General features: G+C 46.6%; 2 protein-coding genes across 2 annotated transcripts; one reads left to right on the top strand and one right to left on the bottom strand.

The window, feature by feature from the left end:
* Positions 1–12,204: 12,204 nt before the first annotated feature.
* LOC134980927 (ras-related and estrogen-regulated growth inhibitor-like protein) lies at positions 12,205–15,908 on the top strand. Its single transcript, XM_063947957.1, has 4 exons — positions 12,205–12,846; positions 13,226–13,279; positions 13,448–13,524; positions 14,048–15,908. The coding sequence occupies exons 1-4, from the start codon at positions 12,726–12,728 to the stop codon at positions 14,459–14,461; spliced, it is 666 nt and encodes a 221-aa protein (XP_063804027.1). The 5' UTR covers positions 12,205–12,725; the 3' UTR covers positions 14,462–15,908.
* A 43,448-nt stretch (positions 15,909–59,356) lies between these two features.
* LOC134980925 (DNA damage-regulated autophagy modulator protein 1-like) lies at positions 59,357–64,260 on the bottom strand. The gene is made up of 8 exons (XM_063947954.1): positions 64,063–64,260; positions 63,850–63,917; positions 63,248–63,384; positions 62,523–62,694; positions 61,048–61,109; positions 60,859–60,942; positions 60,184–60,280; positions 59,357–59,758 (listed from the first exon to the last, which is right to left on the bottom strand). The coding sequence occupies exons 1-7, from the start codon at positions 64,188–64,190 to the stop codon at positions 60,194–60,196; spliced, it is 738 nt and encodes a 245-aa protein (XP_063804024.1). The 5' UTR covers positions 64,191–64,260; the 3' UTR covers positions 59,357–59,758; positions 60,184–60,193.
* Between the last annotated feature and the right edge of the window lie 7,829 nt (positions 64,261–72,089).

Here is a 72,089-nt window from a genome sequence, read left to right as displayed (position 1 = left end):
ACATTACACCACACCCTATTGCTCTTTATTCACATTAGACGACACAGTAGTGCCCTTTCTATACGCAACGCTACATAGTAGAGCACCTTATACACATAATGCTACACATTAGTAATGCATTTATACACAATTCCACACAGTAATGCCCCTTACACATATGAGACACAATATTAATGTCCATATAAACATAATGCACCTTACACATTATGACAACCTTTATTAATGCCCTTTTACACATAATGTCCCTAACACATATGCCGCACATTATTAATGCCCTTATACACATAATGACACACATAGTGCCCCCTACACATTTGCTGCACATTATTAGTGCCCCTATACACATAATGACACACATACAGTAGTACCCTGTTACACATATGCCGCACATTATTAATGCCCTTATACACATAATGACACACATAGTGCCCCTTACACATATTTTGCACATCATTAATGCATTTTTATATGACACACATAATGATCCTTACACATATTCTGAACACTACTGTACAACCAACCCACTCACATTCACACAGCACTCACACTGCCACTAACACTGGGACCTCTGCCTCTGCTTAGATACAGATGTGTCCTCATAATTCTTGCCTCAATGCTAACGTCGGGCACCTTTTTTTTTTAAATGAAAATGCATCTTATTTGCATTGCTATGTGGCTAGGATGCACAAGCAGCTTCTGCTGATTAAACTGATATGCAGCATGCCTACATACTGTGTGAGACTGTGGCTGTATCTGCATACGAAATGCTACACACAGAATATAGGCATGCCGCATATCATTTTAATCAGCAGAAGCTGCTGATGCCTCTAGGCCAGTAGTTCTCAAACTCGCTCCTCAGGACCCCACACGGTTCACGTTTTCCATGTCACCCAGCAGCTGCACTGTGTATCACCAACTGTCACATTTAAAAAAATCTACAGGTGACCTGCAAAACATGGACCGTGTGGGGTCCTGAGGACCGAGTTTGAGAACCTGTGCTCTAGGCATATCAAATGCCCTAGGCAATTGCATAGTTTGCCTGTGCCGCACTGCCTATGGTCGGCTCTGCCTGTGGGACACTTGCACGGGTGCCTCGGATTGGTGGTCCAGGACCAATTCAAATGATTTATGGTCAATGTAATAGGCAAAACCAGTGCTGGTGGCTGCCAATCATACACTATGTGGCCAAACAGAAGCAAATCTTGTCCCTCACCACACAACTGACCCTAAGGATGATATAAACACAATCTGCTTAATTTACTATTTCCTCGCAAATTTCTCAATACGAAATTTTTGGCCTAGGGGCGCCGTGAAAACAATTCTGATGCTCTAGGGCGCCGTGATTCAAAAACATTTGGAAACCTCTGCATTATGGTATAACAGAGCCCCCTAGTGGCATCTTCTATTATTGTGTTGCGCACATTGGGCCTAATTCAGACTTGATCGCTGCTGTGCGTTTTCGCACAACGGGCGATCAGGTCTGAACTGCGCATGTGCCGCAGTGCAACGGCGCATGCCAGAGATGCTATCAGCATCTCTGCCCAGCGATCACCTCTGCCTGATTGACAGGCAGAGGCGATCGCTGGGCGGGAGGGGGAGGGTGGCTGCGTTGGTCCGCTGTTTTGGGGGCGCAGTCCGGGCAATGCAGGTGTGCCCGGACCGTGTGGGAGGCGGGCCACGGCGTCTGCGTGACGTCAAACGCAGCCGCTGCGACACGGACAGCGACGGGTAGCTCTCTGCCAGAGCGCAGGAGCTGTGCTGGTAGGGAGCTTCTCTTCAGGTGCGGCGGAGCAGAGACAGACATGCGGGACGGACTAGCCCTGTGCTGGGCATCCCCCCGCGTGTCTGTGTGACTGATCGTAGAGATGATAAATTTATCACATCTGCGATCAGCTCTGAATTAGGCCCATTGTCTTGTTATACTTGAACTGATCCCTGAGCCAGCTTTGATAAAGCGCTCGGTTTATTCTGGGCCCGCCACTGGGCTGGTGGATGCCATTGCTCAAATTCTTTTGCCCCACATTGATAGGTAGATGGAAAAAATAGAATTGACAATAAATGCTGCCAACTAGGGTGGCCAATCCCGGGCCATTTTTTCAATCCCGGGTATCGGGATTTAAAAATAGTCAATCCTGGGATACCCGGGATTGGCTTTCTTACTGTGTCCGCCCGTCATCTGCGCCCCGCCTCTGCCCACCCGCCCCACAGACATAAATCAACTCACAGAACTGCTGGGGCGGGAGGATAGGAAACTTCATTCAGACGCGGTGACTGCAGGGGGAGCCGGGAGGAGGCGGCGTGTGATGAACGTCTCACCATCGGGCTCAGCGGCGGGTGACAGGCTGGTGGATGTGCAGCATGACCTCAGAGTCAGAGGTCACACTGTGCAGGGGGAGTCAGGATGAGGATGCAGGGCAGCATTGAACGTCCTGAGGACGCTCAACGCTGCCCGGCATTAAAGTGCCGCCTGATCCTGCGGCTGATCCTATTTTTACTTGCCTGCGGCTTTGCTCACGTGGATGTCTGTTGTTGTTCAGCGGGACTGGATTTACAAAGACAGCAGTGCCATATAATACTGATGTATATATAATATTGTAGACAGTGATTACAAAATGTCTTTGTAAACAATATTTGCATTTTTTCCTTCAAAAAGATGCTTGGGGCTACTAACTTGTGAGCAAGCCACGTGAAGCTGCCCATGGGAGAAGCAGCTGGTCCTGAGATCTACGCCTGCAGCCCTGAGCGTTTGCCCCAGGACTTATTAATCGTCATAGCGAAACAGACGCTTACATGAAACTGCAGGAGCTTGAATTGAAAAGGAAAATTGATGTGTGTAAGGGGTACACGTGGTATAAACACAGTCTCACCTGCGCCACACCCCGTTAGAAGCTCTGCCTCAATTAGGTTCCCTTGCAGAGCAGTCACTTTAAGCTGGGTTCCATTGCATAACTTGGTTCCGTAGAAGCATGATCGGAATCCTAACTTGTTTCAGTACGCCAAGTGTTAGGTGTCTGGTCTTTCCTTTATTGGCCCTCTCCCTGATGTCACATAGAGACCATACATACCTCAGTGTCTTTCTAGGTCACTAAGCTATACAATAGTTAAAAAAAACGCCATCCAAATTCATCCAGTAGCTTTTGCGTGATGCCGGAACAAACAAACAGAAAAAATATCTTTTTTTTTTTTCTTTTTTCTTTTTTTTGTGTGTGTGTTTTTTTTTTTGTAGGGGGGGGGGCTCTATAGTTCCTTATAGTCCCTAGAAGTGTATTTCTTTAAAAAAAAAATTGCTATGTACAGACACAACCCTTTGTTATATGTATAGATATTCTTCTTTTCTCTGATATTATTCTATGCACTTGTAGCATCGACTTAATTATATTTGTTTTATCTCTGATATGACGCTTCCATTTAAATTGTACCATTGTATCATGCTTCAATAAACAGTAACCCTATACCTGGCCATACATCCCCCCTCCCGAATCATCACCGCTGTACGACCGTCTGACTTTTCTCCCTTCATGACACAAATAGGAGAATAATACTACATAGTGGCCCTCATTCCGAGTTGATCACTCGCTAGCTGCTTTTAGCAGCAGTGCACACGCTAAGCCGCCACAGAAGTGCGAACGAAAGGTTAGCAGAACTGCTCGTGAAAATTTTCATGCCGTTTCTGAGCAGCTCCAGACCTACTCCTACCTTGCGATCACTTCAGTCAGTTTAGTTCCTGCTTTGACGTCACATACACGCCCTGCGTTCGGCCAGCCACTCCCCCGTTTCCCCAGGCACGCCTGGGTTTTCACCTGTCACGCCTGCGTTTTTTTAGCACACTCCCAGAAAACGGTCAGTTACCTCCCAGAAACGCCCCTTTCATGTCAATCACTCACCGATCAGCAGAGCGACAGAAAAGCGTTGCTCGCCCTTGTGTAAAACTGCATAGTTTTGTGTGAAAGTACTTCGTGCGTGTGTACTGCGGCCCGTACGCATGCGCAGAAATGCTGATTTTTAGCCTGATCGCTGCGCTGCGAACAACGGCTTCTAGCAATCAACTCGGAATGAGGGCCATTATACTAACACATAACAACACAATGGTAATTCATATACTAAGCTGTTGGTAATTCATTTCGTATACACAACAGTTGTACTCTTTTGTAATAAAACTGCTCCTTGCACATTATAAGGAATTACATGCTTCCCTTACTGCGAGATATAAGAATAGCAGACGTCACCGCTTACGTTATCCCATATAATGATCACACCAAATGGCCACTAGGTGTCAGTAGCGTAACACAGGGTATATGTTATGGGTTGTGAGTTCTGTGTCTGCTGTAGATAGAATGTAAAACTCGTGGGGATTCACAGAAATCGCGAACTAGTACATATACTCCTATGTCTCAAATGAGACTATTCAAACACTTGCACAATGATATATTTTCTGTCCATAAAACCAGAAATTATTATATTCATGGTGTCAAAAAATAAACAAAAAGCTAAACACCGTGGTTAACATAAATTGTCTAATTGCAAATGTGATGTCAAATAAAGTGGTTCAAGCCGGAGCGCCTTTAAATGAATGCAAATGAAGGAACAATTACATATTGAAACTCCTTTGTTACCTGTTTTTGCGGTGGCGTCTCTCTCGTTACAGCACGTCAGTAATGTTTTCTTTGATCCAACAATCTGCTGCGGTGGTAACATATTATTTTATCACCGCCATAAACTCTATGCCAGGCGCCTGGGTGGTAATCGGCTGTCCAGGGTGACTCTGGCCTGGATTTATTTATCGCTCCGTGTGCGCCCCCTCCTTCTTATTAGCGCATGCTCAATGTATACTCTGGGGTCATTTTCCCATCATTAGGGGCAGGGTGTGCTGTGAGGGGCCCATGTGCTTTGCCACACCCTGCGCCCGTTATAGATCCAACAACGATATAGCCATATATGACCAAAAATATTAGAGTGAATGCGACTTCTGATACAAAGAGCTTACACTCTACTTGACGAGTGACACAGGATTTGGAATAACAATTAGGAAAGCCGGTGCTTTCGGTAGAACATTCCGGAATTGGTACCAGGAAAAGCATCTCTGTCTGCGACATCCGGTAAACATGCCACTGACGGTTCTCAGAAAATGATTACTGCTCGGCAGATGACAAATTCATTCATGGAACAGCCTTCGGGAGACAGCGTCTTGTTTATCCAGAATAATTAGAGGCCGAGACTCATCACAGACCCCGGGCTGGAATTATCTACATTGGTAAAATCCTGAAGACTTGGGAAGGGGGGGGGGGGGGGGGGGAATGATTCAAAGGCCGGACATTTGCTGCTGATTTTTCCTCAATACAAATGTTATTCTCAACTTTTTGAAATGACTTATTTTTTCCTATATGCGTAATCGCTTCTAAAGTCATGTTTGGGTTTCACCGGACAGGCGGGCGCAGCTACTTGTACGTCTGTCATGGTCCGACCCATCTGGAGCCATCCGATCTCTAAGACGTGAGGTAAAATGCATCTCAGACTTCCTCAGCCCTTTATTTGGGGGTGGGGGGGTAGTGTGCAAACGTCCTCTTTGGCCGCAGAGCTTACACATCCCTCTCTATAGATAATGTACACGTGAATTCGCAGTTCCACTAACCCAGCACAGTACACGTGAGTACACGTGAGACGGGATTTGTAAATCCTGCAGGGGTCCATGAATTATTAAACAGACAACTGAGAATAGCGGTAATTCTGTAGAATCAGGTCACGGTGTCAAACTGGCTGCTGTACTGATTATAAACCAGGTCATTATCCTGTCCCTGTAGCCTATATTTCATGCAAATCAATGAGCGCAGCATCAGCGAAGACTTTACATAAGCAACTGAGGTTTGTATTTGGGGATATTTGCACAAAACTTTTGGGGGATTTAGAGTTGCATGTAAGGGTGTGACGGGGTGTACGTGATGATATCTGACGCAACGTTGCTCCGGACGCATCTGTACGTTGTATTTAAGGGCGCAATAATCTTCAGATGCATGCACCTCGAAATACAGACCGCAAAAGTGCACAGGCATGTCTGCTGGTATTGTGGTATCATTATATTCATATGTCCGCCATGCCTCATGTGTCCAGTCCATGCACCTCACATGGGTGTATATATATATATATATATATATATATATATTACTGTCCTCCATGGTAAATGGAGACAGTTCCTGTTATCTGCAGGACAAGCGCTACATTGTCAGCTGCAGATATAATGGTCTAGAATACACCCACTCCTTAGTGATCTGCAATGTTCTGCAGATCACTAGAGAGGCCAGTAATGTAATCATCTGCAGGATATATCACTATGTACCTGTCAGGGGGTAGATGGGACAGAGCAATGTTCTGCAGATCACTAGAGAGGTCAGTAATGTAATAATCTGCAGGATATATCACTATGTAGCTGTCAGGGGGTAGATGGGACAGAGCAATGTTCTGCAGATCACTAGAGAGGTCAGTAATGTAATAATCTGCAGGATATATCACTATGTAGCTGTCAGGGGGTAGATGGGACAGAGCAATGTTCTGCAGATCACTAGAGAGGTCAGTAATGTAATAATCTGCAGGATATATCACTATGTAGCTTTCAGGTGGTAGATGGGACAGAGCAATGTTCTGCAGATCACTAGAGAGGCCAGTAATGTAATAATCTGCAGGATATATCACTATGTACCTGTCAGGGGGTAGATGGGACAGAGCAATGTTCTGCAGATCACTAGAGAGGTCAGTAATGTAATAATCTGCAGGATATATCACTATGTAGCTGTCAGGGGGTAGATGGGACAGAGCAATGTTCTGCAGATCACTAGAGAGGTCAGTAATGTAATAATCTGCAGGATATATCACTATGTAGCTGTCAGGGGGTAGATGGGACAGAGCAATGTTCTGCAGATCACTAGAGAGGTCAGTAATGTAATAATCTGCAGGATATATCACTATGTAGCTTTCAGGTGGTAGATGGGACAGAGCAATGTTCTGCAGATCACTAGAGAGGCCAGTAATGTAATAATCTGCAGGATATATCACTATGTACCTGTCAGGGGGTAGATGGGACAGAGCAATGTTCTGCAGATCACTAGAGAGGCCAGTAATGTAATAATCTGCAGGATATATCACTATGTACCTGTCAGGGGGTAGATGGGACAGAGCAATGTTCTGCAGATCACCAGAGAGGCCAGTAATGTAATAATCTGCAGGATATATCACTATGTACCTGTCAGGGGGTAGATGGGACAGAGCAATGTTCTGCAGATCACTAGAGGGGTCAGTAATGTAATAATCTGCAGGATATATCACTATGTAGCTGTCAGGGGGTAGATGGAACAGAGCAATGTTCTGCAGATCACTAGAGAGGTCAGTAATGTAATAATCTGCAGGATATATCACTATGCACCTATCAGGGGGTAGGAGGGATAGAGCAATGTTCTGCAGATCACTAGAGAGGTCAGTAATGTAATGATCTGCAGGATATATCACTGTGTATCTGTCAGGGGGTAGATGGGACAGAGCAATGTTCTGCAGATCACTAGAGAGGTCAGTAATGTAATAATCTGCAGGATATATCACTATGTACCTGTCAGGGGGTAGATGGGACATAGCAATGTTCTGCAGATCACTAGAGAGGTCAGTAATGTAATAATCTGCAGGATATATCACTATGTACCTATCAGGGGGTAGGAGGGATAGAGCAATGTTCTGTAGATCACTAGAGAGGTCAGTAATGTAATGATCTGCAGAATATATCACTATGTACCTGTCAGGGGGTAGATGGGACAGAGCAATGTTCTGCAGATCACTAGTGAGGTCAGTAATGTAATAATCTGCAGAATATATCACTATGTAGCTTTCAGGGGGTAGATGGGACAGAGCAATGTTCTGCAGGTCACTAGAGATGTCAGCAATGTAATAATCTGCAGAATATATCACTATGCACCTGTGAGGGGGTAGATGGGACGGAGCAATGTTCTGCAGGTCACTATAGAGGTCTGTAATGTAATAATCTGCAGAATATATCACTATGTACCTGTCAGGGGGTAGATGGGACGGAGCAATGTTCTACAAATCACTAGAGAGGTCAGTAATGTAATAATCTGCAGAATATAACACTAGTATGAACACATCAGGAGGTGGTTGGGACAGAGCAATGTTCTGCAGATCACTAGAGAGGCCAGTAATGCAATAATCTGCAGAATATAACACTAGTATGAACACATCAGGAGGTGGTTGGGACAGAGCAATGTTCTGCAGATCACTAGAGAGGCCAGTAATGCAATAATCTGCAGAATATAACACTAGTATGAACACATCAGGAGGTGGTTGGGACAGAGCAATGTTCTGCAGATCACTAGAGAGGCCAGTAATGCAATAATCTGCAGAATATAACACTAGTATGAACACATCAGGAGGTGGTTGGGACAGAGCAATGTTCTACAAATCACTAGAGAGGTCAGTAATGTAATAATCTGCAGAATATATCACTATGTACCTGTCAGGGGGTAGATGGGACAGAGCAATGTTCTGCAGATCACTAGAGAGGTCAGTAATGTAATAATCTGCAGGATATATCACTATGTACCTGTGAGGGGGTAGATGGGACGGAGCAATGTTCTGCAGGTCACTATAGAGGTCAGTAATGTAATAATCTGCAGAATATAACACTAGTATGAACACATCAGGAGGTGGTTGGGACAGAGCAATGTTCTACAAATCACTAGAGAGGTCAGTAATGTAATAATCTGCAGGATATATCACTATGTAGCTGTCAGGGGGTAGATGGGACAGAGCAATGCTCTGCAGATCACTAGAGAGGTCAGTAATGTAATAATCTGCAGGATATATCACTATGTACCTGTCAGGGGGTAGATGGGACGGAGCAATGCTCTGCAGATCACTAGAGAGGCCAGTAATGTAATAATCTGCAGAATATAACACTATGTACCTGTCAGGGGGTAGATGGGACAGAGCAATGTTCTGCAGATCACTAGAGAGGTCAGTAATGTAATAATCTGCAGGATATATCACTATGTACCTGTGAGGGGGTAGATGGGACGGAGCAATGTTCTGCAGGTCACTATAGAGGTCAGTAATGTAATAATCTGCAGAATATAACACTAGTATGAACACATCAGGAGGTGGTTGGGACAGAGCAATGTTCTGCAGATCACTAGAGAGGCCAGTAATGCAATAATCTGCAGAATATAACACTAGTATGAACACATCAGGAGGTGGTTGGGACAGAGCAATGTTCTGCAGATCACTAGAGAGGCCAGTAATGCAATAATCTGCAGAATATAACACTAGTATGAACACATCAGGAGGTGGTTGGGACAGAGCAATGTTCTGCAGATCACTAGAGAGGCCAGTAATGCAATAATCTGCAGAATATAACACTAGTATGAACACATCAGGAGGTGGTTGGGACAGAGCAATGTTCTACAAATCACTAGAGAGGTCAGTAATGTAATAATCTGCAGAATATATCACTAAGTATGTACCTGTCAGGGGGTAGATGGGACGGAGCAATGCTCTGCAGATCACTAGAGAGGTCAGTAATGTAATAATCTGCAGAATATATCACTATGTACCTGTCAGGGGGTAGATGGGACGGAGCAATGCTCTGCAGATCACTAGAGAGGCCAGTAATGTAATAATCTGCAGAATATATCACTATGTACCTGTCAGGGGGTAGATGGGACAGAGCAATGTTCTGCAGATCACTAGAGAGGTCAGTAATGTAATAATCTGCAGGATATATCACTATGTACCTGTGAGGGGGTAGATGGGACGGAGCAATGTTCTGCAGGTCACTATAGAGGTCAGTAATGTAATAATCTGCAGGATATATCACTATGTACCTGTCAGGGGGTAGATGGGACGGAGCAATGTTCTGCAGATCACTAGAGAGGTCAGTAATGTAATAATCTGCAGAATATAACACTAGTATGAACACATCAGGAGGTGGTTGGGACAGAGCACTGGGGGTCATTCCAAGCTGATCGCATGTAGCTACTTTTTGCTGCCCGTGCGATCAACTAGACGCCGCCTATGGGGGAGGGCTTTTTTGCATAGCAGGGCTGTGAACGCTTGTGCACTCCTGCTATGCAAAAAAGTTTTGTGTAGAACTAGACCTGGGTTAATAGTTACTTACCCTGTGCGATCGATCCAGCGTTGCAGGTCCCGGAATTGAGGTCAGACAGCCGCCCTCCAAACGCCTGGACACACCTGCTGTGGACTCACCACTCCCAGAAAATGGAGAGAGTTGCCGCCCCGGAACGCTTTCCTGCTGTCAATCTTCTTGCGATCGCGCTAGCGATCGCTTTCTTCGTTTTTCTGGTCATTGCCCAGCGATGGCTGTTACTAGGCAACGACGCGCGTGCACATTGCGGCCGCCGCGACAAACGGCAGCGTGCGAATGGGTCGGAATGACCCCCAATGTTCTGCAGATCACTAGAGAGGTCAGTGATGCAATAATCTGCAGAATATGCCACAATGTACCAGTCAAGAGTTGGATGGGACAGAGCAATATTCTGCAGATCACTAGAGAAGTCAGTGATGCAATAATCTGCAGAATATATTCCTAGTATGTACATGTCAGGAGGTGAATGGGGTAGAGCAATGTTCTGCAGATCACTAGAGAAGTCAGTGATGCAATAATCTGCAGAATATATTCCTAGTATGTACATGTCAGGAGGTGAATGGGGTAGAGCAATGTTCTGCAGATCACTAGAGAAGTCAGTGATGCAATAATCTGCAGAATATATTCCTAGTATGTACATGTCAGGAGGTGAATGGGGTAGAGCAATGTTCTGCAGATCACTAGAGAAGTCAGTGATGCAATAATCTGCAGAATATATTCCTAGTATGTACATGTCAGGAGGTGAATGGGGTAGAGCAATGTTCTGCAGATCACTAGAGAAGTCAGTGATGCAATAATCTGCAGAATATATTCCTAGTATGTACATGTCAGGAGGTGAATGGGGTAGAGCAATGTTCTGCAGATCACTAGAGAAGTCAGTGATGCAATAATCTGCAGAGTATATTCCTAGTATGTACATGTCAGGAGGTGAATGGGGTAGAGCAATGTTCTGCAGATCACTAGAGAAGTCAGTGATGCAACAACCTGCGGAATATATTCCCATTTAATATAAAAAAATTGTGATTAGGCTGTATAACTTTTCAGACAAGCTTGTTGCTTTCAGTAAGAGTTAGCCGCGCCTGGGGGGGGGGGGGGGGTAATTCAGGCGCAGCGGCAGCGATCGCAGTCTGAATTACTTTGCGGAGTGCGTACCTGTGTGGGGGAAGGGGGGGACAGGGCCTGACATGCGGGGTGGACTATCCCTGTGCTGGGCGTCCCCCCAGCATGTCAGCTTGCTGCACTCGCCCCTCCCCGCCGGGATCCCGGCGTCGGTATGCTGCCGGGATCCCAGCGTCGGTAAGCTGACCGGCGGTCAGGAGACCGGCGGTCAGCCGTACTACACCCATCAGGAGCATGCCCAGGCGTTGTAGGGAGGTCATACAGGCACGTGGAGGCCACACACACTACTGAGCCTCATTTTGACTTGTTTTAAGGACATTACATCAAAGTTGGATCAGCATGTAGTGTGTTTTTCCACTTTAATTTTGAGGGTGACTCCAAATCCAGACCTCCATGGGTTAATAAATTTGATTTCCATTGATAATTTTTGTGTGATTTTGTTGTCAGCACATTCACCTATGTAAAGGACAAAGTATTTAATAAGAATATTTCATTCATTCAGATCTAGGATGTGTTATTTAAGTGTTCCCTTTATTTTTTTGAGCAGTGTATATATATTTTTTGTGGCCTATTTATTAACGTGCAATTGTGGGAAAGTGAAGAGTAATGATAGTTATAATGCAATCACTGGATTTCTGGGTTTGGACCTGGGCACACCTATAGCACTGGGCATTGTGCTCAAACCCAAGCTCTTTTGCTGGGGCAGTGGCAGACATATGATATTGCTAACTGCGTCACTCATTTCTGGGTTTGCTTGCCTCGTGCCTCACCAGTGACTTGAGCGAGGCACGAGGCATTACAGGACCAATATTTTGCCACACGGTGGCTCCTGATGAAGGGATAGGCTGTATTTCCATGAATATTAGGGAACAGAAGTACCGGCCAACCTTCTCTGTTTATTTCAATTGATCAAGCCCGACATTTTACGTCGAACGTAGAAACCTGGTTTGATAGTAAGCTCTTAGGTCTAGGGAGGCCATTGTGTTTGGTTTTAGGTTGCATTTGTCTATGAATCCCGTTGGTAAAGTGCGACGGAGTATGCAGGCGATATATAAATATCTGTTCATGAATAATTAAGCGTTAATAAATACAATGTCTGGGCACCTTCTGCGTAATGCGGCCAGCACGCTATGTACTGCTAATAATAACAACAACACTTTGCTCCTCTCCCCGCTGCGTCTGTTGTTTTGGTAAAAGATTTTCTCTCCAGCAAAACTGTGGATTGATTTCTCCCTGCACTGGGATAAGTCTGAGATACACATGACAGGCCCCCCTGCCGGGCATAGCTGTGGCACTTGTAAACAGCAGACCCCAAGAGGTCTCCCGTGACTGGCTGCTGGCACTGCCACTCACCCACCCCTGCCCGCCTCCTCTAGTATAAAGGGAGCCGCAAGCCGTCCTAGAACTCACATCTCAGCCACCGTCACAGCTCAGGCCAGAAACAGGATTACAAATGGTTGTACAAATCTCCTCCAGCCAACAGCAGCACACCAAGATGAATGAGATCGGCCAGCAGCTGCAGAAGGTGGAAGCCAACGTGTTGGTGTTAGGAGCGGAAAACGTGGGCAAATCCGGTACGTTTACTTACTGCGCCGGGCGTCTGCTATCCAAATTACCTATCAGAGCCAATGTGCTAGATTGTCAGCTCTTCTGTCAAATTTTGTACATTTTTATTTGATGACGATGTGCCCTTAAGTAGCATAAAATGATATTAGGAATAGAGATTTGTTAAAGAAAAGTTGATAATGATACTATTACTTCCATTGCCTCATTGATCATCATATTATGGCACATTGATAAAGCAATTAGTTTCAGGATATAAATGATTTGTCTCCTACATGTCAGTAGATTGTTATATATACTGTATGTATATATATATATATATATAGAGAGAGAGAGATGTATGTATTTGGCGTGCTATGTGACTTATCCTCTTCTTATTTTCCTCTGCAGCGCTTACTGTCCGGTTTTTGACCCGAAGGTTCATCGGAGAATATGTGGGCACAGGTAATTATTATTATATTATAAAACATCATCCATTATATACATCTGTTATTTCATCACCTGTCATTTCCAAGAAGGGGATTCATTCTCAGCCCTTTCGCTTGACGTCTGAGTTGCGTTGCTGTCGCCTCTGCTTTTCTAACCCTTATCTCCCCTCTGCCTATGTTACAGAGTCCATCTACACGCACAACGTCATGGTTGATGGTAGAGAGACATTCTTCAGCATCTGGGATTCTGTTTGCCCTCAGGTACGTCTTTTATCAGAGTTCTGTTTGGTCGCTGCTGCTGTAGGGTTTGTGTTCTACTGCAGGTAGTGACACCTTTTAGTGGACAAATGCTTGTTGCTTTAAAGTCAGTGTGAGGTCTCTCTTCTCTATCGTGCCACATCTAAGAGATATAGCAATGAAAATGAATCTGTGTCCAAACCGAAACTATTGCCACTAGTCTACATTGTTCTGCTTTTTGCACTTTGTCATCAGATTATTTAATTAGAATGTCAGACTGTTTAATTAGCCTTTACCATCTGTATCTTACTTGCATTTGGTTGCTCAGGGCTACGTACTGATAGAGCACTCGGCGCTCAGCACTGATTAATGTAGTGCAAGTTTAACATGAAAGAGCCGTTTGGCTGCGATTAGCTCCTGCATATCTGCCCTTTTACAGTCAATAGCACAAAATAAAGTACAGCTAGCGAGTTATAGGCAGAAGAACGTTCTTGCATGACAAAACCTTTTCAGCAAACTAAATGTCTTTTTGCTTCTGTGTCGACAGAACCCCAACCTGCAGACTTGCGTCAGTGAAGACCAGCTGCGATGGGCTGATGGTTTCATCCTGGTCTACAGCATTTGTGACCGCAACAGCTTCAGCGTGGTGCACCAGCAGCTCCAGCGGATCCTGCAGGTGAAGAAACGCCAGGTCTTGGTGCCCATCATCATTGTGGGGAACAAGAGGGACCTCCAGCATCGGCGGGAGGTCTCCAGCGAAGAGGGACGCCTTCTGGCCATCTCCTCCGGCTGCGGTTTCTTTGAGATTTCAGCGGCGGAGACCTACCACGGTTCCCTGGTGGTCTTCCACCAACTGCTGGAGACGGTGCGGGAGAACAGGAGTTCCAGCAAGAAAAACACCGGCATCAAGGGTATCGTGAGGAGCATGTCTGCCGTCTTTGGGAGGAGGAGGACGGAGTGATGGGAAGAGTGTAAGCTCTGATGTCTACCAGGCTACATGCTAGCCAGTTGGACTTTACAACCAGCAACAGACTGCTTGGTTTGGCACGCAACGTCCAGTCCCAGAAGGCTGGGACGAGCTAGAGGCTCTGCGGCTCTTAGTGGACCATTTTGGACTGATTTGGTGCTAAGATTTAAAGCCCCTTCCTGATGGACCAGACAGAGAGATGGACTTGAATGCTTTTAAGGGAGACAAATGGACAATGAGTAGACTTTTCATGAAGGCACCCTCCCCTTATTTCGAAGAGGCTTTGGGGACGGCATATAAACTTACCAAGGTGCTGCAATTGGTTCCACCCGTGTCCTGGGGTCACCTCAGCAGCCGAGACACCGATGTATCTCCAGCGATGGCACGGTGTTATCCTGCTGTAGCAGTTCCATTGTCCCGTCCTTGCACGTTTGTCTCATTACAGGACACGGGCCGGGTGGAATTCAGACTTTTATGCAATCCTTTCAGAGCATCCTGCTGGCACAGGCGGTGCCACGTGCCTGGCCGCATTCATCTGTAGTTTGCTGTGCTCAGCACTCACTGGCCTCCCCTTGGTCAGTTGTCTATGGACGTGTAGCCTCCCATGGCTCCATCCCAGGATGCACTGGTGCTGGACAATGACTCATTAAAGGGCTCACCCACCTGCTGCGTCCTCAGACCGCACCTGAGCTTGCACCGCTTATCTCATGCATGCAGTGACAGCTGTAACAAACCAGGGTCTTTAGAAAGTCATGTTGGTGGGTTGTGGGTTTATTACGGTCAGTGTAGGAGTGTTATTTGCACTAGATGGGAGAACGATATACTTACATTGTCTCGTTCTGCCCTGCCTTCTATAGTACTCCTGTAATAACAACTAATTCATCTGCCCCCTCCCATACCTCCAGTGTGGAAGAGATTCCCATTCCTTCAACCATCAGAAGTGCACTGATTTACTCCCGGCCTCTCAATCCACTACTGATATGGCTGAGGCATGGGTGCCTCATGGTGCCTCATGCCTCGGTGGTATCAAGTGGATCCCAGGTAACAGATACTGCTTAAGTCCACACAATACAGCAGCCTAAGCGCGCCTATGGTCGTGCAACAACTTTGTAACCAATTGTGTGCAGAGGAGAATGGCAAAATCTGAGGTCGCTCGCAACACCTTTATAAAAACAACACAACAAAAAACTTTCCACCATCAGATCTGCTGCGTTGCAGGTTTTTTCTTTCAATTAAAGTGCATATCGGCAGGTGATCAGGAACTATTGCAGCTAAATGTAAATAATGTAATATACAGGTATATAAATAAATCTACATAGAGAGGTCTAATTAAATTATTATAAAGCGCAGGGAAAGCAGCTGTTTACAGATAGTTTATTTATTATATCCAGACTTGTCCATGATATTTCTGAAATGTGTGGATTTCTCTTTTTTTTTGCAAATAAAACAATTCAAGTTGAAAAAAAATCTGATTTATGTTGTTATTTCTGTTTGTGTCCAATGTTGCCGATTGCTGCGACGCAGGTTGTTCTTATGTAACAATCCCTCTGCGTGTAGAATATAAATCCACGGACACCCGCCACACAACTGGCAACGTTTTACTAAAGGCTGATATTATATAACTTACATTTCAGATGTACTAAGGGGGTCATTCCGACCCGATCGCTCGCTGCAGTTTATCGCAGCGATCGGGTCGGAATTGCGCTGGCACCGCAGTGCGCTGGCGCATGCCGGACGGCTGAAGGCTGTCATTCAGTAGCGATCGCCTCTGCCTCATTGACAGGCAGAAGCTGTCGCAGGGTGGGAGGGGGTTGGACGGCGGCGTTAAGCCGTCGTTTAGGGGGCGCGGTCCGGCCAACGCAGGCATGGCCGGAACGTTAGGGGGAGGCGGGCCGCGGCGGCTGTGTGACGTCTCACGCAGCCGCTGTGGCCATGGCAGTGACGATTAACTCCTGGAGCTGCGCTGGCCGGGAGTTACTCCACAAATACAAAAGCATCGCCGCTGTGCGATGCTTCTGGATTTGTGCGGGGAGAGAGGGGGGGGAAGACTGACATGCGGGGTGGACCAACACTGTTCTGGGCGTCCCCCCGCATGTCAGGGAAGATGATCGTAGCTGTGCTAAATTTAGCACAGCTACGATCAACTCGGAATGACCCTCCAAGTCTGGAGAAGGGATAAAGCAGTGATAAGTGCAAGGTGATAATGCACCAGCCAATCAGCTCCTAACTGTTAATTTACATATTGGAGCTGATTGGCTGGTGTGTTATCACCTTGCACTTACCACTGCTTTATCACTTCTCCAGGCTTAATACATCTGCCCCTGTCGTGGGTGTGTGTATACGATAATGCACCACTCGACTTCCATCGATGAACCTGTTAAGGACACAGGGCCCATTTATCACGAATCGCATACTGAATGGCGGGAAAGAAGAAGTGTATTATGGCCCTCATTCCGAGTTGATCGGTCGCAAGGCGAATTTAGCAGAGTTACACACGCTAAGCCGCCGCCTACTGGGAGTGAATCTTAGCTTCTTAAAATTGCGACCGATGTATTCGCAATATTGCGATTACTAACTACTTAGCAGTTTCAGAGTAGCTTCAGACTTACTCTGCCTGTGCGATCAGTTCAGTGCTTGTCGTTCCTGGTTGACGTCACAAACACACCCAGCGTTCGCCCAGGCACTCCCACCGTTTCCCCGGCCACTCCTGCGTTTTTTCCGGAAACGGTAGCGTTTTCAGCCACACGCCCCTGAAACGCCGTGTTTCCGCCCAGTAACACCCATTTCCTGTCAATCACATTACGATCGCCGGAGCGAAGAAAAAGCCGTGAGTAAAATTACTTTCTTCATAGTAAAGTTACTTGGCGCAGTCGCAGTGCGAACATTGCGCATGCGTACTAAGCGGATTTTCACTGCGATGCGATGAAAAATACAGAGCGAACAACTCGGAATGAGGGCCTATATTTTATAATGTGCAATATAAACTGTATACAGAGACACAGAACAGACATAAAGGAGCTTGAATGATAAAGTCGGTGCCATGTGCCGAAAGGTTATGTAACCCTTAGCAACGGCACTTTTCCTGAAGCTATTTGGCTGATAAAAGCTACTGTCTGCTTGCTCTAAGGTGCATATAGCGTGTCACAAACATATATATGTACTAATCAGTGCAGCAATGTATACCGGGCCTTTAGCAAATAATGATAACAAAAAAAGGTGAAACGGAACAAAAATGACAGATAACAACAGGCGTCAAACACACGCAAGGAAAAAGAGCCCCAAAGAGCTTGCAATCTGACTGGGAAACGAGGGAAGTAAGAGCAATAAATGGTATGTTAATATAAAGCAAACTGCAAGCCCGCCTTTAATCAATTTATCAATGGCAATTACTTATCATCTCACCTAGGGGTGATCTGTGCAGAAAGATCTCTTTGCATAAGGCTATAAATAACGGGAGTCAAAGTGCCCCAGAACCTTGCACAACAGGAGAAAAACAGGCCCTCATTCCGAGTCGTTCGCTCGGTATTTTTCATCGCATCGCAGTGAAAATTCGCTTAGTACGCATGCGCAATATTCGCACTGCGACTGCGCCAAGTAATTTTACAATGAAGATAGTATTTTTACTCACGGCTTTTTCATCGCTCCGGCGATCGTAGTGTGATTGACAGGAAATGGGTGTTACTGGGCGGAAACACAGCGTTTTAGGGGCGTGTGGATGAAAACGCTACCGTTTCCGGAAAAAACGCAGGAGTGGCCAGAGAAACGGGGGAGTGTCTGGGCGAACGCTGGGTGTGTTTGTGACGTCAAACCAGGAACGACAAGCACTGAACTGATCGCAGATGCCGAGTAAGTCTGAAGCTACTCTGAAACTGCTAAGAAGTTTGTTATCGCAATATTGCGAATACATCGTTCGCAATTTTAAGAAGCTAAGATTCACTCCCAGTAGGCGGCGGCTTAGCGTGTGTAACTCTGCTAAAATCGCCTTGCGACCGATCAACTCGGAATGAGGGCCACAGTTGCTACCCTGAAGAGCTTGCAATCTAAATAGGCAGTGGGAGAATTGAAGCAATACAAAGCGAGGTAACCAGAAATGGCTGCAGCAAAATGGTGTGTCCAGCACACGGCATGGTGCACCAGTATACTGCGCTCTGGAGAATTGCTTTGGTTTTACTGGATTAGCCTAATCTATATTATCATGGAAAACATGAGCATGGAAATGCACCAGTACAACTTTAATCCACAAAAAAAGAAATAAATGACATGATGCTATCCACCAGCTCACATCTGATGAGAGGGGGAAATTGGCTTTGCCGGACAGCAAAGATTGCCCCTAAAAATGCATCTCCCCAAATCCCTGTTTTCTCATTCTGCAAAATTAATTGTCATTTTTTTTAACAACTGCGTGAAACTAGAAAAAAACAATGGTGCGTCAACTCAAATACAAATGTCTTCTCCTTAACCAACTGTGATGCACACATATTGGCAGATACCTGGGTGACCTATCACTGAGAGTGCAGCCTATCCAGTCACTAGCAGCCAGTGACAACAGCACATCTAGTCACTAAGAGACAGTGACATCACTGAAAGTGCGGCCTATCCAGTCATTAGGAGCCAGTGACATCACTGAGAGTGCAGCCTATCCAGTCACTAGGAGCCAGTGACATCAGCCCATCTAGTCACTAAGAGACAGTGACATCACTGAGAGCGCGGCCTATCCAGTCATTAGGAGCCAGTGACATCACTGAGAGGGCAGCCTATCCAGTCACTATGAGACAGTGACATCACTGAGAGTGCAGCCTATCCAGTCATTATGAGCCAGTGACATCCCTGAGAGTGCAGCCTATCCAGTCACTAGGAGCCAGTGACATCACTGTGAACTAGGAACCATCTACACTGGCTACTAGGGTGGCAGTAGCCACTACCCATACATATATTACTTACAATTGATTCAATTGGATTTATTTAGCTATCAATTAAGTACTATTGAGACACTTTGACATAGTTTAATAGATTAAATTATTACATTTTCAATTATTATTAATTCATTATTAAATCAACTTTTTAGTCTTTCAACAAAGTTTTTTTTTGTCTGTTTGTTAAATGCACAATAAGTAGTTTGATTTCTAGATTTCAGATTTGTTCATAATCCAGAGGTCACTGGAAATCTTGTAATCAGTTTATTTGTTCTCTCCTTAGAAGCTTTCATCATGTTTGCAGAAACTTTATTTCTCTGACGTCCTAGTGGATGCTGGGGACTCCGTCAGGACCATGGGGATTAGCGGCTCCGCAGGAGACAGGGCACAAAAATAAAGCTTTAGGATCAGGTGGTGTGCACTGGATCCTCCCCCCATGACCCTCCTCCAAGCCTCAGTTAGGTTTTTGTGCCCGTCCGAGCAGGGTGCAATCTAGGTGGCTCTCCTAAAGAGCTGCTTAGAAAAAGTTTTTAGGTTTTTTATTTTCAGTGAGTCCTGCTGGCAACAGGCTCACTGCAACGAGGGACTTAGGGGAGAAGAAGTGAACTCACCTGCGTGCAGGATGGATTGGCTTCTTAGGCTACTGGACACCATTAGCTCCAGAGGGATCGAACACAGGCCCAGCCATGGAGTCCGACCCCCTTGCAGATGCCGAAAAGTGAAGAGGTCCAGAAACCGGCGGCAGAAGACTTTTCAGTCTTCATGAGGTAGCGCACAGCACTGCAGCTGTGCGCCATTGTTGTCACACACTTCACACCAGCGGTCACGGAGGGTGCAGGGCGCTGCGGGGGGCGCCCTGGGCAGCAATGAGTTTACCTTGTTCTGGCTAAAAAATACATCACATATAGCCCCTGGGGCTATATGGATGTATTTAACCCCTGCCAGGTCTCAGAAAAACGGGAGAAGAAGCCCGCCGAAAAGGGGGCGGAGCCTATTCTCCTCAGCACACAGCGCCATTTTCCCTCACAGAAATGCTGGTGGGAAGGCTCCCAGGCTCTCCCCTGCACTGCACTACAGAAACAGGGTTAAAACAGAGAGGGGGGGCACTTATTTGGCGATATGATTATATATATTAAGATGCTATAAGGGAAAAACACTTATATAAAGGTTGTCCCTGTATAATTATAGCGTTTTGGTGTGTGCTGGCAAACTCTCCCTCTGTCTCCCCAAAGGGCTAGTGGGGTCCTGTCCTCTATCAGAGCATTCCCTGTGTGTGTGCTGTGTGTCGGTACGTGTGTGTCGACATGTATGAGGACGATGTTGGTGAGGAGGCGGAGCAATTGCCTGTAATGGTGATGTCACTCTCTAGGGAGTCGACACCGGAATGGATGGCTTATTTAGGGAATTACGTGATAATGTCAACACGCTGCAAGGTCGGTTGACGACATGAGACGGCCGGCAAACCAATTAGTACCTGTCCAGGCGTCTCAAACACCGTCAGGGGCTTTAAAACGCCCATTTACCTCAGTCGGTCGACACAGACACGGACACTGACTCCAGTGTCGACGGTGAAGAAACAAACGTATTTTCCATTTGGGCCACACGTTACATGTTAAGGGCAATGAAGGAGGTGTTACATATTTCTGATACTACAAGTACCACAAAAGAGGGTATTATGTGGGGTGTGAAAAAACTACCTGTAGTTTTTCCTGAATCAGATAAATTAAATGAAGTGTGTGATGATGCGTGGGTTTTCCCCGATAGAAAATTATTGGCGTTATACCCTTTCCCGCCAGAAGTTAGGGCGCGTTGGGAAACACCCCTTAGGGTGGATAAGGCGCTCACACGCTTATCAAAACAAGTGGCGTTACCGTCTCCAGGGAAAGACCAAAGGGATACGGCCGCCCTCGAGGAGCCAGCTGATAGGAGGCTGGAAAATATCCTAAAAAGTATATACACACATACTGGTGTTATACTGCGACCAGCGATCGCCTCAGCCTGGATGTGCAGCGCTGGGGTGGCTTGGTCGGATTCCCTGACTGAAAATATTGATACCCTTGACAGGGACAGTATTTTATTGACTATAGAGCATTTAAAGGATGCATTTCTATATATGCGAGATGCACAGAGGGATATTTGCACTCTGGCATCAAGAGTAAGTGCGATGTCCATATCTGCCAGAAGATGTTTATGGACACGACAGTGGTCAGGTGATGCAGATTCCAAACGGCACATGGAAGTATTGCCGTATAAAGGGGAGGAGTTATTTGGGGTCGGTCCATCGGACCTGGTGGCCACGGCAACAGCTGGAAAATCCACCTTTTTTTACCCCAAGTCACATCTCAGCAGAAAAAGACACCGTCTTTTCAGCCTCAGTCCTTTCGTCCCCATAAGGGCAAGCAGGCAAAAGGCCAGTCATATCTGTCCAGGGATAGAGGAAAGGGAAGAAGACTGCAGCAGGCAGCCCATTCCCAGGAACAAAAGCCCTCCACCGCTTTTGCCAAGTCCTCAGCATGACGCTGGGGCCTTACAAGCGGACTCAGGTGCGGTGGGGGGTCGTCTCAAGAGTTTCAGCGCGCAGTGGGCTCACTCGCAAGTGGACCCCTGGATCCTACAAGTAGTATCCCAGGGGTACAGATTGGAAGTTCGAGACGTCTCCCCCTCGCAGGTTCCTGAAGTCTGCTTTACCAACGTCTCCCTCCGACAGGGAGGCAGTATTGGAAACAATTCACAAGCTGTATTCCCAGCAGGTGATAATCAAAGTACCCCTCCTACAACAAGGAAAGGGGTATTATTCCACACTATATTGTGGTACTGAAGCCAGACGGCTAGGTGAGACCTATTCTAAATCTGAAATATTTGAACACTTACATACAAAGGTTCAAATCAAGATGGAGTCACTCAGAGCAGTGATAGCGAACCAGGAAGAAGGGGACTATATGGTGTCCCTGGACATCAAGGATGCTTACCTCCATGTCCAAATTTGCCCTTCTCACCAAGGGTACCTCAGGTTCGTGGTACAAAACTGTCACTATCAGTTTCAGACGCTGCCGTTTGGATTGTCCACGGCACCCCGGGTCTTTACCAAGGTAATGGCCGAACTGATGATTCTTCTTCAAAGAAAAGGCGTCTTAATTATCCCTTACTTGGACGATCTCCTGATAAGGGCAAGGTCCAGAGAACAGTTGGAGGTCGGAGTAGCACTATCTCAAGTAGTTCTACGACAGCACGGGTGGATTCTAAATATTCCAAAATCGCAGCTGTCTCCGACGACTTGTCTGCTGTTCCTAGGGATGATTCTGAACACAGTCCAGAAAAAGGTGTTTCTCCCGGAGGAGAAAGCCAGGGAGTTATCCGAGCTAGTCAGGAACCTCCTAAAACCAGGAAAAGTGTCAGTGCATCATTGCACAAGGGTCCTGGGAAAAATGGTGGCTTCTTACGAAGCGATTCCATTCGGCAGATTTCACGCAAGAACTTTTCAGTGGGATCTGCTGGAAAAATGGTCCGGATCGCATCTTCAGATGCATCAGCGGATAACCCTGTCTCCAAGGACAAGGGTGTCTCTTCTGTGGTGGCTGCAGAGTGCTCATCTACTAAAGGGCCACAGATTCGGCATTCAGGACTGGGTCCTGGTGACCACGGATGCCAGCCTGAACGGCTGGGGAGCAGTCACACAAGGAAAAATTTTCCAGGGAGTGTGATCAAGTCTGGAGACTTCTCTCCACATAAATATACTGGAGCTAAGAGCAATTTACAATGCTCTAAGCTTAGCAAGACCTCTGCTTCAAGGTCAGCCGGTATTGATCCAGTGGGACAACATCACGGCAGTCGCCCACGTAAACAGACTGGGCGGCACAAGAAGCAGGAGGGCAATGGCAGAAACTGCAAGGATTCTTCGCTGGGCGGAAAATCATGTGTTAGCACTGTCAGCAGTGTTCATTCCGGGAGTGGACAACTGGGAAGCAGACTTCCTCAACACGACCTCCACCCGGGAGATGGGGACTTCATCGGGAAGTCTTCCACATGATTGTGAACCGTTGGGAAAGACCAAAGGTGGACATGATGGCGTCCCGCCTGAACAAAAAACTGGACAGGTATTGCGCCAGGTCAAGAGACCCTCAGGCAATAGCTGTGGACGTTCTGGTAACACCGTGGGTGTACCAGTCGGTGTATGTGTTCCCTCCTCTGCTTCTCATACCTAAGGTACTGAGAATTATAAGACGTAGAGGAGTAAGAACTATACTCGTGGCTCCGGATTGGCCAAGAAGGACTTGGTACCCGGAACTTCAAGAGATGCTCACAGAGGACTCATGGCCTCTGCCGCTAAGAAGGGACTTGCTTCAGCAAGTACCATGTCTGTTCCAAGACTAACCGCGGCTGCGTTTGACGGCATGGCGGTTGAACGCCGGATCCTAAGGAAAAAAGGCATTCCGGAAGAGGTCATTCCTACCCTGGTCAAAGCCAGGAAGGAGGTGACCGCACAACATTATCACCACATGTGGCGAAAATATGTTGCGTGGTGTGAGGCCAGGAAGGCCCCACGAAGAAATTTAAACTCGGTCGATTCCTGCATTTCCTGCAAACAGGAGTGTCTATGGGCCTCAAATTGGGGTCCATTAAGGTTCAAAGTTCGGCCCTGTCGATTTTCTTCCAGAAAGAATTGGCTTCAGTTCCTGAAGTCCGGAAGTTTGTCAAGGGAGTACTGCATATACAACCCCCTTTTGTGCCTCCAGTGGCACTGTGGGATCTCAACGTAGTTCTGGGATTCCTCAAATCACATTGGTTTAAACCGCTCAAATCTGTGGATTTGAAATATTTCACATGGAAAGTGACCATGATGTTGGCCCTGGCCTCGGCCAGGCGAGTGTCAGAATTGGCGGCTTTGTTTCACAAAGGCCCATATCTGATTGTCCATTCGGACAGGGCAGAGCTGCGGACTCGTCCCCAGTTTCTCCCTAAGGTGGTGTCAGCGTTTCACCTGAACCAGCTTATTGTGGTACCTGCGGCTACTAGGGACTTGGAGGACTCCAAGTTGCTAGATGTTGTCAGGGCCCTGAAAATATAGGTTTCCAGGACGGCTGGAGTCAGGAAAACTGACTTGCTGTTATCCTGTATGCACCCAACAAACTGGGTGCTCTTGCTTCTAAGCAGACGATTGCTAGTTGGATGTGTAGTACAATTCAGCTTGCACATTCTGTGGCAGGCCTGCCACAGCCAAAATATGTAAATGCCCATTCCACAAGGAAGGTGGGCTCATCTTGGGCGGCTGCCCGAGGGGTCTCGGCTTTACAACTTTGCCGAGCTGCTACTTGGTCAGGGGCACACCCTGGCTGAGGAGGACCTGGAGTTCTCTCACTCGGTGCTGCAGAGTCATCCGCACTCTCCCGCCCGTTTGGGAGCTTTGGTATAATCCCCATGGTCCTGACGGAGTCCCCAGCATCCACTAGGACGTCAGAGAAAATAAGATTTTACTTACCGATAAATCTATTTCTCGTAGTCCGTAGTGGATGCTGGGCGCCCATCCCAAGTGCGGATTGTCTGCAATACTTGTACATAGTTATTGTTACAAAAAAATCGGGTTGTTATTGTTGTGAGCCGTCTGTTCAGAGGCTCCTACGTTTGTCATACTGTTAACTGGGTTCAGATCACAAGTTGTACGGTGTGATTGGTGTGGCTGGTATGAGTCTTACCCGGGATTCAAAATCCTTCCTTATTGTGTACGCTCGTCCGGGCACAGTATCCTAACTGAGGCTTGGAGGAGGGTCATGGGGGGAGGAGCCAGTGCACACCACCTGATCCTAAAGCTTTATTTTTGTGCCCTGTCTCCTGCGGAGCCGCTAATCCCCATGGTCCTGACGGAGTCCCCAGCATCCACTACGGACTATGAGAAATAGATTTATCGGTAAGTAAAATCTTATTTACTTGCTACTGTATATAAATATCCTTATATTTCGTTCAACTCATAAATATGGTCTGTATACCTCCCTATTAATACAAATATTTACTTTCATGGCTAAAGACATATATTGTAGGGTCTGGATCAGCATTGATAATAAGTCTGAAAGACATGTTTGCGTGGAGCCAAGTTATATAGGGTTGGTTAAGGTCATCCGTCAAAGACAAAATACACCTAGTCCTCCTGGATTCGGGACGGGTTAAGGGATCCATTGAGGCTCTTTCTCCTCAAACTCTGGTTCCATCTCGTCTGTCCTATGTTTCAGTGAAATATCGTTTATTGTTGATGGTGACGTCAAAGATGAACACATCACCATGTTGAGAGTTCAGTAAATGCCTCTTGCCTGTAGAAGGTCCCACTGATGTGAAGAGTCCAACTTGTTCTTCTTAGCATTGACATTCTGCTTTGGACCATCTTTGGAAAAGTCTCATTAGCTAAACCAAAACAAAAAATATCAAGAAGACCGTTAAGCATATTCCATTGTGCTTGAAGACTTTTCAAAGTTTAATAAGGCAGCAAAGAACCCAGATGTTTTTCACAGCCAAGAAACTTTCTGAGGAACATCTGGCTGTGGATATCATTTGACCTTACAACTATTCAACATTCAACACAAATTATCTGTGCTGGTACTAGACTTTGCCTAGAGATCTGCGGGTGAAGACCACGCTTACAGATCATTATATCCATTCACAAGAAGCAAGAAGATCCTGTCTTAGCAAAACGATGGATAATAAAATGCACTTATATTGTATATACATTTTTTTTTTTAAAGAACTTCTGTTTCCACCATTTTGTCCAGTACTGATCCTTAGAAACCTCACTACAAAAACCCCCCAGATCATTTCTTGCAGTCATGGATTCTAGACAATGAGCAAAGAAGTCTTCAACCTGGCCACAGGTGTTTGACCTTATTGTCAAATATGAAGACTTTGTGCAGGTCCAAGAGTGAGGACGGTGGGCAAACACACGTGCGTAAGTACACCTGACTGCCGTGCAAGTGCATATCTAGGCGCATACCCACTTACCTGTCTTCTGCACTGCCCTGCAAAAAGCAATCTGGACCTAATTTTGTATGTTGGCTGATTCACCTGAGAATATGGAATGTCAGTAGATCACACAAGTCCATCCGAACCACAGAAATTCTGGTGAACGATGGGAGAGGTGGGCAAGTTAAAGGACAAAAGCACGCGTTTCACATCATTTACAGTCAATCCACTGTTGAATGTTGATTCAAAACGTGTTACTATGAAGCAGTAAAGGCCCATGATGTCATTATTAAGGTGAGTTATGAGGTGGGCTGGTAAGTTTTAATAGGATGGTGAATTTTCAGGGCGCCTGTACAGCTGTGAGACTGCTATACCGAGGTGACTTTATTGTGTCTCGATGGTGCTCAGACCCTTGCAACCGAAACCCCAACAGGTTTGTGGCCATCGAAATTCTGAAATTCTGTCCAATTTTGAATTGGTTATAAACTCTTTTATGCATCTCAACTGTTTTATTTGTATCTTAAAGATCTGGTCTCCCCCACCCCCCTCCCCCAACCTCGGAGCTGTGCTAGACACCAGTGGAAACTATCTACATCTTAAAGTAAATGCACTTTACTTTGCTGTGACGCAACTTTGTTCCAACAGTCATTTGAAGGCCTGGATATGTACGCTAGTGCAATGCTCTCTGCCGTCAAAGGCCTGTTAGACTCATTTATCAAAGAAGGTCACAGCATCACCAAATGTAATGTGCAATAGTTAGTATCTGGTGCTGCAATTGGGTATTTCTGAGATAACGGCGGCCGCTACTTCAACACCTCAGGAAAGCTCAGCAAAGCCATTAAGGGGCCGTAGCTGAAGTGGCCCCAGCTGAATCCTGGGAGTTCATTATTCACTACAATAGGTGACATTGTGCTTGGCCAGGGTTAAACTGTCTCCCTTGGGTAACTTGTTCGCCCCATACACAGCAACCTACAAATAGACTTCATCACTCTCAATTACCCCCAGGCACACAGCAGTGATGTAACCCACTGCACAAAGCACACATGGAAGGTGGGTGAGGACTAAAATGGAGTAAATTGAAATTGAGGTTTGTCTTAAAGGTACTCTGCCATATAAACTATATTTAATGCATGTGGGTATTAACCATGGAATAACCAAGTTATATACCATGGATACAACGGTGTGCAGTGCTCGGGGTTCCACGAGGCAAGAGGGTCCGGTGCTGGCCTATTGACTAGTGGCCTCCTTGCACCCCGAGCCAGGTATCTCCATGGGGTAGTGCAGTGATTAGCGTTATGGCCTCACAACACTGAGGTCTTGGGTTCAATCCCCACCAAGGTTATATTGGTGCAGAGTTTGTACGTTCTCCCCACAATTGTGTGGGTTTTCTTTCAGGTGCTCCAGTTTCCCCCCACGGGATCCGGTCTTTAAGTTGACAGTAAGTAGGTCGACACTATTGGTCGACATGGTTTCTAGGTCGACAGGGACTCTAGGTCGACATGAGTTTTTCACATATTTTTTTCTTTTTTCTTTTTTTGAACTTTTTCATACTTTACGATCCACGTGGACTACAATTGGGAATGGTAACCTGTGCCGCGCGCAGCGAGTTCGCTTGCCATGCAACGGGACACGGTGCACTAATTGGGGTTCCCGGTCACTGTACAGAGAAAACAACACCAAAAAAATAAAAAAACTCATGTCGGCCTTTTCTCATGTCAACATAGAGTCCCTGTCGACCTAGAAAACATGCCGACCTACTTACTGTCGACCAGTAATGGTCGACTTAGACACTGTCGACCTAAGTCTAATCTACCATACTACACCCCCTCCCACAATCCAAAAACATACTTATAGGTTAGTTGCCTTCTGCTTCCCATTGGCAGGGTGAGTGACTGTGAGTGACTGATGCATTCTCTATAGTGCGCTGTGGAATATGTGTGCGCTATATAAATATCTGGTAATAATGAAATAAATACGTCGCTGGTCTTCCCACTCCAAGCCCGACGGATGTATTTCTATATATTTAAACATCATATTAAAGACTCTGAAGACAGGATTGGCGCACCCGTGCAGCTTGCGCCCACATGGAAACACCAGACTTGCTGTTTACTTCTGGCGTGAGAGCTGTAAATGAGGCTTGAGTCTGGGGAGAGGGCATTAATTGGGCATAGCCTTGTTGGGTGGGTTCAGCCCTCACTGGGTAGTTTCTCCGCACACACACACATCTGCTGCACATTCACTACATCAGCCCCAAAAACCGAGCGGCCCGAGGCAACTGCCTCATTACGTCATTCGCTAATGCCTGCGATGTTTAGTAATAAATGGTATACATCTACGTATCCCTCCCTCTTGTATGTAACTGGGCTATCGGTCATGCTGTCCTCTGACTGATGTCCCCTAGAGCTTCCCACGTTCTCTGGCTTTTCTGTTCCATGTATAAGTGTGTCCCCTCTCTCCTTATCCATTGCTTCCACGGACAGACGGCTGACAGTAATTGCAGTCATTTCAGCCTCTGGTTATGTAATTGGAAGCACAGTGTGTTCCGAGCTCCACTTCTGCAGTCCCAGTTGCTATAGAGCAAGCAGAAAAGACATGATGCCCTGAATGCTCTGAGCCCAGATTAGAACACAAGTTCCCTGGCTAAGTCTGTGTTCTCGCCAACCTGTGGACCTGATTCAGAGGTGGATGAAGCGTCAATGGCGCACGCAGTTGGCGTAAGTCTGTGCATGCGTCCATATTGTTACCACTGATTCAGAGATGAACGCCATTCATGTCGCTGCTGTGATATTGGATGCAGCAGCGATGTGAAAACATGCTAAGGGAAGAAGACGCCTCCTGCCAGCATCGCAAATCCAAGTGCATCACCTGCGAGACCTTCGGTCATCTGAGTGACCCTGAGGTCACAGCGCCGTAGCTGAGGCCTGGAAATCTGCATCGGAAGAAGCAGAGCCTGGCCAATCCCAGAAAATGGGGACAGCATGCCCCCATTTTTCCGTAACGTTGCCCAGCTTTGCCCAATGCCTCATTATGAATGATAAAGGTCTCCTGTGAATGAGAAAGGTCTCCTGTGAATAAGAAGGGTCTCCTGTGAATGAGAAGGGTCTTCTGTGAATGAGAAAGGTCTCCTGTGAATGAGAGGGTCTCCTGTGAATAAGAAGGGTCTCCTGTGAATGAGAAAGGTCTCCTGTGAATGAGAGGGTCTCCTGTGAATGAGAAGGATCTCCTGTGAATGAGAAAGGTCTCCTGTGAATGAGAGGGTCTCCTGTGAATGAGAAGGGTCTCCTATGAATGAGTGGGTCTCCTGTGAATGAGAAAGGTCTCCTACAAATGAGAAGGGTCTCCTGTGAATGAGAGGGTCTCCTGTGAATGAGAGGGTCTCCAGTGAATGAGAAAGGTCTCCTATGAATGAGAAGGGTCTCCTGTGAATGAGAGGGTCTCCTGTGAATGAGAGGATCTCCAGTGAATGTGAAAGGTCTCCTATGAATGAGAGGGTCTCCTGTGAATGAGAGGGTCTCCTGTGAATGAGAAAGGTCTCCTATGAATGAGAAGGGTCTCCTGTGAATGAGAGGGTCTCCTGTGAATGAGAGGGTCTCCTGTGAATGAGAAAGGCCTCCTATGAATGAGAGGGTCTCCTGTGAATAAGAAAGGTCTCCTGTGAATGAGAAGGGTCTCCTGTTAATGAGAGGGTCTCCTGTGAATGAGAAAGGTCTCCTATGAATGAGAAGGGTCTCCTGTGAATAAGAAAGGTCTCCTGTGAATGAGAAGGGTCTCCTGTTAATGAGAGGGTCTCCTGTGAATGCGAAAGGTCTCCTATGAATGAGAAGGGTCTCCTGTGAATGAGTGGGTCTCCTGTGAATGAGAAAGGTCTCCTATGAATGAGGGTCTCCTGTGCAGATGAGTGAATTAGCGACATGGTAAAAAAACTATCTTCACCTAACGATAATCACACCATATCAAAACTGAAGTATCAATCCCATACAGATTCATAAAATAGATCTGGGTCATTTGATCGTCCATCCCCACTCTAGTGTGTGCCACAAATCACAGGGTGTGGCAGCTTCAGTAGTGCTAGACACACCCCTGTGCCATGGCCACTCCCACTGCGACATGAGCCGGCCCAAAACTTGTATCAGGGCTGCCTTCTTTTAGAGAATAAAAGATAAAGAGATATTATTGCTCTGACACCTGTCTATGGCGCAGATTCAGCTTTAGATGCTAATTCCATTTGGTCGCAAATTGGCCAATGTTTTTAGATATTCGCATATGCATACCAGGTCTTGCGTCGTCGGTGAAGTTCACGATGGTGATCCGATGCTGCGTCTTCAGGCACATGCCGCGGATCAGAGACGCCGTCAGTGGGCTCATTTCAAAAGACTGCACTGGCTGCACTTACATGACGCTGCTACCAGAGACACAGCGTCGACACCACTAGCCAGCAACTCTTATTCAGGCCACTAAACCTTTATCAAAGTACAGAGATTCGGGTATGAGGATATTACCTATAGAGGTAATATATTACACCTGTAGCTAGGTAAATCTGTATTACACGTAACATTATTTCATATTTGTCTCCAAATACAAGAAAATACATGGTCAGAATATAATTGTGATCTGCTAATTAGCAGAGCAGGAAATACACACTGTGTAATCCTTCCTGGGGCATGGTCTGCAATTATCACCTTTATAGACACTTCACAGCAATGGAAAAGTCCCAACTCCTTTCTCAGTCAGCAATCGCTCGTTTCCCAGAAGCCTCTGCACGTGTTCATTGATAGGAAAATTCCCAGATTGTGCCGACATGTAGTCTGTGCCTCACACCTCATTCATTTGTGTCGCCGGGTCCCACCTCCAATGTCTTCTATAAAGATTGCTGACTTCTCCTAATACGGATACCTTCCCGGCCTACTGTCAGGTATATAGTGAGATATTCTGGAGATTATTACATTACTGGCCTCTCTAGTGATCTGCAGAACATTGCTCTGTCCCATCTACCCTCTGACAGGTACATAGTGATATATCCTGCAGATTATTACATTACTGACCTCTCTAGAGATCTGCAGAACATTGGGGGGTCATTCCGAGTTGTTCGCTCGCAAGCTGCTTTTAGCAGCTTTGCACACACTAAGCCGCCGCCTACTGGGAGTGAATATTAGCTTATCAAAATTGCGAACGAAAGATTAGCAGAATTGCGAATAGACACTTCTTAGCAGTTTCTGAGTAGCTCCAGACTTACTCGGCATCTGCGATCAGTTCAGTGCTTGTCGTTCCTGGTTTGACGTCACAAACACACCCAGCGTTCGCCCAGACACTCCTCCGTTTCTCTAGCCACTCCCGCGTTTTTCCCAGAAACGGTAGCGTTTTTTCACACACACCCATAAAACGGCCAGTTTCCGCCCAGAAACACCCACTTCCTGTCAATCACATTACGATCACCAGAACGAAGAAAAAACCTCGTAATGCCGTGAGTAAAAAACCTAACTGCATAGCAAATTTACTTGGCGCAGTCGCACTGCGGACATTGCGCATGCGCATTAGCGACTAATCGCTCCGTTGCGAGAAAAAAATAACGAGCGAACAACTCGGAATGACCCCCATTGTTCTGTACATCTACCCCCTGACAGGTACATAGTGATATATTCTGCAGATTATTACATTACTGACCTCTCTAGTGATCTGCAGAACATTGCTCTGTCCCATCTACCCACTGACAGGTACATAGTGATATACTCTGCAGATTATTACATCACTGACCTCTCTAGTGATCTGCAGAACATTGCTCTGTCCCATCTACCCCCTGACAGATACATTGTGATATATGCTGCAGATCATTACATTACTGACGTCTCTAGTGATCTGCAGAACATTGCTCTGTCCCATCTACCCCCTGACAGATACATTGTGATATATGCTGCAGATCATTACATTACTGACGTCTCTAGTGATCTGCAGAACATTGCTCTGTCCCATCTACCCCCTGACAGCTACATAGTGATATATACTGCAGATCATTACATTACTGACCTCTTTAGTAACATACAGAACATTTAGTATCACCCCTATGTATCATAGGGGAACCACAGCAGATATTGGTGGTCATTCCGAGTTGTTCGCTCGGTAATTTTCTTCGCATCGCAGCGATTTTCCGCTAATTGCGCATGCGCAATGTTCGCACTGCGACTGCGCCAAGTTAATTTGCTATGCAGTTAGGAATTTTACTCACGGCATTACAAGTTTTTTTCTTCATTCTGGTGATCGTAATGTGATTGACAGGAAGTGGGTGTTTCTGGGTGGAAACTGGCCGTTTTATGGGTGTGTGATCAGGTCAGGGAAAAACGCGGGAGTGTCTGAAGAAACGGGGGAGTGTCTGGGCGAACGCTGGGAGTGTTTGTGACGTCAAACCAGGAACGAAACTGACTGAACTGATCGCAGATGCCGAGTAAGTCTGGAGCTACTCAGAAACTGCTAAGAAGTGTCTATTCGCAATTCTGCTAATCTTTCGTTCGCAATTTTACTATGCTAAGATTCACTTCCAGTAGGCGGCGGCTTAGCGTGTGCAAAGCTGCTAAAAGCAGCTTGCGAGCGAACAACTCGGAATGAGGGCCATTGGTCACTCAATTTCCGACAACAGCAGCAACCTTCATAAGTTTGTGTGGGGGATGCAAAGCAGTCGGATTTAGGGGGTCATTCCGAGTTGATCGCTCGCTAGCAGTTTTTAGCAGCCGTGCAAACGCTATGCCGCCGCCCACTGGGAGTGTATTTTAGCTTAGCAGAAGTGCGAACGGTTGCATTGCGCGAGCAAAACCTGCTCAGCGCTTGCGATCACTTCAGACTATTCAGTTCCGGATTTGACGTCACACACCCGCCCTGCGTTCGCCCAGCCACGCTTGTGTTTTCCCTGGCACGCCTGCATTTTTCCGAACACTCCCTGAAAAAGGTCAGTTGCCACCCAGAAACGCCCTCTTCCTGTCAATCACTCTGTGGCAACCAGTGCGACTGAAAAGCTTCGCTAGACCCTGTGCAAAACTGCATCGTTCGTTGTGCCCGTACGACGCGCGTGCGCATTGCACCGCATATGCATGCGCAGAACTGCCATTTTTTAGCCTGATCGCTGCGCTGCGAATAAATGCAGCTAGCGATCAACTCGGAATGACCACCTTAGCCTCTTACAGTTGCCCTGAGTTACCGCGCTGGATATACATGTGTGGCAGTGTCTGGCTGCTGTTGGCGACAGATCCGTGCAGTGGCTAGATGAGGGGTATATTTAGAACACTGTTAGGCATTGTAAACCCATTTGGGAATAAGGCCGCAGAGTGGAGGGCACACGCGGATCTATTATAAAGTGCAGCATGTGGAACGGGCAGGACCCCTGTCTGACAGTAGCCAGATAATACATAGCAGGTGACTGACTCCTGCTGCAGAGACGCCAATACAAATGGGTCAGAATCTAGGACTTGCCTATAAGTGTCCTGAAGAAGCAAGGAACCAGCGAGCACATGGCAGACACACACACACAGAAGCCCGCTGAGCGCCATTGTGTGTGCGGTATTTATAACACGGATCCGCCGTCCGCTTTGCATGATTTCTCTAGTCTTACAAAAGTCTCTTTTTATTCTCTTTCTGATACATTGACAGCTGAGGATATTTTTAAATACAGTCCGGTCCCCTTTCATGTCTCTATCATCCATCTGATAACATTGTGAGAGCAGCAGCTGGAGATGAGCGGAACAATCTGTCGCAGGAATCACGCGCTAAACTGATGAGCCCGCATGATTTATCGTTCACTGCTATTTACTAAAGGCTGAGCATACGAGGTGTCACAGATATCTCTAACGCTCATCTGCATAACAAAGGTGTCCATAGTTCCATACAAAAAAAAAAAGATATTTAAATGGAGGTGAACCAATCAGCTTCTGCCATCTCACAGGCTGTGTTTGAAAAATGACAGTTAAGAGCTGATAGGCTGGTACTTTATCTCTCTCCCCAAGCTTTGATAACGCTCCCCTCCGGTATATGTTAGAAAGGGTGGCCTCTTCATTTTCAATTGCAAAAGCAGGCCCCGTAGGTTTGTCTGGGCTCTGCTAAATTGTGAACGCTCTTCCGTATGGCCGAGGCAACCTACTTACTCCCTTACGCTAACGCGGGAATTCGCATGTGTGTACTGAAAATCTGCACGCCTGCATGTGGAATCGTCATCAGCGCACGTCATTAGTATCTGAGTTCAGTAAACGCAGAAAATGTGGGGCGTCAACAGACTGACCAGTCCGTACGCAAATGGTTTATTGCCTGATCCAGCGCATGAGAAGTCGCCGTCTTATTCCTTTGGCGCATGCTGAAATCAGCGCGAGGCCCGCAAAGCCCACTTGCGCCACGACTCAGAATCAGACCCACGGATCACACTGATACAAACATCCGTGTAAATAGAACGTAGCAGCCATTGTGATCCCAGCTTTCAGCACAGACCAGTAATGACCATGACACATTAACCAGCATTCCGTGGCCTGGTCCTGTAACTAGGTGCTTAATCGATGTAGACGGCCCCCCGCAGCCGCCGCAGAGGGATCCTTGTACTTTTCCACATAAAAGCTTGGCCAATATTTAACCTGTGAGGAATTTGGCTTTGCCCAGCGGTGGCTCAGTCCTGAGCGTCCGACATCACCCCCCCCCCCCTTCCTCCCCAGGAGGTAATGTGGATATAGACACACACAGGGGATGGAGACACCAAGGCGGAGGGGAAGGGATCATTTTACTAGCAAACAAATAGCGGCATGCATTGCATCAGGTGTACTCCTGCTGGGCACTGTGGTTCTATGGCTGACCCAGCAGCGCCTGGAATTGCAGCATGGGTCTTGCGATATTGCTCGCAGCCCCCTGTCGGCCGTAGCGTGTTTGGGGGAAGGGGGGTGCGGCACCCACCACCGTTCTTCAAGCGTCATCATTAGTATAAGGACTTACATCTGCCCCTCGCTGGGTGCAAAAGGTCCGGCTGCTTGACAGAGACTGCGCAAGTGCGCAGCCGCCGATGATTTCTGTAGGCGCGATGACATCACTGGGGCAGGCAGAGAATACCTAAGCACCAGCGCTGGATTGTGATCGCTTGTCCCTCTGCAGAAACGCAGTTTCATAAATCTAATTTTCTTTTATGCATTATGATGTCATTTGTTATCAAACGTCAGCGGCACTCGTCAGCGACTGAGGCCACCAATCAGCAGTTACCTGTATAGTGCAAGTTAGGCAATAAAAGTAAATATCCGATTGGTCGATATGGATAAAAGCACATTTGCACTGTTAGTAAATTGTACAGTATCATTTACAGAGTGCATTTCAGTCACATATATTTGTTTCTGCATCGGCGGCAGATTGCGTCAAACACTAAAAGGCCAATGTTTGTCACTCATAGTACACAGCGCAGAGTTTGCATTAGGCGACAGCAGTAGCAGAACGTGACGGCACACTCGTGGGTGTTACTGTGTCTCAGGGAACCATAACCAGTCACTGGTGTGGGGGCCCTATCCGCTCTGCTGACCACGTCCGCCTACACGACTCTAGCTGAGAACGGTTCGGGTCACCGGGCAGCTACTGCCCCTGGTGCATTCACTAGAACCCTGTGCTATACAATTACCAGTCGGGGTGTGCGTATGAGATTCTGCGGAGGGGGAGTCAGGGTTGGGGGGACCTCGGGCCCCCCCACACCTGTAGATTCAGTCATGCAGATAAACAATGATAGGAATGTAAAGAATGCCAGTCTTGGAGGGGGCAATGTCCGGGTCACAATACCAAGTGAGGACTCTCAGGTGTGTACGTCACCTGTGTGACCAGGAATGTGTTTTCCTCATCACAAATACAGGCCCGGGGCAAGACAGAGGGGGAGGGGGGGGGGGAGCATTATAATATGCGAGGGGGGAGGGTTCCCTATCAATACCTGCGATATCATAATATCCGACCGGTTTACACGCGACCAGGGGCAAGGCCACTCGTTCGCATGATCGTTTAAAATGATCATTCAAGATTATGGTGGAGGCATGGACTGACCGCCCAGAGGAGGCGGTAATCCATATGAATTGTGTATCACTGACAGGAAAATGCTGTCTGTGTGTGGTTACGTAATTACTAAGGCCCTGAGTCTGCTATTTAGTCAGCTGCCGGCAGCTCACGGCCTCCCTCGGCCCGTAATGTGAGGCAGATAATGGCTGTTTATGTGGCACAGCGCTGGGCTCACATGTCCGGCCTTGCTGAGCATTGTGTGTCTCTTACAGTAGGACACTGGAGTGCCGGCGGTGGCTGCTGCAGGAAATTGCTCCTTTTGTTGTAGCAGCTAAGTGCCCACAGAGTCACACAGCCCACACATCTGCAGAGAGGCACGCCACGGTGTGCTGCTCTGCACGAGGGGGCCATGGCACTGCCTTATGTCAGTGCTGCAGAGTGGTGTGTGTGAGGGATCCGGGGGGATAAGTGTACACACTGGAACAATCGCATCACCTGCAGGGTACACAGAGGGGGGGTGGGACAGAGATCAGGGCCAGTCTGAGTCGTGCCGACAGGCTGGTGCCATGAAACACAGCTGGGCACTGCCGCACACAGACTCTGGTGCTAGGCCCCTGTCCTGCTGCTCCCCAACACGTTGGCCCGTTGTCAGTAAATTCTATCCCACGTCAGTAAATAAAAAAATATATCTATATATATAGTTATGGAAAATAATAATAATAATTGGTAAAAAAAAAAAAAAATGACACGCTTCTGAAAGTAACAAAATTTGCACTCCTCTCACCCATCCTCGTACCTACACACTCAGGGGCACCTTACACTGAATGAGGGGTACACTGTGTTCCACAGGGAATACATCGGGGTGTAGAGTTGGATCTTGATCCAGAGGCACCAACAGGCTAAAGCAGGGATGGGGAACCTTCAGCCCATACTTGCCTACCTGACCCTCTCCATGAGGAGAAAATGCTCTGTTCCTGGACTTTCCTGGTAATGTAGGATTGCCATCACCTGTGGTGAAACTCCTTTCTTATCAATTAACTAGCTCACCACAGGTGATGGCAATCATACATTACCAGGAAAGTCCAGGAACAGAGCATTTCTCCCTCATGGAGAGGGTCAGGTAGGCAAGTATGATGCTTCGGCCTTCTTGCTGTTGTTGAACTACACATACCAGCATACCTTGCTACAGCTTTGCTATTTGGCCATGCTAAAACTGCTGCAGGGCATGCTGGGATGTGTAGTGCAACAACAGCTGGAGGGCCGAAGGTTCCCCATCCCTGGGCTAAAGGTAGATGCTAGAATCAAGTGGGCTAAGGGACCTTTTCCGTAAGGGGGAGGAGTTACGACGCAAGGGGGAGGAGCTAGACCAGCGGGAAAGTTCCTCTACTATCCACGCCACCAACTATTACCTTTAGTAATTAGGTGGTGAGCGGAGCGGAGCGAGCCACCGTGCCCGAAGCGTGGCGAGCGAAGCGAGCCCGCGAGGGTACTTTTCGGGTACCCTGTTCGCCCGTAGCTCCTCCCCCTGGTGACGTAGCTCCTCCCCTCAATACGTCACAAGGTCCCTTCAGCCCCTCCGATATAGAACCAACCCTGGGCTAAAGCTTTTAGTGTTCCCAGGATGCATTGCATGGCCTCCTCTATAACCCCGCCTCCGGACACTGGAGCCCAGTTTGTAAGTTGGTGCCTGCGGAGCAGGTCACTTAACAGGAGGGGCAGCGCTAGGCAGCACTGAAAAGAGCTTTTGTTAAGAAGATTCTTCAAGGGCTGCAGCACTTTTATGTCCTAATGACATACTGTGCTGCGGCTCCAAAAAATCCCCAGCAGCGCCGCATACCCCGCTGGCCGAGTTCCCGGGTTCTTGTGGCGGAGGCGCTCCGGTTTCCAGGCACACACCGCTGGCGCTCTCCAGGATCGCGTGGCTGCTTCTATGGGAGAAGGTAAGAGGGTCCCCCAGGTGGGACCCGCTGAAATCGCGTTTCTGTCGCGGTCTTAGAAGATGGACCGTGATGCTGGTGTGGACACTGTGGCTGTGCAGGGACCCCACTATATCCAAAAGGGCAGGGAGCACAGGTCGGATTTCACAAAAATCCTTTTAACAAGGCTCCACAGTACCCGGTGGTGAGGACCAGCATAGAGGATAAGGTGCTTGACCTGTAGCCCCTCCCCCAGCTCCGGGCACCTTCAACTGCTGGTGTTCCCGCCCTGCAGCTGCTTCTCACTCTCCCTCACTCCCTGCAGGGCTATGTCTTCTTTGTAAATCCGCCTGCCTCATTAGCTCTGTGCATTTACAGACATCCAGTATCTACTGTGCATTGAGATATATATATATATATATATATATATATATATATATATATATATAGTTTTACTAGTCCAGTGCAGTTTTATTGTTTGTCTGAAATAATTTCTGCATTGTACCTGTGACTGAGTGTGCCTGTAGCTGCTGTGTGTATTTCATTCTCATGTATCACACTTATTGCTATCACTGTATTCTGTACCCTGGGGGGCTAGGTGCGTGAGGGCCTCATATATAGTACTACATAGTATAAACTGTTTTGTGTGTTTTACTGTGTATTTCAGTCACCTCGTACTGCTTTAATTCTCTGTCTGTGTCCTGTATTTACTGTCACATAACACAGGGGGTTATATGCAGGTATTGTGTTTGGCTATATTGTACTGTTACGCTCTACAACTACATTCCCTATGATGTCTGCCACACAGGGTGGGAAATCCGTGGACGCTTCTGCATCATGCATACATAAATCATCAAGGCCGCACTGGAAGCCGCATAGCAATGACGGAAGTGTCAAAAATCCTTTGTTGGGCGGAACGCCATCTGCCAGCAATATCGGTGGTGTTCATTTCCGGAGTCCTCAACTGAAAAGCGGATTTCCTCAGTCATCAGGACGTGCACGCTGGAGAGTGGAGTCTTCATCAGGAAGTCTTTCAACTCCTTGTGGACAAGTGGGGCCTACCAGATGTAGACCTGATGGCTTCTCGACACAATCACAAGATTCCGGTCATCGGATCAAGGACAAGGGATCCTCAAGCAGCATTCGTGGATGCTCTAGCGATTCCATGGAACTTTCGGCTGCCATACGTGTTCCCTCCAGTGTCACTCCTGCCCAGGGTACTACGGAAGTTCAAGCAAAAAGGAGGAATACTACTTCTAGTTGCTCCAGCATGGCCCAGACGACATTGGTTCTCAGACCTGCAGGGTCTATCGATCGAGCTTACTATTCTACTTCCTCAACGCCCAGACCTCCTCGCTCAGGGCCCTTGTGTCTACCTGAACCTGGCCAGACTGACATTGATGGCATGGCTCTTGAAGCTTCACTTCTGAGGGCCAAAGGATTCTCCGTTATCCAATCTATGTTGAAGGCCCACAAACCAGCTTCTGCACAAATTTATTACAGGGTCTGGAATTCTTACTTCACCTGGTGTGCTGCTAAGAATTATGATGCATACAATTTCAGAACTTCCAGACTTTTGGCTTTTCCTACAACAAGGCCTAGACTTAGGCCTTCGTCTAGCCTCCCTCAAGGTTCATATTTCTGCCTTGTCGGTGCGGTTTCAGAGGAAGTTTGCGTCTATTCCTGATGTTCATACTTTCACTCAAGGCATTTTACGGATTCAGCCTCCCTATGTCCCTCCTGTGGCTCCATGGGATCTGTCTGTTGTCTTGAATGTCCTCCAAGAGTCTCCATTTGAACCTCTTGAGTCTGTGGACCTTAAATATCTTATGCTTAAGGTCATGTTTCTGCTGGCTATTGCCTCTGCTAGGAGGGTGTCGGACTTAGGAGCTTTGTTCTGTCGTCCGCCCTTTCTGATCTTTCACCGTGACCGTGCAGTTATTCAAACTCTCCCTGGTTATTTGCCTAAGGTGGTGTCATATTTTCACCTTAACCAAGAGATCGTGGTACCGGCTTTTATCTCTTCTGGTTTGTCCTCCAAAGAGCGGTCTTTGGATGTGGTACGGGCTCTCCGTATTTACGTGGAGAGGACTGCCTCTCTCAGGAGGTCCGATACCCGTTCTGTACTTTTTGGTTTTCACAAACGTGGCTGTCACAACTGAGGGCCTGAGCTGACGGGAGGCAGCCTCAGTTGTAGGGGCTGAGATGTACCGGAACCTGGGAGGTTGTATCAGACCCCTGGACATGTAAGTAACATGAATAATAACTGCCCGAAGGCGTGACCACGACAACTTGGATAAAAGTCAATGATGTTTATTATGACAACTCCGCAACACAGCAGCAGTAAAAGAAAACGTAAAAGTCAGCAAAGAATAAATACAGTTCCTGGGTACTACAGGATGGCAGGAGCCACAGGGCACTGGTAGTGTGAGATAGTTCTTATGATCTTCTAGATGGAAAGTCCTTACCAGGCCCGACTGTAGCAATGGAGATAACCCAGGATTGTGCCAGCTGGTGTTCCAGGAAAAGCTGGGTTGCTGAAGATAAAACAGCTGCTGTGGATACTGGCTGGAACCAGACTGTTGTTAGCACGGAGTGGATACTGGCTGGAACCAGTTAAATAATAAATGAACTTGGGAGCGATGAAATATGAACTGAAATGTAGAACTTGAGAGCGGAGAAATAATAATACCGGTGGAGAGTGGTAAAGTGTAGAAAGGACACCGGCCCTTTAAGGGAAGCTGTACTCAGCTGGAAGCTGAGCTGGAAGCAGGTAATGTTGTAGCTGGAAACAGATGAATCCACAATGGATTGGAGAGTCAGGCTACACCGCAGGTGGAATGCTGGTGCGGGTCTCTATGGTGGAAGTCTTGAGACAGGAGCTGGAACCTGGAAGACAATCACAGGAGAGAGACAAACAGGAACTAGGTTTGACAACCAAAGCACTGACGCCTTCCTTGCTCAGGCACAGTGTATTTATACCTGCAGCAAGGAAGGGATTGGCTAGGCAATTATGCAGATTAACAATACTGACAACAGATTGGAGGAAATGATCAGCTGACAGAATCCAAGATGGCTGCGCCCATGCAGACACTTGGAGGGAAGTTTGGTTTGTAATCCATGTGGTAATGAAAACAGTAATGGCGGCGCCGGCCACTGGAGACAGGAGACGCCAGGCTGACAAGTGCACATCCAACCACGCGGACACAGCGGAGGCCGCGGCTGACGTAATCGCCACTCTGACACTCTGCATGCAGAAGCTCAGGGACGGCGGCGGAGGCCGCGGGAGACGCCATGCCAGATGTAATAAGGCGTTACTGTGACAGCGTCTCAGAGAGACAGGAGAGGATGCAGGAATGTGAACATTAGGATAACAGATGGGATCCGGTCCTGGAGCGCTGAGCCAGCCTTAGGAGGCATCTGATGGGTAAGAAATGGCGTCCAGATACCCGGATCGTGACAGTGGCTGGCCTACGAATAAGCAAACCTTGGCCAGATGGATTAGAATGGTGATTGCACAAGCTTATGCACATGCTGGTCTTCCAGCTCCTGCTGCTATCAAAGCCCATTCTACTCGGTCTGTTGGACCTTCTTGGGCGGCCCTCCGAGACGCGTCCGCTGAACAATTGTGCAAGGCGCCTACGTGGTCCTCAGTGAACACATTCATCAGGTTCTATGCTTTTGATACTTCCGCCTCCTAGGATGCTTCCTTTGGACGCCAGGTTCTTGTACCCGCTACAGTGCGTCCCCTCCCATGAGGAACTGCTTTAGGACACCCCCAATGTATTCCCTGTGGAACACAGTGTACCACGTGTTTGTTCATATGTTTGTAAATCCAGTCATAAGGACACAGAGACATGTGAGTTCACTGCTGTGCTGTTTATTCCATCACCAACTCCAGGCACACTGCACACTGGACCACCCACTTCCCAGCATCCCCCTGGCCCCAGGGACCATCAATGAAGATTCAGGATTACACATATTAGTAAGGGAGTGTCTACAAATATTAAGCATTCTAATACACTAACATCGCATCCTCTTTTCTTTAAAGATAAGCCCTGTACGCTTCAATGCAACAATTAACAACGTCATATTAAGAACATCACCTAACACGTTTCAATTAGTCTCTCAGGTCTGCGTATTTCCCTTTTGGGTCTTTCATACACAGTTTGTGTTTCATCGACCATGTTGGACCTTTCTAGAATCGTGGTTTGTTCACCATTATCAGGATCATCATACATGTCAGATGAAGGGTATTCTTCAGTCATGTTGTCTTCATTATGGTTAGGTTGAGATCTTAAATCCACCCGATTTCTTCTTACTTCCGTTCCACGCTCTGTACGTATAGTATAAGATCTTGGTGCTACTTGTGCTTGCACAATACCTTTCTGCACCTAAATACCTTTCTCGTGATCTCTGAGACGGACTTGGTCACCCGATTTTAGATCAGATAAGCTTTTTGCTCGCCTGTCATGGAACAGTTTCTGTTTCGCCTGTTGACGTTCCTTACTCAGTCTGACCAACGCTGAGTTATGTGTATTAAGCAGTTCATCATGTATCGGGAGATTAGTTCTAATCCTCCTTCCCATCAGCATTTGTGCAGGAGAAAGTCCATTCTGTAAAGGTGTACTGCGGTAGATTAAAAGACTTTTGTAGAAATCTTCTTTACCTTCTTGAGCTTTTTTTCATGAGACTCTTTACCGTTTTTACTGAACTTTCCACCAACCCATTTGAGCGTGGATAGTGGGGACTTGACGTAGTATGGACAAATTCCCACTCATCAGCAAATTGTCTAAATTCAGCACTGGAAAACTGAGGACCATTGTCAGTGAACACTTCCATAGTAACACCGTGCCTTGCAAAGATTGACTTCATGCAATTGATTACGGCTTTACTAGTAGTTGTATGTAGTGTCTTCACCTCAGGGTAGTTAGAGTAATAATCAGTCACGACAATGTACGTTTTCCCATTACAATCAAACAAATCTGTGCCAACTTTCTGGTACGGTCTCTCTGGCACTGCGTGAGGACTCAGTGGCTCGACTTGTTGTTTCGGTCTATACGTACGACATAATTCACATGTAGCTGTAGTCTGTGCTATGTCTTGGTTCATTCTTGGCCAATACATAGCTTCACGCGCTCTCCGCTTACATTTTTCTTCTCCTAAGTGGCCTTCATGTATATTGCACAGCATAGTTTTTCTTAGTCATGCAGGTATTACAAACCTATTGCCTTTGTAAATAATACCATCGACAACTGTAAGGTCACTGCGGTACATCCAATAATCATGGATAGACAGCGGGCACGCATGTTTTTCTGCTGGCCAACCTTTCAGAACGATATCTTTCAACACTTTCATTGTGTCATCTATCTCAGTTTCTTTCCTAATCTGTTCTTGTCTTGCAAGAGACACTGGTAGAGAAGCTATGATCAAATTAACATAGGCTTCTATCTCTTCATCCATCAGACTTTTGGAACCTTCACTTTTGTCCACAGCACGACAAAGTGTATCAGCAATGTACATGTATTTGCCGGTACAGTACAGCAAGTGTACATCATATTTCTGTAGTCTGATAAGCATTCGTTGAATTCTCATGGGACAGTCATGCAATGATTTAGTCATGATAGTTACCAATGGCTTGTGGTCAGTTTCCACTGTAAATGTTTGACCATACAAAAACTGATGAAATCGCTCCCATGCATATGTGATCGCTAGAAGTTATTTTTCTATCTGAGCATACCTTGTTTCAGCACTTGTCAGTGCTCTTGATGCATAGATTACTGGTTGCCATGTATCCTCATGTTCTTGTAACAGCACTGAGCCTAGGCCAAATTGCGAAGCATCTGCTGAAATTCTTATTCTTTTCGCAGGATCAAAGAATTTTAGCACTGGTTGCTCTGCAATGATCTGTTTCAAGTTTTGCCAACTTTCTTCTTGTTCATGTGACCACATCCACTCGTTACCTTTGTCCAACAACCATCTAAGAGAGGCTGTTCGTTCAGAGAGTTGAGAAATAAACTTTCCTAAGTAAGTAATCATTCCTAGGAATCTTCTGACGTCGTCTTTGTTGTTAGGTTGTTCCATGTTCACTATGGCTGATATTTTCCTTGGGTCTGGTTTTACACCTTGATCCGAGACCACGTCGCCCATAAAGGTAAGTGTATTCACGGCAAATTCACATTTGTCCTTGTTTAGCTTTAGATTCACTTTCTTGACAAGTTCCATTACTTGTCTCAATCTAGAATCATGTTCTTCCTTTGTCGATCCCCAGACAATAATGTCATCCATCATTGTTTCAACACCTGGAATATGTTCAAAAATCATGTGTATCTTTTTGTGATATACTTCTGGGGCAGACAATATTCCATATGGTAGTCGAATAAATCTGTATCGACCTTCTGGTGTATTAAATGTACAAAGCTTTGAGCTGGCCTCATCTAGCTTCATTTGCCAGAATCCTGAAGATGCGTCCAATTTACTGAACCATTTTGCTCCCGCAAATTGCGACATGATTTCATCTCTGGTTGGTAGTTTGAAATGTTCTCGTGTAATAGCTTTGTTTAAATCTCTGGGGTCTAGACATATTCTGAGTTGTCCATTTTTCTTTTCAACAATTACTAAGTAGCTTACCCATTCAGTATGCTCATCAACTTTCTGTATCACACCCAAGGCTTCCATGCGATTTAACTCTTGTTTCAGTTTTTCTCTCAGCGCAAACTGCACTTTTCTACAGGGGTGTATCACTGAAGAAACTTGCGTGTCTATATTTTTTTTATGCTCTTCAGGAAAACAACCTAGACCTTCAAACAAGTCTCTGTATTCTGTAAACATCGATTTGCAGTCATCTTTTACTTGTGATGTCACCATAAAAAATTTCTTTAGCAAGCTTAGTTTCTCACAGGAATTTAATCCTAGAATCGGTTGCACATTTTTATCCACATTCAGTAGAGATGTTTTAAACTATTGTCCCTTATATCAGTGTCACTAAGCATGTACCTTTCACAGGAATTTCCTCCCCAGTATACCCTTTCACTTTATATATTTCCCTTTTTGCAGGTACTATATACCCAGACGGACAAGTATATTAAATAATGATAGACTTATAATGTTTATATATGTCCGTTTGTGCATATAATTTCAGGCGCGATATAAACAAAACTAATTAGCCTTATAGAATATTACTTAAAAAAGAAAATTTCTTTACTGAAAACTGGTCACTATAAAGGTTATAGACCTATAGGCCGCTCCCACATAGTACTCTGAAATTGTACCAGAATAAAATTATACCATGATCCTGTTGAGCATATATACATATTTATCTCTCTGAGAGCGCTTTTGTCTTTTAACCATTTATTATACAATAAAATACAATTAACTTTGCATTAATCAATTATCATAAAATTACATAAAAACACCAAGGGGCTACTTTGAAACACTATAGTGTACTATAATTCCAAGACTACAGATAGTATCCTTTCATTCATACTTAACAATCATTGCTTTCCATCTATAGCCAGCTGTTGCTTAGATGGAAAAAGATACTTTGAATCCTTTTAATTTCCACTGCTGTAACTTGAAGTATTAAAAGTCCAGATTTAACAGATAGAAAGTCTCTTCAGTGAATTATTTGTATGAATAAGTATGGTTATACCATGTATTCCAAAATATGTAGTTGTTCCTAGATTCTGTTTTTAAAAAGCAGTGCCCGGCTGCGGCAGCACGCCGCTGGATAGACCTTTTGCTGGAGTCGCTTATTTTCCGGAACCAGTCACCTTTTTATTCCCCGGCCGGGGTCAGCAGTGTGTTTGTATGGGTGGCGGTGCCCGGCTGCAGCTACACGCCGCCGAGCCTCTTCTCGTTAGGTGCCGCTCGGCTCTTTCTCTCGCTGGAATTAGTACTCAGTGTTTCTGCAGCGGTTGAGAGGTGAAGACAGCATCCCAGGTGTGCAGGTGTTTCAAAGCCCAAATAGTGGATTATCCTTAACCTTAACGCGTTTCTCCGTTATGTCCTTTTAACGGTTTCCTTAGAAGTTTTTTTTTTTTTCCACACTGTGATCAGCTTGTGTCTCTATCGGACACACATAGCTGATCACTCTGCCGGGTCCCCGCTCAGCTCTCTCTGCCAGGGGCAGAGAAAGCTGGGCAAAAGGGTGCACATCGCAGTGCTGCCCTGTGATCTCACCAGCCTGAGCTGGAGATATTATCACAGGGCACACTGCGGTACTTTTTCACATTTTTTTCTTAGTAAATTTAGCCACATTACATTTCCCATTATAAGTATGCGGAATGCGATGTGGGTTACTAAAAAAAGAGAGAGAAAAAAGGGGTTGGAGCAGTTTTTCATGAAAACTGATCCAAATGCCCTTTATTACATTCAGGTGATACTAACATAATTTGAAAAGGGTGTGAAAACCCCAGTGTACCTCACAGAAAGAGATTTAACTATGGTAAATCTACCATAAATCTCTTTATATGGGATTACACCTGGTTGTAGGAGTTATTATATGGGAGATACGTGGGGATTACATCTGGTTGGAGGAATTATTATATGGTAGATACGTGGGGATTACACCTAGTTGTTGGAATTATTATTATATGGTAGATACGTGGGGATTACACCTGGTTGGAGGAATTATTATTATATGGTAGATACGTGGGGATTACACCTGGTTGGAGGAATTATTATATGGAAGATACCTGGGGATTACACCTGGTTGGAGGAGTTATTATATGGGAGATGTGTGGGGATTACACCTGGTTGGATTAGTTATTATATGGGAGAAATGTGGGGATCACACCTGGTATTATATGGGAGATATATGGGGATTACACCATTACACCTGGTCTGGTTGGAGGAATTATTATATGGGAGATAAGGGAGGATTACACCTGGTTGGAGGAATTATTATATGGGAGATATGTGGGGATTACACCTGGTCAGAGAAATTATTATATGGGAGATAAGTGAGGATTACACCCGGTCAGAGGAATTATTATACGGGAGATGTGTGGGGATTACACCTGGTCGGAGGAATTATTATATGGGAGATAAATGAGGATTACACCTGGTCAGAGAAATTATTATATGGGAGATGTGTGGGGATTACACCTGTTTGGATTAGTTATTATATGGGAGATATGTGGGGATTACACCTGGTCGGAGGAATTATTATATGGGAGATATGTGGGGATTACACCTGGTCAGAGAAATTATTATATGGGAGATATATGGGGGTTACACCTATTTGGATTAGTTATTATTTGGGAGATATGTGGGGATTACACCTGTTTGGAGTAATTATTATATGGGAGATACGTGGGGATTACACCTGTTTGGAGGAATTATTATATGGGAGATACGTGGGGATTACACCTGTTTGGAGGAATTATTATATGGGAGATACGTGGGGATCACACCTGGTCAGAGAAATTATTATATGGGAGATGTGTGGGGATTACACCTGTTTGGATTAGTTATTATATGGGAGATATGTGGGGATTACACCTGGTCGGAGGAATTATTATATGGGAGATATGTGGGGATTACACCTGGTCAGAGAAATTATTATATGGGAGATACATGGGGGTTACACCTATTTGGATTAGTTATTATTTGGGAGATATGTGGGGATTACACCTGTTTGGAGTAATTATTATATGGGAGATACGTGGGGATTACACCTGTTTGGAGGAATTATTATATGGGAGATACGTGGGGATTACACCTGTTTGGAGGAATTATTATATGGGAGATACGTGGGGATCACACCTGGTCGGAGGAATTATTATATGGGAGATACGTGGGGATTACACCTGTTTGGAGGAATTATTATATGGGAGATACGTGGGGATTACACCTGGTCAGAGGAATTATTATATGGGAGATATGTGGGGATCACACCTGGTTGGATGAATTATTATATGGGAGATACGTGGGGATAACACCTGTTTAGAGGAATTATTATATGGGAGATACGTGGGGATTACACCTGTTTGGAGGAATTATTATATGGGAGATACGTGGGGATCACACCTGTTCGGAGGAATTATTATATGGAAGATAAGTGAGGATTACACCTGGTCGGAGGAATTATTATATGGGAGATACGTGGGATTTACATACACCTGGTTGGAGGAATTATTATATGGAAAATACGTGGGGATCACACCTGGTCGGAGGAATTCTTGTATGGGAGATATGTGGGGATTACACCTGTTTGGAGGATTATTATATGGGAGATATGTGGGGATTACACCTGTTTGGAGGATTATTATATGGGAGATGTGTGGGGATTACACCTGTTTGGAGGATTATTATATGGGAGATGTGTGGGGATTACACCTGTTTGGAGGATTATTATATGGGAGATGTGTGGGGATTACACCTGTTTGGATTAGTTATTATATGGGAGATATGTGGGGATTACACCTGGTCGGAGGAATTATTATATGGGAGATATGTGGGGATTACACCTGGTCGGAGGAATTATTATATAGGAGATATATGGGGATTACACCTGTTTCGATTAGTTATTATATAGGAGATATATGGGGATTACACCTGTTTCGATTAGTTATTATATGGGAGATATGTGGGGATTACACCTGTTTGGATTTGTTATTATATGGGAGATATGTGGGGATTACACCTGGTCGGAGGAATTATTATATGGGAGATATGTGGGATTACATCTGGTCGGAGGAATTATTATATGGGAGATATGTGGGATTACACCTGTTTGGAGGATTATTATATGGGAGATGTGTGGGGATTACACCTGTTTGGAGGATTATTATATGGGAGATATGTGGGGATTACACCTGTTTTGGGGATTATTATATGGGAGATGTGTGGGGATTACATCTGGTCGGAGGAATTATTATATGGGAGATATGTGGGGATTACACCTGTTTGGAGGATTATTATATGGGAGATGTGTGGGGATTACACCTGTTTGGAGGATTATTATATGGGAGATATATGGGGATTACACCTGTTTGGAGGATTATTATATGGGAGATGTGTGGGGATTACACCTGTTTGGATTAGTTATTATATGGGAGATATGTGGGGATTACACCTGGTCGGAGGAATTATTATATGGGAGATATGTGGGGATTACACCTGTTTGGATTAGTTATTATATGGGAGATATGTGGGGATTACATCTGGTCGGAGGAATTATTATATGGGAGATATGTGGGGATTACACCTGGTCGGAGGAATTATTATATGGGAGATATGTGGGGATTACACCTGGTCGGAGGAATTATTATATGGGAGATACGTGGGGATTACACCTGGTCGAAGGAATTATTATATGGGAGATATGTGGGGATTACACCTGTTTGGATTAGTTATTATATGGGAGATATGTGGGGATTACATCTGGTCGGAGGAATTATTATATGGGAGATACGTGGGGATCACACCTGGTCGGAGTAATTATTATGTGGGAGATACGTGGGGATTACATCATGTTCATTGTACATCTGAAGCCCTTGCGTGGTAGGAGGTTCCTGGGAGAAATTTGTCAGATTTCTTATTCCCGAGTATTGAGAACCCAGAGACATAAGGACGTGCAGAAACTCTTCTTTTCTAGTCTTTCCTCTCATTCAACTGTAGCCGGCAATTACATATAATCGCTTCCAGATAACTGGCTGGAGAACAAAGCTGGAGAAGCAATTTCCAGCCATGTCCTAACGCTGAGAATCAGAAGGAGAACAGAACACTCAGCTGTTAACCCCTCTATGTCTGCCCGGGATGCGGCTACGGAATCTCAGGAGTAAGGGTGAAATTAATATATGTCTAATATATATAAATAAAGGTCACAACACCTAAGTGACTACGTATTATAATAATAATAATAATAATACTTTTATTTATATAACGCTTTTTCTCCAAAAGGACTCAAGGCGCTTTACAGACATCAAGAACAATGCACATAATACAGAAGATGTAAGTAATACAGCAATAGACAGGCCACACAGACATAAAAAGAAAACCTTTAGCACACAGAAAGCATAATGCAGGATTGGTGTAGGCATTTTGGGTAATAACTTCCATGGGTTGTGTATTCCACCCTCACAAGGTTCCAGATGAGGCAGCCATCTTGGGCGCACTGTGTAGGATTTTCCTGTGTGGAATAGTCCACTCCTAGAAGAGATGACACAAAATGGGGTGTTTGTGGCCTAATATTATAATGTTATGCTGCTAACTGGTAAAGTGCAGGACTGTAGGCCGGATCCAGGGATGGACGCACTAGTGATGTTGTACGCAGTGGAGAGATTGTTTGCACACTACTGTCTAAGCCGCATTACGCTAGTAACGGGGAAGGGGGGGGGGCGGGAGGGGGTAAAAACAAAGCCCCTCAAAAATGTGCCCCAAAACTTTTTTTTCTTTGTCTGAATCTCTTAAATTCATAACAAAATTAAATGTAGAAGTTGTCTCATTTCTGCTGGAGCTCAGGTGGTGGTGCCATTTACCAGTGGGCATGGGGAACTGAAGAGGAGGATCTAGCCAGACCTCTGTTCCAGGTAACCGCAGACCAATGAATGGTTGATACTTAGCCACTCACATGCCCTCATTCACCAGCCTCAGTATGGCTTTCACTGCCTTCAATCCATGGAAAGTGCACTCAACAAGGTCACCAACCACCTTCTCAGCGCTAAATCTTAGGATCAGTTTTCCATTCTCATCTTTCTTGAATCATCTGCTGCCTTTGACACTACTGACCACCCCTCACCTCAAACCCACCGCTCCTATGGGCTCTGTGACACATCCCTCTCATCTTTCTAACTGCCCCTTCTCTATCTCTACCTGCTACTCTGAGTGTCCCTCTCTTTCTTTTCATGTTGATCTTCTCCAAGGTTCTATACTTGGTCTCTTTCTCTTCTCACTCTACACCATCTCCATAAGAGATCTCATCAGCTCCTTTGGCTGACAATATACAAATCTACGTTTCCTTCCTCTCTGCGCTCAGTCTCATCTCCAACCGTCTCTCTACTATCTCTTCAAGGATGTCCCAGTTGTTTCTGCAGCTCAACAAGTCTTTAGACTGACACTATTGTCTTCCCTTCTCCAGGGTCCTCTTTCCTTCCCACCCAGGGCCGAAACTAGGATTTTTGTCACCCGGGGCAAGGTAGTCATTTGACACCCCCCACCCCCCCACCCCCCGCAAAAAAATAAATAAAAAATTCTTTTACAGTAAATAAATAAAAATAATAAAAATAAATAAATAAAAATATTTTATATATATATATATATATATATATATCTCTCTTTCAGAACTTTTTTACCTGAAAAATTGCCTTTTCTAACATAAATTTCATATCCAGGAAAAAGTGTCCCCATTTTACACAGTACGACAGGCAAGTGTCCCCATTCCCCATTTTACACATTGCAGCAGACAGGTGACCCCATTTTACACATTGCGGCAGACAGGTGTCCCCATTTTACACATTGCGGCAGGAAAAAGTGTCCCCATGTTACACATTGCGGCAGGCACGTGTCCCCATTTTACACAGTACGCTGGCAAGTGTCCCCATTTTACACATTGCGGCAGGAAAAAGTGTCCCCATTTTACACATTGCGGCAGGCACAGGTCCCCATTTTACACATTGCGGCAGGAAAAAGTGTCCCCATTTTACACATTGCGGCAGGCACAGGTCCCCATTTTACACATTGCGGCAGGTGGTGGAGGGAGAGAGAGAGAGAGAGGGCGGGATGTACTAAGATGTCTTACCGCTTCGAAGCATGTTAAAATCATCCTCAGCCTCCCGACGCTGTCATTCTTTCTAAGCAGTTTCTGCATCATGTTTCGATAGTGCATACAGTGCCTGCGGAGGACCAGTACAGCCAATGGAGTCAGGAAACAATACGAAGGTATCACGTGATGCAGAAACTGCTAGGAAAGAATGACAGCGCCGGGAGGCTGAGGAGGATTTTAACATGCTTCAGAGCGGTAAGAGGGTTATTAGTGCAGCGTAACATCTTAGTACATCCCGCCCAGAGAGAGGAAGGGAGAGGGGCTGACTTACATTTGAAGCGGTTCTCGCCGCTCTTCAGCCGCCTCTCCCTCCTCGTCTGCGCGGCTCCCCCTTCTCCCTCCTCCGGCGGGGTTTCGTGGAATGACGCGTTTGTGCCGTGACGTCACGACGCAATCGCGTCATTCCGCGAAACCCCGCCCCCCGAGCTGGGCACTCGGGAGAAGGGGGTTTCAAAGTCTAAAAGTGCCGCGGCGGGTGTTAGGGGGTCTCGGCGCCCCCTCCAATCCGGCGCCCAGGTCGCCTGCCCCCCTAGCCCCCCCCCTAGTTTCGGCCCTGTTCCCACCTCACTCTTTCTGTTGCTAACGCTATCCTCTCTCCTGTCCCTCAACTACGCTGCCTGGAGGTCATCCTTGACTCATCCATCTCCTTCACCCCCATCCCCCAACACGCATGCCATCTCCAAATCCTGCTGCTTTCCCCTCCACGATATCTCCAGGAACAGACCCTTCCTCACCCTGGAGACCACCAAATCACTTATTTATGTCTTGTCATCTCCTACCTGGACTACTGTAACCTCTACTCACTTCCTCTCTCTTTAAACCCTACCAGCCGTCCTCACACTCTTAACTCACACCTTCTGTCTTCCCTCCTCAACTCTTCCCAGTTCATCTCCCAGTTATACATCCACCCCATCCCTTTAGACTGTAAACCCTCACGAGCAGGGCCCTCCACCCTCTTGATTCCTTCTGTCCAGCCTCCCAGGCACAGGGTTCGAGTGCTGCTGGTAATAATTGTATCTCATTCCGCTGTATAATCTGTCACTGATTGATTTGTCCTCCTGTACTGCCTGTTTGATCACTTTTTTTCTCTCTCTGGTATTGGCTCTTTATTCTAATGTAACTGCCCTTGATAATATTAAGGAGCCCATTTAGCTTTGCGTGACCTACCACTTACACCTGGAGAGGCATAATGGGCGTATTACATAGGGCGAGGGTGAATTTGTGCAATGGTGAACACACGCAGACGCCTCTCCAAGCCGACTAATGTGTGAGTGCTTGAGGACATGACGATGGCTTGTGATTGGCTGATACGTGCTTTCTCTGTTGCTCATGCATATATTGGGGGAGATTCAAATGTTTGAAAAGTCAGTTGGGAGTCTGTTTTTTCCTATCTAATAGACAGACTCCCAACCGACTTTTCAAACATTTGAATCTCCCCCATTGTGTTTTTGTGTGCATATTTTAGAAGTTGCTTTTGCCTCGTTCCCAAGATGGAGGGAGAAATGTATGTGATGCGAGCCTGGCGTAAGAATGGGGCCAGTGGCGGATCCAGGGGGGGCACTCGGGCCCTTGCCCCCCCTGTCATTTATGGCCCCATCCGCCCCCCCCCCTCCGCTTGTGTCACTGAGACACGCTGCCGCTCAGTCCAGCGGCAGCGTGTCTCAGCTGTCAGGAGGAGAGCGCGGCTATCTGGCGGCATGTTGTGGACTTCAAACCAGCCGCCGGTTCGTGAGCCAATCAGAGCTCGTGGACCGGCAGCCAATCAGGAGCCGCCGGTCCGCGAGCTCTGATTGGCTCACGAACTGGCGGCTAGTTTGAAGTCCTACACGCCGCCAGACATAGCCGCGCTCTCCTCCTGACACCCTCAGAGCCGGCAGAGAAGCAGCAGCAGGACTGCTGTGGGGGCATTTGTATAGTATAACTGCTGTGGGGGCATTTGTATACCTGGCACTGTGGGGGCAATTGTTTACCTGGCACTGTGAGGGCAATTGTTTACCTGGCACTGTGGGGGCATTTGTATACCTGACACTGTGGGGGCATTTTTGGATCTGGCACTGTAGGGGCATTTTTGGATCTGGCACTGTAGGGGCATTTTTGGATCTGGCACCGTGGGGGCATTTGTGGATCTGGCACTGTGGGGGCATTTGTGGATCTGGCACTGTGGGGGCATTTGTGGATCTGGCACTGTGGGGGCAATTGTGGATCTGGCACTGTGGGTGCAATTGTGGATTTGGCACTGCACTATTGGGGGCATATGTCTGTGTATCACGTCTCATTTTAATTGGCCACACTCACTAAATGACTGCGGCATTACTACAGGCAACATTACTACTGGGGGCAATACGGGCATTGCATAAGGGGCACCACTACTATGGGGACTATATAAGGGGCACTACCAGTACAGTGGACATTGCATAATGAGCGCTACAACTGTGGGCATTGTATAAGAAGCGCCACCTCACATGCACCGAAGCCGCACGCAAATGTACTTCCCCTTCCATGGTGCCCCCCCTATCATTTTCTTCTGGATCCGCCCCTGAATGGGGCAGATCTGCACGCATATTGCAAGAGATGTTCATTTTGTGCCTGCAATCTGGAGCACAATTATGGACAGCTCAACCTTCTTGTAGGTATCAAATATAAAAATTCATTTAAAACAGTAACTTCATTATACAGTACGCCAACAAAAACTACGATGTAATAGAGAGAAAAAATATCCAAAATACTGTAATAAAGGATGAGGTGCCTTAGTTAGAATTACTGTGTTTGGAGAATGAAGTATACAGGAGACCTGACGCAGCCCAGAGGTGCCAGCCAGGGTGGAGCAGCCATCTTTAAAGAGCCAATGGCCCTCATTCCGAGTTGTTCGCTCGCAAGCTGCTTTTAGCAGCATTGCACACGCTAAGCCGCCGCCTACTGGGAGTGAATCTTAGCTTATCAAAATTGCGAACGAAAGATTTGCAATATTGCGAAAAGACTTCTCTGTGCAGTTTCTGAGTAGCTCGAGACTTACTCTTCCAGTGCGATCAGTTCAGTGCTTGTCGTTCCTGGTTTGACGTCACAAACACACCCAGCGTTTGCCCAGACACTCCTCCGTTTCTCCAGCCACTCCCGCGTTTTTCCCAGAAACTGTAGCGTTTTTGCAAACACTCCCATAAAACGGCTTGTTTCCGCCCAGAAACACCCACTTCCTGTCAATCATACTCCGATCTCCAGAACGAAGAAAAAACCTTGTAATGCCGTGAGTAAAATACCTAACTGCATAGCAAATTTACTTGGCGCAGTCGCAGTGCGAACATTGCGCATGCGCAATAAGCGGAAAATCGCTGCCATGCAAAAAAAAATACAGAGCGAACAACTCGGAATGACCACCCATGTGTAGACGCAGGAAAGGGAAATGGTTAATGCACCAGTCTAACACAAGAGTGCTGAATCAGAGGAGGAAGGACGAGTGGAGAGTAGCATGGTACGTGCTCCGGAGCAGAGAGCACACAGTGGGGCACGGATCCCAAATGACAGCGGAGAACACGCCAACTCTGGGAATAATGTGCTATATTATATATATTATTAATGTATTATATATACTGCATTCATGTTAATTACGCCATGTAATCGAATCGCTGGATGTCATGCAGATAAGACCTTTCCCTGTGTTCCAAAATGCCATTTGAGTACATTGGACCCGGCGTGAGGTAAGGCCTGTGTACCTACAGTGTCCCCAATCCATGCCTCCCCCAAGGCCCTGTCCAGCCACACTCAGAGGGTTTCCCTGCGTCATAGTATAAGGTAGCAGCTGGAGGGAACGAGGCATGATTGGGTTACAGCGCCAGCTACACCACCCTGTGCCCCTTACCCACATCACAGCCGTTCATACATTAAGATGGCACAACCACTGTGACACGAGGGTATTAGACGTTCAGTACAAGTGAACCCCACTTGATTTTATTTGTAAACGTCATAGCCACTACCTGGTGCTAAAATACTCTGTGACTGCTGTGCCACCCAGTCTAATTGCATCACAGAGTGGTCGGTCAATATTTACAAAGACTGGGAATAATTCTCTTATTTCTAATTGCACATAGTTTAAGCTTTTGTCACTTTTAGCATGCCTTAAAAAATATTTTTGTTTTGTGTGTATTATATAAAGGGTAACGGACGGCAAAAAGTAACATTTTCTGCTCTCGTACAGTTTAGGGTTAGGCTGTGGGGGATGGGGGGTGTGTGTGTGGAAGAGTTATGGTTAGGCTGTGGGGGGTGGTGTGGGGGGGGGAGTTAGTGTTAGGCTGCCTGGGGTGTGGATCATTGGCTCGACCACTATTGGTTGACAGTGACTAGATCGACACCTGAATAGGTCAACATGGTCATAGGTCAAAATGGGAAAGGTCGACATGGAAAAAGATTGCACATGAGTTTTGAAGAAAAAAAAAATGGTGTAATTTTCTTCGTACAGTGTCTGGGAACCCCAGTTAGTGTACTGTGTCCCTTCACTCGCCATGCTTCAGGCAAGGTGCCTCACTCCGCTACCGCTGCACTTGGCACAGGTTACCGTTTCCAATTGTAGTCCACCTGGATTGTAAAGTATGAAAAAGTTCTAAAAATGTGAAAAATTTGAAAAAAGCATGTCCACCTTTTCATGTGTCAGCCTTTGCCATGTCGACCTAGTGACCATGTCTACCTAATGACCATGCCAACCTAATGAGTGTCGCCCTAAGTGATGTCGACCTAAAGACTGGATACCGACTGCCTGGGGAGGTTAGGGTTAGGCTGTGGGAGAGTAAGGTTAGGCTGGGGAGGTTAGGGTTAGGCTGGGGAGGGTAAGGTTAGGCTGGGGAGGTTAGGGTTAGGCTGTGGGAGGGTAAGGTTAGGCTGGGGAGGTTAGGGTTAGGCTGGGGAGGGTAAGGTTAGGCTGGGGAGGTTAGGGTTAGGCTGTGGGAGTGTAAGGTTAGGCTGGGGAGGTTAGGGTTAGGCTGGTAAGGTTAGGGTTAGGCTGGTGAGGTTAGAGTTAGGCTGTGGGAGGGTAAGGTTAGGCTGGGGAGGTTAGGGTTAGGCTGTGGGAGGGTAAGGTTAGGCTGGGGAGGTTAGGGTTAGGCTGTGGGAGGGTAAAGTTAGGCCGGGGAGCTTAGGGTTAGGCTGTGGGAGGGTAAGGTTAGGCTGGGGAGGTTAGGGTTAGGCTGTGGGAGGGTAAGGTTAGGCTGGGGAGGTTAGGGTTAGGATGTGGGAGGGTAAGATTAGTCTGGGGAGGTTAGGGTTAGGCTGGGGAGGTTAGGGTTAGGCTGTGGGAGGATACGGTTAGGCTGGGGAGGTTAGGGTTAGGCTGTGGGAGGGTAAGGTTAGGCTGGGGAGGTTAGGGATAGGCTAGGGAGGTTAGGGTTAGGCCGTGGGAGGGTAAGGTTAGGCTGGGGAGGGTAAGGTTAGGCTGGTGAGGTTAGAGTTAGGCTGTGGGAGGGGGAGGTTAGGGTTAGGCTGTGGGAGGGTAAGGTTAGGCTGGGGAGCTTAGTGTTAGGCTGGGGAGGTTAGGGTTAGGCTGGGGAGTTTAGGGTTAGGCTGTGGGAGGTAAGGTTAGACTGGGGAGTTTAGGGTTAGGATGTGGGAGGGTAAGGTTAGGCTGGGGAGGTTAGGGTTAGGCTGGGGAGGTTAGGGTTAGGCTGTGGGAGGGTAAGCTTAGGCTGGTGAGGTTAGAGTTAGGATGTGGGAGGGTAAGGTTAGGCTGGGGAGGTTAGGGTTAGGCTGTGGGAGGGTAAGCTTAGGCTGGTGAGGTTAGAGTTAGGCTGTGGGAGGGTAAGGTTAGGCTGGGGAGGTTAGGGTTAGGCTGTGGGAGGGTAAGGTTAGGCTGGGGAGGTTAGGGTTAGGCTGTGGGAGGGTAAGGTTAGGCTGGAGAGCTTAGGGTTAGGCTGTGGGAGGGTAAGGTTAGGCTGGGGAGGTTAGAGTTAGGCTGTGGGAGGGTAAGGTTAGGCTGGGGAGGTTAGGGTTAGGCTGTGGGAGGGTAAGGTTAGACTGGGGAGGTTAGGGTTAGGCTGTGGGAGGGTAAGGTTAGGCTAGGGAGGTTAGGGTTAGGCTGTGGGAGGGTAAGGTTAGGCTAGGGAGGTTAGGGTTAGGCTGTGGGAGGGTAAGGTTAGGCTGGAGAGGTTAGGGTTAGGCTGTGGGAGGGCAAGGTTAGGCTGGGGAGGGTAGGGTTAGGCTGTGGGAGGGTAAAGTTAGGCTGGGGAGGTTAGGGTTAGGCTGTGGGAGGGTAAGGTTAGGCTGGTGAGGTTAGAGTTAGGCTGTGGGAGGGTAAGGTTAGGCTGGGGAGGTTAGAGTTAGGCTGTGGGAGGGTAAGGCTAGGCTGGGGAGGTTAGGGTTAGGCTGTGGGAGGGTAAGGTTAGGCTGGGGAGGTTAGGGTTAGGCTGTGGGAGGGTAAGGTTAGGCTAGGGAGGTTAGGGTTAGGCTATGGGAGGGTAAGGTTAGGCTGGGGAGGTTAGGGTTAGGCTGTGGGAGGGTAAGGTTAGGCTGGGGATGTTAGGGTTAGGATTAGGCTGCCAGGGGAGGTTAGAGGTAGCCCATGGGAGGAGGTTAGAGTTAAGGCCCCCATACATTACTGCGACTTGTCTGAGGCACAAGTCGGATCTGTTTTCTCTTGAACTCCCCCGGCAGCTCCTCGGGAGTGCTTCCATCCGATTTGGTACTTGATGTGCCATTTTTTACATGTGAATATCGCATGGGATATGTCTCATGCTGCTGCCGCTGTGTGGGTCGGTGGGAGCGTCCAGAGAAAAGCCACTCAAGTGAAAACAGATGTTTTAAGATTGGCAAAATGGTTTTGCATGTTACATGGACAACAAATAATTTTATTTGGTCCTGGGGAACCGACCCGTGGCACCCCTGCAAGAGGCACCCAGTTTAGGAATCACTAGTTTATATGCTTTACCATCCTGTGGTCACTAGGATGGTCCCTGTATTGTATATCAGTCACTAGAATGCTCCCTGTATTGTACAGCAGTCACTAAAATGCTCCCTGTATTGTATAGCAGTCACTAGAATGGTCCCTGTATTGTATAGCAGTCACTAGACTGGTCCCTGTATTGTATAGCAGTCACTAGAATGGTCTATTTATTGTATAGCAGTCATTAGAATGGTCTCTGCTTTGTCAGATATAGTGTTTTTGCACTGCATGTGCTGGTAGAAGAGCTGGGGCCACTTGCTTGTGTCTAGTCCCCAGGCTGAATGTTTCCAACCAGCCCCTGGCCAGGAGTGTGAGAATAGCTATTGTTATAAACATCACAAATATAGAACCTAAGAAAAAATTCTCAGTCTGTAAAATTAAATATAACTCTATATAAAAGAGACCCACAGACTTTAGATGATAGTTTCACATTATTTATTAACCAATCAATATATTATTTGTATTGCGGGAGGAAACCCACGCAAGAATGGGGAGTACACGCAAACTCCACACAGTTAGGGCCATGGTGGTAAATGAGCCCACGTTAGATTCTGCAGCATCCCCATCGCAACCTCTTCATCATCCACATATACTCCTACAGATGTTAGTTGCTGAGATATGGGCAGCATCTTTTCAATGTACTTGTTCATGTCTCTGCATGCAGCACATCCGTGCAGTATTGCGGCACTCTAACACAGTGGAGTGCGCAGGGTTAGGCGCGCAGTAGCACCTTTGTGATGTCATCCTGCCGGGCGCCACAATACTAGAGCAGGATTTAGCACTGGAGTACACTGCCCGCTAACAGTACTGGTGGTATTATCACTATTGGCGCAGTCTGCTGCTGAGGGAGATCTGTGAGAAACAGAAAGGAAAGCAGAGCGTGACATTAATGAGGAGCACATCTGTGATAATAAAGAGAAGCGGATCTGGGACTTATGACCGGGAGGGGCGGGGATAAGAGAGGGGGAATACATACTGTATGATTGGAATGACCGGCACTAGCAGGAGATAAATATGTGTCTGCTAGCATTTGTGGCCCCAGCACCGGGCAGGAGAAGAGAAGCAGATGGACGTATTTCTCTTACTCTGTAACTAAGTAGGTAGCGCCTGCCGGCAATAAGGTTCTCCAGCGATAGCCTTCCCCATGCACAGTCTATTTACCAAGACTCATGGCGCTACATACTGTATATGTACAGACAAAAGAGCCCCCAGAAGAGCGGATGGCCCTCCCACATCCCGCACCACCCTGGATACACTATGAATGTAGCGCTTGTTACCTGTAATTGCTCACGGGTATTCTGGCCCAGCATGAACCTTTTCCCTCGGGCATATCCAGTCCTGATCTAGTTTGCAGGTAAATTTCATACATAACAGCTGTTATAGGAGGAGAGGAAACAAAGAGAACACGTTACTATTGCAGCCTATTTATTTCAGCAAGTCAATGGAAATCTAATGGGAATATGTCATAATGATCTATATATATATGTATATATATACACAGTTGTGTAATAGTTCAGTGCTGGGGTTGTGTAGGGATAGATATTGGCTCCGTGCCCATTGATGGTTGACATTGAACGTAATAACATTATGGTCCATCAATGTAAGTAAAATATACAATGCTGTATCATCGATGGATTAACCATCGATAGTTCGGGCAAGCACACGCTGTATGAGCCAGAGTTGGGGGCGGGCTGGGCTGCTGATTGACAGCTGAGTCTGTCAAGTGTCAAATCAGCTAGATAGAACAGCGGAGGCCACCAATGGTGAGAGAACGGGCCAGGCCATCCCAAGGCCGGAGGTGGTCTTCTGACTGACAGCCGAGATCAGCCTGTCAGAAGGATTGCAGCTGCCGGAAGAGTCGCTACATCCGGCTAACACTGCACATGTAAATAACTGGCAAACAAAATCCCAGTAATTATATATATATATATACATTTATAAAGATATCATACCTGACACTCCGGGGTGTAGGTAAGAATGGTCAGCATGAGGGTAGTTACCCAGATCCATTCTCCAATTGCAGAGATAGTGTTGGCCTGTAATGAAAAAGAACACATGAGAAATGACACACGCGTGTTCCACTATACATAATTGGTAGACACTGATTACATACATGTAGAATGTAATAGGATTATACCTACCGGCAGTACACACACGATTCCTGGATGGCACAGTTTTACAGATGCGATGTAAGAGGCGGTCACTGAGAGGCGGATGTATTAAGGAAAACATCATTGTACTGTACAAATGCTTCATCAGGAAGAACAAAGATGTCTCACCCCCCCCCCCCCTCCCATAATGTCTAGCTGCATAGAGTGTAAGCTTGCGAGCAGGGCCTTCCTACCTCTATATATGTCTGTTTTTACCCAGTTTTGTTCTATTACTGTTGATCTAATTGTAAAGCGAAACGGAATATGCTGCACTATATAAGAAACTGTTATTAAATAATAAAAATAATAATAATAGCTGCAGGTACCAAGTAACACGCCAGATAGGGTTCTATATCCTATTCCCCAAGCCCGGTACTTCTCCCCTAACATTCTCCAGGGAGCATCTCCTCACATGCTGAGGGCCGCCCAGCACAGTGCAAAGCCGCCCAGCATGTGTGAGGCCGCCTCCCGATGCCTCAGCAATTAGATTGTGGACACATCGGAACTAAGATTGACACCTAGCAGCGCAGCCTTGCAGCACTGTCTGGCGGTCTGCCGCCATTTTTTTAAGCGGATCGGCTGCATTTGATGTCACGCAGTCACCCCCCAAAAAATGGTTGCGGATCCTGCTCCCTTTCAATCCACCCCGCCCCTGCAACAATGCCCTCTAATACAGGCATGTCAGCTCAATAACACACAGGGCAGGAGACAACAGAGGGGCGCTCACTCATTCTAAGAGGGGCCGCAGAAGCTGTAGACCAGAGATGCCACCTTATCACTTCTGTGCAGTCTGGAACTAAGGGGCCAATTTAACATTCAATATTTGTGGTGTATTCCCAGAGAACAGCCGTTTCCGGGGGATACCCCAAATGTTAGGTATCACCTCAATGTATGAAGGAGGGACTGCAGCGGGTATCTCCAATGTCAGCTGCAGCCCCACCATTTCCGCCTGCAGCTGCAGGCCCCATAGGTTTGTATGAGGGATGCGGTTTGGCCCCCGCAGCTAACTCCATCTGAAGATGGCATTGTACTGCTGTAGGCTATGTAGCCCATACTTGCCTACCTGACCCTCTCCATGAGGAGAAAATGCTCTGTTCCTGGACTGTCCTGGTAATGTATGATTGCCATCACCTGTGCTGAGCTAGGTAATTGATAAGAAAGGTGTTTCACCACAGGTGATGGCAATCATACATTACCAGGAAAGTCCAGGAGCAGAGCATTTTCTCCCTCATGGAGAGGGTCAGGTAGGCAAGTATGATGTAGTCCTCACCAGCAATGGCCGCCGCACATGCGCTGTCAGTGGAGTCCCACTACCGCTCCAAGCACATCGCTGGGCGGGCCCTGTGAGTATATTTATGGGGGTGAGGGAGACATTCTCCATAGAGTAGTAGGGAGGAAGGGCCGGAGGGGGCGGGAACATCTGATCACACACGTCTGTCACATGGTCTATCACATGGAAAGGATACATGTCAGAGAAGTTATTATCGCCATCGCGCATATCACGCTTCTGAGGCGCCTGAGGTGTTTGCTGCACTGGGACACTGTGTACAGGAAGAAGGCCTGGCACATGCTGTACATGGTGCCTGGAACAATTGCCAGCAATGTCCCTATGAGGTGCAGAGTTGGATATGGCTTCACCTGAAATAAAAGCAGACACGGCGTATGTGAGCTTATCATTCAGTATTGTCATTGTATACAATTATCCGGTAAATGTTACGCAGGTCGTCCAGGCTGCATCATAACATACAGGGCCTGTTACTGAGTCGCATGGAGAAGTGCACGCAGCGCCACCTACTGGCGGTCACCCATCTGTGACTATATACAAATGCAGCTACAAGCTCCTCCCAGTCACTGCCCCCAGGAACGCCCATCAGTATTCTGTTACTATTATTCTGATAAATCAGTGATATCGCCGCTGCTACCTCTGGGTTATCGCTGTGTAATGCCGTCCTCACAGTCCGCTATGGGGACAGCACGGCTGAGCAATGTATGAAGTACCGGACAGCATAACCTCAGCTCAGGACGGTGCCACGCTTATACACAGCTGATAAGGGGACTATGTTACGGCTTCCCATCCATTAGCCTGGGTACCATATAATCAGCGATGGATGGGAGGGGAGTGTGGGGGGGAGGGGGGAGGGGAGTGGGGGGGGGGGGGTTATTATAAGATGCCTTTGTTGAGTTTACAAACCTGAAAAATGCCAAGAATCATCATTCCTGCACAGGTTGTCCATCCAGCCAGGAGAAGGATAATCTGCGCAATAGGGCGCCCGTTTTCACTGCTAAGTACAGTCATGCGCTTGTACATTACGTACATGGTCAGTACCCCTGAAACAGCGACAATAAATCATATCAGCCCATCAGTTTTACATTAGTTCCTAAAGAACAATACCATAACAATGGCGCACACAGGGGGGGAGTCTGAGTACCTAAGATGGGTATGTGTTTGTATGTATGTATGTATGTATGTATGTATGCGTGTGTGTGCTCTATGTGTATATGTATGTACTAATGTGTGTGTACATATATATATTTATATTTATCCTGTATATGTATATATAAATAGTGAGGGATAGAGATGTTAGAGATCATGAAACATCTGCTCCAGTTGCTATAGGCAACTTCTCTACTCTGTTCACTGCTCGATACATCAACTGCCAAGGGGAGATGTATCAAGTTTTGAAGAGAGATGACAATTAGGAGCTGATTGGTTGCTGCTTTATCTTTCTACATTTTATCACTATATATATATATATATATATATATATATATATATATATAAAAGACACTTACCAAGGACCGCAGAGATGCAAAACACGACTGTGAAAACCACGGACTCGGGATAGTATGCTCCGGTACTACTGTGAAGAGAATAAACATAGAAGTGTATATTATTCCTGCACAGTGACTGTGTGATTTATATTTCCGCATTACCCAGGCCTTGCCATGCGCTCTGTCTGTGTATTACAGCCTGATATATTACTATATTATTAGTACATAGCTTACCAGATATAGGGTACAAGTTCCTGTAAATGTCCTCCAATTAGGGTCATGCATAGGGTGGTGATGACACCTACACACATCCACGTTACCCAGAGGCAGGGTAAGAACGCTAAACTAGGGATTTCCATCATATGATCAGAGTAATCCACTATACGTCTCGTTCTCTCGCTCCTTTACTACCTATCAAAAGGAAAACTGTATTTCCAGCACATACTAAGGATCACAGCAGTGATGTCATAAAGCTCAGTGATGTCATAGTTGTGTCGCATACAGGAATTTGCATATTTAGGGGGACATTTATTAAGCAGTGATAAGAGCGGAGAAGTGAGCCAGTGAGAAGTGATCAACCAATCAGCAGCTCTGTATAATTTTATAGTATGTAAATTATAGATGTTACTTCAGTGCTGATTGGTTGCCATGGGCAACTTCTCCACTGGCTCACTGGTACTTTATCTCTCCTCACATATATGACCGTTACACGTCACAGGTTTGCTAGGCGCTGGTTACACAGAGCACTATTTTTCTGGAACAACTTTGCGCACCCTGATAAATATTACATTGCTGGCAGATAGGGCTTTCTATATTTATTGAGGTGACGCAAATTATATATTTTTAGTTTAAATGCCTTATATAGGAAAGGAGAGACTCTGATGTCATTAGTGCAAGTGTAGAAAGTTACCCCAAAGCAGGGGTACCACCTGTATGTACTTTATATCAGGTATGACACAGAAATAAAGATCTATTTTACTTGTAAGAATTGTGTTTCTGGTTGTTCCATAGAATAGAACACAACTGACTTTAGTATAACTGATCAGCAAGGAGGCTCTGACTTAGGGCCTAAATGTGCAGCTGCAATTTATGTACAATAGATCCCGTTTCGCATTCAGACTGTAAACTAACAATCACTCTACCTGTGACTTTCTATCATTCCCCCTCTTCTTCTTCTTCTGACTTCTCAGAAATATTCCACAGAATCACGTTTGCTCCATGGTAACCTTGATAATATTACTTTGCCGACTGTGTGCTATGGTTACTGCATTATATGCAATGTAACAAAGGGCCCGAACAAGGCTCCTTGGCCCGCCATCCCTGCGCATGTGCATCATGACATCACTGAACATGTGTCTGGGGCAGGAAAATTGGCCTAAAGTTGCTTGTATTATTGCCAGTACAGTTCCCTGTATTGTATAGCAGTTATTAGAATGGTCTCTGTATTGTATATCAGTCATTACAATGGTCCATGTATTGTATAGCAGTCACTAGAATGGTCCCTGTATTGTATATCAGTCACTAGAATGGCCCCTGCATTGTATAGCAGTCACTAGAATGGTCCCTGTATTGTATAGCAATCACTAGAATGTTTCCTGTATTGTATAGCAGTCACTAGAAAGGTCTCTGTATTGTATATCAGTTACTAGAATGGTCCCTGTACTGTATAGCAGTCACTAGAATGGTCCCTCTATTGTATAGAAGTTACTAGAATGGTCCCTGTATTGTATATTAGTCACTAGAATGCTCCCTGTATTGTATAGCAGTCACTAAAATGCTCCCTGTTTTGTATAGCAGTCACTAGAATGGTCCCTGTAGCATATATCAGTCACTAGAATGGTTCCTGTATTGTATAGCAGTTACTAGAATTAGAGATGAGCGGGTTCGGTTCCTCGGAATCCGAACCCGCCCGAACTTCAGTTTTTTTTACACAGGGCCGAGCGACTCGGATCTTCCCGCCTTGCTCGGTTAACACGAGCGCGCCCGAACGTCATCATCCCGCTGTCGGATTCTCGCGAGGCTCGGATTCTATCGCGAGACTCGGATTCTATATAAGGAGCCGCGCGTCGCCGCCATTTTTCACACGTGCATTGAGATTGATAGGGAGAGGACGTGGCTGGCGTCCTCTCCGTTTAGAGTGACTAGAGTACTAGAGAGAGACACAAATTTTGGGGAGCATATAGGAGCAGTACTACTTGCTGCTGATAGTGTGACCAGTGACCAGTGCCACCAGTTTAATTAATCCGTTCTCTGCCTGAAAAAAAACGATACACAGTGTGACACAGTCACACATACCATATCTGTGCTCAGCCCAGTGTGCTGCATCATATACTGTATATCATTATCTGACTGCACTTAAGTACAGTGCACACTTTTGCTGCCAGAGTGCCACTGCCAGTGTGACTGACCAGTGACCACTGACCACCAGTATTGTGATTGTCTGCTGACCACCAGTATATTGTGATTGTCTGCCTGAAAAAGTTAAACACTCGTCGTGTGGTGTTTTTATAAACGCATTCTGCAGACAGTGTCCAGCAGGTCCGTCATTACATAATATATATCTGTCCGGCTGCAGTACTAGTGTGATATATATATATATATTTTAATTTTATCTCATTATCATCCAGTCTATATTAGCAGCAGACACAGTACGGTAGTCCACGGCTGTAGCTACCTCTGTGTCGGCAGTCGCTCGTCCATCCATAATTGTATACCACCTACCCGTGTTTTTTTTTTTCTATCTTCTTGATACTAGTAGCTTACTTTAGGAGTCTGCAGTGCTGAGTCTGACAGACAGTGTCCAGCAGGTCCGTCATTACATAATATATATACCTGTCCGGCTGCAGTACTAGTGTGATATATATATATATATATTTTAATTTTATCTCATTATCATCCAGTCTATATTAGCAGCAGACACAGTACGGTAGTCCACGGCTGTAGCTACCTCTGTGTCGGCAGTCGCTCGTCCATCCATAATTGTATACCACCTACCCGTGGTTTTTTTTTTTTCTATCTTCTTGATACTAGTAGCTTACTTTAGGAGTCTGCAGTGCTGAGTCTGACAGACAGTGTCCAGCAGGTCCGTCATTACATAATATATACCTGTCCGGCTGCAGTACTAGTGTGATATATATATATATTTTAATTTTATCTCATTATCATCCAGTCTATATTAGCAGCAGACACAGTACGGTAGTCCACGGCTGTAGCTACCTCTGTGTCGGCAGTCGCTCGTCCATCCATAATTGTATACCACCTACCCGTGGTTTTTTTTTTTTCTATCTTCTTGATACTAGTAGCTTACTTTAGGAGTCTGCAGTGCTGAGTCTGACAGACAGTGTCCAGCAGGTCCGTCATTACATAATATATATACCTGTCCGGCTGCAGTACTAGTGTGATATATATATATATTTTAATTTTATCTCATTATCATCCAGTCTATATTAGCAGCAGACACAGTACGGTAGTCCACGGCTGTAGCTACCTCTGTGTCGGCAGTCGCTCGTGCATCCATAAGTATACTAGTATCCATCCATCTCCATTGTTTACCTGAGGTGCCTTTTAGTTGTGCCTATTAAAATATGGAGAACAAAAATGTTGAGGTTCCAAAATTAGGGAAAGATCAAGATCGACTTCCACCTCGTGCTGAAGCTGCTGCCACTAGTCATGGCCGAGACGATGAAATGCCAGCAACGTCGTCTGCCAAGGCCGATGCCCAATGTCATAGTACAGAGCATGTAAAATCCAAAACACCAAATATCAGTAAAAAAAGGACTCAAAAATCTAAAATAAAATTGTCGGAGGAGAAGCGTAAACTTGCCAATATGCCATTTACCACACGGAGTGGCAAGGAACGGCTGAGGCCCTGGCCTATGTTCATGGCTAGTGGTTCAGCTTCAGATGAGGATGGAAGCACTCAGCCTCTCGCTAGAAAAATGAAAAGACTCAAGCTGGCAAAAGCACCGCAAAGAACTGTGCGTTCTTCGAAATCCCAAATCCACAAGGAGGGTCCAATTGTGTCGGTTGCGATGCCTGACCTTCCCAACACTGGACATGAAGAGCATGCGCCTTCCACCATTTGCACGCCCCCTGCAAGTGCTGGAAGGAGCACCCGCAGTCCAGTTCCTGATAGTCAGATTGAAGATGTCAGTGTTGAAGTACACCAGGATGAGGAGGATATGGGTGTTGCTGGCGCTGGGGAGGAAATTGACAAGGAGGATTCTGATGGTGAGGTGGTTTGTTTAAGTCAGGCACCCGGGGAGACACCTGTTGTCCGTGGGAGGAATATGGCCATTGACATGCCTGGTGAAAATACCAAAAAAATCAGCTCTTCGGTGTGGAAGTATTTCAACAGAAATGCGGACAACATTTGTCAAGCCGTGTGTTGCCTTTGTCAAGCTGTAATAAGTAGGGGTAAGGATGTTAACCACCTCGGAACATCCTCCCTTATACGTCACCTGCAGCGCATTCATAATAAGTCAGTGACAAGTTCAAAAACTTTGGGCGACAGCGGAAGCAGTCCACTGACCAGTAAATCCCTTCCTCTTGTAACCAAGCTCACGCAAACCACCCCACCAACTCCCTCAGTGTCAATTTCCTCCTTCCCCAGGAATGCCAATAGTCCTGCAGGCCATGTCACTGGCAATTCTGACGAGTCCTCTCCTGCCTGGGATTCCTCAGATGCATCCTTGCGTGTAACGCCTACTGCTGCTGGCGCTGCTGTTGTTGCTGCTGGGAGTCGATGGTCATCCCAGAGGGGAAGTCGTAAGCCCACTTTTACTACTTCCACCAAGCAATTGACTGTCCAACAGTCCTTTGCGAGGAAGATGAAATATCACAGCAGTCATCCTGTTGCAAAGCGGATAACTGAGGCCTTGACAACTATGTTGGTGTTAGACGTGCGTCCGGTATCCGCCGTTAGTTCACAGGGAACTAGACAATTTCTTGAGGTAGTGTGCCCCCGTTACCAAATACCATCTAGGTTCCACTTCTCTAGGCAGGCGATACCGAGAATGTACACGGACGTCAGAAAAAGACTCACCAGTGTCCTAAAAAATGCAGTTGTACCCAATGTCCACTTAACCACGGACATGTGGACAAGTGGAGCAGGGCAGGGTCAGGACTATATGACTGTGACAGCCCACTGGGTAGATGTATGGACTCCCGCCGCAAGAACAGCAGCGGCAGCACCAGTAGCAGCATCTCGCAAACGCCAACTCTTTCCTAGGCAGGCTACGCTTTGTATCACCGGTTTCCAGAATACGCACACAGCTGAAAACCTCTTACGGCAACTGAGGAAGATCATCGCGGAATAGCTTACCCCAATTGGACTCTCCTGTGGATTTGTGGCATCGGACAACGCCAGCAATATTGTGTGTGCATTAAATATGGGCAAATTCCAGCACGTCCCATGTTTTGCACATACCTTGAATTTGGTGGTGCAGAATTATTTAAAAAACGAGAGGGGCGTGCAAGAGATGCTGTCGGTGGCCAGAAGAATTGCGGGACACTTTCGGCGTACAGGCACCACGTACAGAAGACTGGAGCACCACCAAAAACGCCTGAACCTGCCCTGCCATCATCTGAAGCAAGAAGTGGTAACGAGGTGGAATTCAACCCTATATATGCTTCAGAGGTTGGAGGAGCAGCAAAAGGCCATTCAAGCCTATACAATTGAGCACGATATAGGAGGTGGAATGCACCTGTCTCAAGCGCAGTGGAGAATGATTTCAACGTTGTGCAAGGTTCTGCTGCCCTTTGAACTTGCCACACGTGAAGTCAGTTCAGACACTGCCAGCCTGAGTCAGGTCATTCCCCTCATCAGGCTTTTGCAGAAGAAGCTGGAGACATTGAAGGAGGAGCTAACACGGAGCGATTCCGCTAGGCATGTGGGACTTGTGGATGGAGCCCTTAATTCGCTTAACAAGGATTCACGGGTGGTCAATCTGTTGAAATCAGATCACTACATTTTGGCCACCGTGCTCGATCCTAGATTTAAAACCTACCTTGGATCTCTCTTTCCGGCAGACACAAGTCTGCTGGGGTTCAAAGACCTGCTGGTGAGAAAATTGTCAAGTCAAGCGGAACGCGACCTGTCAACATCTCCTCCTTCACATTCTCCCGCAACTGGGGGTGCGAGGAAAAGGCTCAGAATCCCGAGCCCACCCGCTGGCGGTGATGCAGGGCAGTCTGGAGCGACTGCTGATGCTGACATCTGGTCCGGACTGAAGGACCTGACAACGATTACGGACATGTCGTCTACTGTCACTGCATATGATTCTCTCCCCATTGAAAGAATGGTGGAGGATTATATGAGTGACCGCATCCAAGTAGGCACGTCAGAAAGTCCGTACTTATACTGGCAGGAAAAAGAGGCAATTTGGAGGCCCTTGCACAAACTGGCTTTATTCTACCTAAGTTGCCCTCCCACAAGTGTGTACTCCGAAAGAGTGTTTAGTGCCGCCGCTCACCTTGTCAGCAATCGGCGTACGAGGTTACTTCCAGAAAATGTGGAGAAGATGATGTTCATTAAAATGAATTATAATCAATTCCTCCGTGGAGACATTGACCAGCAGCAATTGCCTCCACAAAGTACACAGGGAGCTGAGATGGTGGATTCCAGTGGGGACGAATTGATAATCTGTGAGGAGGGGGATGTACACGGTGATATATCGGAGGATGATGATGAGGTGGACATCTTGCCTCTGTAGAGCCAGTTTGTGCAAGGAGAGATTAATTGCTTCTTTTTTGGTGGGGGTCCAAACCAACCCGTCATTTCAGTCACAGTCGTGTGGCAGACCCTGTCACTGAAATGATGGGTTGGTTAAAGTGTGCATGTCCTGTTTATACAACATAAGGGTGGGTGGGAGGGCCCAAGGACAATTCCATCTTGCACCTCTTTTTTCTTTAATTTTTCTTTGCGTCATGTGCTGTTTGGGGAGTATTTTTTTGAAGGTCCATCCTGCGTGACACTGCAGTGCCACTCCTAGATGGGCCAGGTGTTTGTGTCGGCCACTAGGGTCGCTTAGCTTACTCACACAGTCAGCTACCTCATTGCGCCTCTTTTTTTCTTTGCGTCATGTGCTGTTTGGGGAGTGTTTTTTGGAAGGGCCATCCTGCGTGACACTGCAGTGCCACTCCTAGATGGGCCAGGTGTTTGTGTCGGCCACTAGGGTCGCTTAGCTTACTCACACAGCTACCTCATTGCGCCTCTTTTTTTCTTTGCGTCATGTGCTGTTTGGGGAGTGTTTTTTGGAAGGGCCATCCTGCGTGACACTGCAGTGCCACTCCTAGATGGGCCAGGTGTTTGTGTCGGCCACTAGGGTCGCTTAGCTTACTCACACAGCTACCTCATTGCGCCTCTTTTTTTCTTTGCGTCATGTGCTGTTTGGGGAGTGTTTTTTGGAAGGGCCATCCTGCGTGACACTGCAGTGCCACTCCTAGATGGGCCAGGTGTTTGTGTCGGCCACTAGGGTCGCTTAGCTTACTCACACAGCTACCTCATTGCGCCTCTTTTTTTCTTTGCGTCATGTGCTGTTTGGGGAGTGTTTTTTGGAACGGCCATCCTGCGTGACACTGCAGTGCCACTCCTAGATGGGCCAGGTGTTTGTGTCGGCCACTAGGGTCGCTTAGCTTACTCACACAGCTACCTCATTGCGCCTCTTTTTTTCTTTGCGTGATGTGCTGTTTGGGGAGTGTTTTTTGGAAGGGCCATCCTGCGTGACACTGCAGTGCCACTCCTAGATGGGCCAGGTGTTTGTGTCGGCCACTAGGGTTGCTTAGCTTACTCACACAGCTACCTCATTGCGCCTCTTTTTTTCTTTGCGTCATGTGCTGTTTGGGGAGTGTTTTTTGGAAGGGCCATCCTGCGTGACACTGCAGTGACACTCCTAGATGGGCCAGGTGTTTGTGTCGGCCACTAGGGTCGCTTAGCTTACTCACACAGCTACCTCATTGCGCCTCTTTTTTTCTTTGCGTCATGTGCTGTTTGGGGAGTGTTTTTTGGAAGGGCCATCCTGCGTGACACTGCAGTGCCACTCCTAGATGGGCCAGGTGTTTGTGTCGGCCACTAGGGTCGCTTAGCTTAGTCATCCAGCGACCTCGGTGCAAATTTTAGGACTAAAAATAATATTGTGGACTTCCGGTTCCGGGACCCATGGAGTGAGTCTCTCATCGCCGGAGCTCCGTCCTACAGCCCGCCGCACTGAACCTTTTCAAGGCTGCTACAGCCTCCACACCGCCCAGATTACCCCTGGTGA

The sequence above is a fragment of the Pseudophryne corroboree genome, chromosome 12 (assembly GCF_028390025.1).
Source record: "Pseudophryne corroboree isolate aPseCor3 chromosome 12, aPseCor3.hap2, whole genome shotgun sequence".
Classification (NCBI taxonomy): Eukaryota; Metazoa; Chordata; class Amphibia; order Anura; family Myobatrachidae; genus Pseudophryne; species Pseudophryne corroboree.
The sequence above is the reverse complement of the archived record's forward strand: the minus strand, read 5'-3'. Positions and strand labels throughout refer to the sequence as shown.

Excerpts from the sequence above, each read along its gene's own strand:
- LOC134980925 (XM_063947954.1), bottom strand. The coding sequence starts at position 64,190 with ATGATGGAAATCCCTAGTTTAGCGTTCTTACCCTGCCTCTGGGTAACG. Across the intron at positions 62,695-63,247 it reads TGATTCTTGGCATTTTTCAG|GTGAAGCCATATCCAACTCT; the intron begins GTTTGTAAACTC and ends CTTTTATTTCAG. Across the intron at positions 61,110-62,522 it reads GATAATAACTTCTCTGACAT|TGACCGCCTCTTACATCGCA; the intron begins GTATCCTTTCCA and ends TCCGCCTCTCAG.
- LOC134980927 (XM_063947957.1), top strand. The coding sequence starts at position 12,726 with ATGGTTGTACAAATCTCCTCCAGCCAACAGCAGCACACCAAGATGAAT. Across the intron at positions 12,847-13,225 it reads GGAAAACGTGGGCAAATCCG|CGCTTACTGTCCGGTTTTTG; the intron begins GTACGTTTACTT and ends TTTCCTCTGCAG. Across the intron at positions 13,280-13,447 it reads CGGAGAATATGTGGGCACAG|AGTCCATCTACACGCACAAC; the intron begins GTAATTATTATT and ends CCTATGTTACAG.